Raw genomic sequence first — 72,089 nt, forward strand, 5'->3', positions numbered from 1 at the left:
CCCTATTTATTATGTTAATTTACTTATCTTTTTTTCACATATTGTATCATGCATGTATTCTATTATTGTGTCAGTTTTGAGGGGTTCTTTTGAAAAAAAACAGTGATGCACTGCAAAATAAGAATTTAGAATTACCTCATTATTATATGGGTGAAATTTGAACCTTAATAAATCGCTCTTGTTGATTGTGTATAAATTACCTCAATGTCTCGGTATTTATGGAAATTATTTTGCATAAAGTGTGATAAAACATTTAGCTAATAGGAAATTCCTACTCTAGACAAGAATATGTTCAAACCTAACAGATGTAATATTACCTCAGTTTATTGAAAAAGACTACATGATGGTTCCTAGTTAGCAACAATTTTTTACTGCATTTTGTGAATTTAGTATTGCATTTTAAACTTGAACTTCATGAATGTTGATTTTCTTTGAAAAGCAATTTATCCAGTGTGTTATTGGGATAGAATTGTAGCTTATACTCATCATTTATACTTTGCAAGTAAAAGACTTAAACTTGAATTATTTAATAATTTCATTACATAAATATTTTATAAGCATTCATAGTTTTGATTGTCACACAACCGTTTCGAGGCATCCAAAAAGATACTTTATTTCCCAATAAAATGCAACATTCATGACTGCATGTGCTCCACATGACAACAATGCATAGAGAAACAAATAAGTTATACGAATGCACATTCACGTATCACTATACTCTTGTGGAATAAAAACAAATAATGAATAATAATTAATTGATGTTCTTAATCGTAAATGCATTTTCTGTTTGGAATAAATCAACTGAGAAAAAAACTTGAGGGAATCACATGAACTACCTATGGAGATGGACTGGGTGCATCGAAAAGGTAAACATCTCCTGCCATGCATGCATCTTGGACACTCTTATACTAAGTTATTTCTAAATTAAACATTTATTGTAACAACATTTCTATCATATTGTTATTCATAAATTGTTAACATAATCACATACAACCATAGTTGTTCTGTCAACTGATTTATCTGCATTCGATCTAGGTTTATTATTAAACATGGAGTCTATTTTGTATTGTTGTCTTTTAAACCTTTACCCCTTGTCCCTTATTCTTCCTCAACTAATTTCTATTAACTTATTTTGTAGATTTAAATATTGTAATGACATGATTGACACAAGATGCAATATTTTAAATACCAAATTTGAATCCCTTTCTTTTTGTAAATACCACAAAAAATTCATGTACTAACAATTTACAGTGTTATTATTGAGAGATCTACTTGCTTTATGAAGCAATAATGCTCTCTAGTGTGTATCATATGTTCATAGATAAATATGACTGTTAAAGATCTAGACTATTACTTTCCATAAAATTATAGAAGTACCAGAACATGTGTGAGTAATTTTTGTAACGCCTGTGACAAAAGTAGCAGTATGCGAGACATAGGGATAAAGATCTGGCAGCGACAGTTTAAACTATTTGTATAAAGCTCTATATTTCAGAAGGTAGAAGACCTGGATGCTTCGTACCTTGAATGCAGCTACCTTATGTTACGAAGTTTCTGTATGCCATATGTCCATTGTTCTTCACCTCATTTTCATGGTTCAGCAACTGCTTGAAGAATAATTTAAGTTATTTTGTCATGTGAATTTCTCACTTATAAGGAGTAATATTAATAGAATAACAATATTTGGTATATGGGTTCCTTGCAACGTCTACATGTTCCATTGACCTCGACCTCATTTCATGGATCAGTGATCAAGGTTAAAGTTACATGATTAGGTCTACTTCTCAGATACTATAACCAGTAGTTCAATTATATGTGGTTTATGGAATGATTGTAATGAGTACATATCAGTCTGGCAGGTTTCATCTGACCTTGACCTCATTTTCATGGTTCATTGGTCTATGTTAAGTTTTTGTTTTTTGGTCTGTTTTTCAAGTACTTTAATCAATAGATCAACTGTATTTGATGTATGGAATGTTTGTTAGGTGTACATGTCTTTCTGGTATGTATCATCTGACCATGATCTCATTTTCATGGTTCATTGAATTGGTCAATGTTAAGGTTTTGTGTTTTGATCTTTTTACAATTACCATAAGCAGTAGGTTAACTTTATTTGTTGTATGGAATAATTGTAAGGTACTCATGTCTGTCTTACAGAATTTATCTGACCTTGACCTCATTGCATGGTCAATAGTCAGTAACGCAGGCGAGACATTTCAGCGTATGCACTCTTGTATATGCTTATACCTTTAATTGTTTCCTATTCCTTCCTTTATAAAAATAAGAAGATGTGGAATGATTACCAATGAGACAGCTAAGCAGAGATAAAAGAGGAGGATGTGAACAACTACAACTCTGTAGGGCCTTCAACAATGGGTAAAATCTATACCGTATAGTGTACCATTAAAGGCCAATGGCATGAAAAAAATGAAACTTCAAACGAGAAAAATCTGGATTGATGCTAAACCAATAAACGAAAAACAAATTTGATGTTAGAAACCACCGACAACTTTGTCTTTTTCTCAATTATGTAGTGACAACAGTTCGCTGTTGGGCATTCAACAAAGAGTAAATCGCATTACGTATAGTAACCTATAAAAGACCCATGGCATGACAAAAAGTGAAACAATTCAAACGGGAAAAAACAAAGGCCTGATTTATGCAAATACTAGAAACGATAAAACAAATAAGACAGATAGCAACCAAGGAAAACTTAATTTTTTTTCTCATTTTCTTTAATATTACATAAAAAAAAAATAATCGAAAAACATACAAGGGTTCATAAAGCATTATAAAGTTAAAAGATAGTTACAGAAATGTGAACCCAACTAATAAGTATTTGACACTGATTTCCATGCCCCCGACAGATGTTGACTAAAATAAACAGTAACTCACTTCGGAACAAAGCATTGTTATGCACTTTTAATACCTTCTTTCTGTTTCAGTCTTTGTAATAAGATCTGCAATTTCCCAATATATTTCCAGGTTCTATATTTTACATTTCGATATTACTTTTATTTAATTTAACTTGTTTCGTGTACAATTGATCATGATTTATAATTTCTGAGACCCTTTTTGCATATTACCCCAAAGTACAGTAAACATTAAAAAAATAAAAAAAAAACCAATTTTATACTTCTTGTACTTAGTTTAATTATAATGCTGGTCATAAATCTTGTTAAAGGACCATATAGTATTGAATCGAATCTCATCCGGCATTTTATAAATTGAATGTTCTGTACCACATTAAAATGTTTTCTTTGTATTGCATATATGACCTGTTAGTCAAATGAGTTTTGTTAAAATAAACTTTTCACTTGTTTGGTCTTTTGAAAAATGTTGTTTGTGCTGTATTTAGACCCCTCTACCAAGAAATTTGTTTTACATGCACACGTATAAAAATTGCGGTTTTTATCCAACGCAATCGTAGGTTTGAACGTTGTTTTCAATTTAGACTTGCTTACATTTTTTCGTTTGGGCTTGTATTATATTTTCCTTCGGGTTTATATGATCCGTTCATCCTATTTCGACTCTTTAAAATTCAAGAGTCTACCCTAAAATGAGGTAAATTATATGGCCTTCCAAATACCGTTTCGATTCCTAACATCACTGAAGAGACATTAATTGTCGAAATCCGGATATTGTGTACAAATTTTTGCACCTCATGTTTGCGGTATACCATCTTTTCCGCAGGTTTATTGTTTTCTGTCTGGTATTAAATTAATAGTATATATCCATTTTGTAACATCTTGTGATCCGTTTATTTGGCAATCGCCAATGGCAGTCAGCAGGGTTTAAGAACATCTGTTGTTCGACCTGTTAGTCAAATGCTTTTTGTTTAAATATACCTTTTCACTTTTTTGGTCTTTTGGAAAATGTTTTTTGTACTGTATTTAGATCCCTCTACCAAGAAATTTGTTTTGCATGCACACGTATAGAAATTGCGGTTTTTATCCAACGCAATCATAGGTTTGAACGTTGTTTTCAATTTAGACTTATATATACATGTATCAGATATATCCTCATGGTGTTAACCCGTTGAAGTATATGTAATTTACACCATTATATTACGATTAAGGCAAAATGGAAGCTTTCAATAATTTAGAATAAAGAGAAGATACCAATTAAGGGCACAATTAGAAATATGAGGGCAAGTAAAGCAGTTAACACCATGTCAAAACGACAAAAAGACAAACATGAAATTGAGAATGGAAACGGGGAATGTGTCAAAGAGACAACAACCCGACCAAAGAGCAGGAAAACAGGCCAAAGCCGCCAATGGGTCTTCAAGACAGCGAGAAAATCCCGCACACGGAGGCGGGCTTCAAACAGCTGTTTACAAAACACTACACAGAAAACTAATATTTGAGCAACAAAAAACAAAAATCTGGGGATCCAGGACGGGTAGCATTTCCTGCTTCACTAGTGACATCTGTCGTGTTTCTCATTGAGAGTAGAGTTTGATTATGTCGTAATCAAAGAAAAGAAGAAGGATTGTAGAGGCAAATAGAACATGTCCGTGGTCATCTGTGACACAGATATTCCATAATGGTAAACCAAATCATCAGGTTGTCAATTTTACTATTTAAAATCATTTGGTTCAATAGCTTCTATGTAAGCGGTAACCCTCTACCCAAGAAATCATGACAGGAACATAAGCCCTGAAATATTTTGAGATGTTAATTTACATGAGCAACACAACGGGTGCAACATGTGGAGCAGTATCTGTTTACCTTGGAAGAGCACCTGAGATCACTCCCTGTTTTTGGTAGGGTTCGTGATGCTCTGTCTTTGATTTTTATGTTGTGTTTTGTATACTATTGTTTGTCTTGATCGAATTTAAATTGTTTGACATTGTCAGTTTGTGTTCGACTAATGAGTTTGAATATCCCTCATTATTCCCTCTTTCACTCCATATACAGACGTTGCTATATGAACTCTTTGTCATAAAATCCAGTCTCAACCGACCCTCATTGTCAATTTCTGGATGTATGTCAAGATATGAAATCTGCCTCATAAGAATAAGGTGCAAGTCGGCAAGATGTGGAGCGCAACTGTTTCTTTTAGGAATGGCAATTGTCTGTTGAAAATCACATCCGTCAAACGTAACAAATATGTAGTCAATAAAAAAAAATCAAGTATATTGATGATATCTATTTAACAAAAGATCTGTTTGTTTGAATCAGTGTTTTTTTTTAGGTTGAATTGTCATCCTTTGCTTTAGGTATTATGTTTAAGAAACAAAATTGGTATAACTATTTACTTCTGTGTTTACGTTCAGAATGGGAAATTTCTTGAGTAAAAAGGATGAGAAGTAAACGTTTTTATAATATTAGAAGTGAAACTGGACTTCGATTTCTAGTACTCTAACAGATCATTTATAATCCTTATTATCTTAATATAGTAACACCGCCCTCAGCGTAGGTAGTTCCACAGTAACTCTGAAATATGATTTTGATTGCTGATAAAATGTGTGTTAATAATTTTGAAATAATGTCTGTGAAGCACTTCACAAGTGGGATCTTTCGGGAATTCGATCTTATATTTGGTTAAAGCATGATAATGCAAGATATATATCTTATTATAGTATATTAAACGACATGATGGTGTATATAAGATTATAAAAATAGAAAATTGTATGTAGCTACGATATTGTGGAATGTTAAATGAATGTTGAGTAACTAAAAGGAAATTGATACATATAACAACCTTTCTCAATCTGAACTGAACTACATCCTATACATATAAAAACCTATAATCTTAACTGATCAACAACTTTTAAGACTATTCATATATATACTTAATGCAAGCTCCTGTTTAGTAAAGATTGATAGTTATTTTGCAGATTGTAATGTAAACTTATTCGAAACAACTCTTTATTCAAATATATCAAAATTACAGATATATGGATTGGTGAAATTAACCATAAAACCCATATAACCACAGAGAGTCATTTTAAAAATCATTTGGTGTATGCGTAATAAATGCAACTTGCGAGGCTGGGACAATAGTTTAAAGCAGTAATCGGAATATCAGGCTAATCGTTAAGTAAGCCATAGATTGGAGACAAAAGCAGTTGACTGCTGTACACAACACGTAAATCCCTATATCATCATAGAGATAAAACCGTTAATCGCAATAACAACGAACGAAGCAAAATCGGGTGCGATGATAATGTAAGCATCTCCTGCTGAATAGTCATCTCTGCTCATTCAATACGAATCTTGACTTAGTTAAAAATATTGCGGTAGGGATTATATAGAAAATGTTCAGATGAGACATAAAATTCAACGGTGGTGCTTGTTAAATTGTCCATGTTCCGAAACTTTTCTTATGTGCTTTATAAAGAGCAATATTCGAAAAGTCGAATGATTTTGACAGGAAGTTTTATTTGTTTTTAATATTGATTATATATGCTTAAAAAGGCACGTCTGATTTTTTTTTTTACATAAACACGTTTTTAGCAAGGATATTACAAATGAGATAATGAATTTAGACATTAAATGTTTAAAAATCGAGCATAGAAAAACAAAATTGCCTTAATTTTGAAATTCTCCAATCAATATATTCTAAGCTTAAATTGATTAAATTAAGTTTCTACAACATGGACTGAACTTGAACAACACCAAATCAGTTAAGATAATTGTTTACTATATATATGTACAGGAAAGTCTGCGTTCAGTCTAAATACTATTATCACAATCATAGAACCGAATGTTTCTTGAATTTCTTGTCTCAAGGTATACCATTGCTTTCTATTTCGCACACAAAGTTCAAGTGAGAAGCACAGTCATTGTCATCCCAACCTCCAAAACTCCAGTCCATACAATCCTCGGTATGACTGCCATGATGTGCGTTATTTGGACCTTGATTTTCCCGTTACCCACAACCAATTACCTTCTTTTGCCAAATCGGACGCACCGACCCACGTATAATTTAATGACCAGTCGTGAGCTTTTGTTGTTGACATGTTAAGAAAAAACTTTCTATGAAACTGTCTTCATCATTGTCTTCTATAACAACGAGGTGACCACCAAACTGTTCACAAGAGTAACAACTGTAATGAGGTAAACAATTACATACCAATCTCGTTGCTAAGTATCTTATCAAAGTGCATGGAGCGATGTGTCTATAAACATGTACACAACTTTCTAATTGAAAATAGGATCATCACCCCTAATAAATCGGGTTTTACCAAAGGCGATCCTGCCATAAATCAACTAATTGATATTTCTAACAACTTTTGTAGAGCTTTAGATAACGGAAAAGAAATAAGGGTGGTTTTTTGTGACATCAGCAAAGCTTTTGATCGGGTTTGGCATAAAGGACTATTATCCAAACTTAAACAATATGGAATTTCTGGAAATTTACTAAATTGGTTTTGTGATTATCTATCTGAAAGGAGTCAACGGGTGGTCTTAAATGGGAGCACTTCAACATGGAGACAGATAAATGCAGGTGTCCCGCAGGGCTCAATTTTAGGTCCGCTACTTTTTCTAATCTTTATTAACGACATAGTTACCGATATTAAAGCTACTATCAAATTATTTGCAGACGACACAAGTATTTATTTGACAGTAGACACCCCTGAAAATACTGCTGAAATTCTTAATAGAGATCTGAACAAAATTCATATGTGGTCCTCTAAGTGGCTTGTAAACTTTAATTCACAAAAAAACAGAAACCATGATTACTTCAAGAAAATCAATAAAACCTAGTCATCCGATCTTAAAAATGAATGACATTGATCTTCAAGAGGTTGCTACTCATAAACACTTAGGTATTATTTTTTCAAATAATGGGTTATGGAATAATCATATTAAATGTATAGTTAAACGTGCATACAATATATAGAATACATATCCTTAGGAAGATGCGTTTTATACTCAATAGGTTCACTTTAAAAAAATGTATTTTTCACATATTTGACCAATATTAGAGTACGGGGATGTCATTTGGGATAACCAAACACACAATACTTGATTAATAAAGTGGAAAATGTTCAAATTGAAGCTATGAGAATTGTAACGGGTTAGAATAAATTAACTTCGATACAGATGCTTTATGAGGAAACGGGTTGTGAAACACTTTCAGAAAGAAGGGAAAAACACAAGCTCACTATGTTTTATAAAATGGTGATTAAGGAAACTCCAGATTATTTACAAAACTTGGTACCAAATCAAATAGTTAATTTACATAACCATTTCACTCGTCAGACTCAAAATACTTCGGAAATACGTACAAGAACTAATCTCTACTCCGATTATTTCCTTCCTTCGTCTATTAAATTGTGGAATAAGTTACCAGATTAAACGAGAAATTTTACGTCTTTAAGTATTTTCAAAAGTCGTATAAAAAACCCAAAATAATAAATGCCCAAATTTTTACTAAACTGCTACAAGAATGGGTCAAGTATTACATGCCAGGTTAAGGATGAATAGTAGTTCTTTTAATGCACATTTGTTCTAACGAAATCTAGTAGATTCTTCAAACTGCTCGTGTTGTCTAATCGAGTCTACAGATCATGTTTTATTGCATTGTAAAAAATTTGACGCATTGCGTAATGACATTATTTTCTCAATTAATTATCCAGTCACTCTAAACACAAACTTACTTTTATTTGGATCACAAGCTCTAACTTTAGACCAAAACAAAGATATTTTTGAAAAAGTACAAAAATTCTTACTAAAGTGCAAGAGATTTACAAGTTAAATTATTATTCACTATTTTGACAAAGTTGCATTTCATCTGGACATGTGTGTAGTATTTAAGCGTATTTTGTTTCTTATTTTTTCTTATTTTTTATATTTTTTTTATTTTATTTTTTTCTTCTTTTGTTGTATTTTCATTATTTTCAAATTATAATTTTTTTCCCCCTTTCTTTTTTTTTGTTATATAGTTACTTATTTATTCTTGTTCCATAGCATTGTAACATTGCCTACTATATTTATGTAATCGTTAATTGGAGTTGGTATTTCAAGGAAACGGATTAATATAAGCTAAGTACAGCTTGTTTCCGAATCCTACTATAATTATGTATTTTGTATGATGATATATTTGTAATGATGACGAATAAATATGTTTAAACTGAACTGCGGAAGTCCATGTTTTTCTGGATGAACTATAATGATAACAATGTAAATAATATTTTGTCCACCCGTCAGGACATCTGTTTTGTCTAAAAATTGTCCCCGAACCAGTTCAATTTTGCAGTAAGAATCCATTGATGAGAGTGAATAAAATCACCAGATTTATGGTAATACACAGATACATTTTTCAAAATATTTTCAATTGTTAGACGCCCATCTACCCACTGAGATAATGTGTATATCATTTCACTATTAAATGGACACTGATAAACGATATACAAGAACCTCGTCTACAAACGAATAACAGTGTAAATGTGAACATTGGAATCTGCTTAGTTTCAACGGGTCTCTTAAAACAGGTAATGAGTATTTACAGTTTATGTCCTAGTAGAGAATTCGAATGAAATGACATTCGACATTACCAACCTATCTGAACGTATCTCTGCATAATGCATTAAAGCCTGACAGAGGGGAGCATAAACTGCATGGATTTTTTGCACGGTTGAATACACTTACTTTGTTGGAATAGATGTAGTTTTAAAAGTAACACAATCTGCTACTAGTATTTAAAAACTTTACATATTTTGTAAATCTACATAACAAATAAGCACCAAAATGTCTAGTACAAAGTCGGGTTCATATTCATGTTTCGTCCTGAATATGCTTAAACTACATATATGGTCCTACATCCTGTTGTTACTTATATTTTGGCGGAGCACAAAGTCGTATTCTTCTACACTGCATTAGGAATTAAAACATCGAAATGGCAAAAAAAAAAACAGCGCTTCGTTATTATTGTAATGCTCATCGAAATCTTATTATCTTTTTGTTTTCTTCGTTTCTTACGTGTGACACATGCACTTCAATAATTTATGCAATAAAAACAAATTGGGTGACCCCCTATAAACTAATTATCAATAAAATGGATAAAATACATCAAGTTAATGAACTTCAAGTTCATACAATATTTTGCCTAGAAATGTCTTTTGTATTTGTACAGCATTTTAAACTGTCCTTTCCGTAAACAAAACAACCTAGCGTAATCCATAATCGAGCACACATTCTAAAATGCTACCTATATAGGAAATTGTTTATCTAATAAATTTATGATAAATGGAAAATACTTTAGACATAGAAATTAAATGGAGAGAGAGAGAGAGCAAATAAAGGGAAAAAAAAGGAAAAAAAAAGAATGAACATTGGATAACTAAAAAATAAGCATGTAAAAAAATAGAATAATAGAGCGTTCATCTGCAAAGTATATTGACAAATAATTTTTATAATCACAACCATGAAAGATAACTCAAATCGATAGTATGATAGGCAAGATTTACGTGTTTATACGTGATCTTATGTCAATGAAAATTAAGGCAAGATACCAACTGGTGAAAGTTTAGCTAAAATTCATATTACCGCACACTGACCTTTAAAATTGATTTGGTGTAAAGAATGGAAATTGCTGCGACCATAGTTTTAAACAGTTAGTCATTGAAATAACTTATTATTATGTAAGCCTTAAATTAGAGGCAAAGTAATCTACTGCTGAACAAAACTCGTAAACCCATTCATTAGTCGCACTAAATGAATTATAAAAGTGTCTAAACTTTGCTTATGCACTAAATAAAATGCACAAATGCACAGCCACCGTCAAGATTATGCATACAATTAAGGTTATTGAACGCTTGTGAAAATGTGAGAACAACAGTCATGATTCTGGTAAAGCGATCGTGTATACTTCATTTGGTAGACATATATCAAACGCATTTTAGTTACGGACAATGTATATGACAAATCAATACTCCGATTTCTGCTCTACATAGTTCGATATTTCTCATTGCTAACATTCATGTCATTTGGATAGAGGTCTTATTGACAACCATACCATATCTAACTTGTATTTTCCAAGTATTCTTAAAATCGTTAGGAATTACATTGGAAGTTATATGTTTTTTGAATATTTATTACATGATATGTTTAAATAAGGCGTGTCTTATAAAATTTTGGCATTAATGTACGTGTGAGCAAGCATAGAAACAAGTGAAATAGTGAATTAAAGGCAAATTCAAGTGTACAAGCAAAATTACGTTCCTCATGACAATATCTCAATATATATTTACTTTAAAGTCGAAGATCAATGATTTATAAAGTTCTAAATGAATTTGAATTATTTTTTCATGTGCAGAAAAATCGTCAATCATTTTAAATACTATTATCATATTCATCATCGATTAATTGAATAAAGTCAAACTTCGGTTTAACTTCTTGGATTGATGTATACCGTTGTTCTCTTTTTCGCACACAAAGTTCAAGTAAGAATCGCAGTAATTGTCATTCCAACTTCAAAAACTCAAGTCCACACAATCCTCCTCATAACTTCCATGTGCATTATTAGGCTTGGGTGCTCCCCAGTTGGTGTACAATATCGACTGTTTTGCCCGTTACCCACAACCAATTACATTCCTTTGCCAAATCGGAGGCACCGATCCATGTATAATTAAATGTCCAGTCGTGTGCATCATTCCTTAACATTAAAGAAACCTTTCGATAAACCTTTCGATAAAACTGTCTTCATCATTGTCTTCTGTAGCAAAGAGGTGACCACCAAACTGTTCAAATGTAGCTTCTGCAATCGTCCACGTTTTTCTGGATGAACTATTATGATAACAATGTTAAACATATTTTGTCCACCCGTCAGGACATCCGTTTTGCTGAAAAATGTTTCCTGAACAAGTTTCATTTGTAGTAGGAATCCATTGTCGAAGTTGGATAAAATCGCAGATTAAGACCCATACACAGATGCACTTTGCTCATTGTCCTGTATTGTTATACGTTAATCTTCTCACTAAAATCAGTCTTATTTTAATTCATTACTATTTATGAATCTTATCTACAGACGAATAACAGAGTAAATGTGAACATTGGAATCTGCCTCGTGAAAAAGGGTCATTTGAAACATGTATTGGTTATTTACCTTATTAAATATGTTGAACGTATAACCCATACCTTCCCGCTATTTTTATACATATGCAGTTGTGCTTTGCCGTTACATACAACAAAATTGTTTAATTATTACACTCATACAAAATAGTGCTTTCAGGAAAATGTTTGACTCAGCCACTTGTTTGGTTCATTGAATGAGAAAATACTAAAAGTGCTATAACACTATTACACACTTCAGATGTTCAGATGACAGGTTCTCCAGCTATACGTGAAAATTCAATAGAATATTGCCTTACATATTTGCTTGGAGCCTTGCTCTATAAGTTATTATATAATTGTCTCAGATGACTGTTCATTCATATTCCTAATGAACAGTTCTATATTCAAAACTAATTTTATAGCTTCAAGCGTAATAACTTTTATATGTTATAATTGATTTTCACAAATTCGATATACTTTATTCCAAAGATGTTGATTTGAGTTAAAATTAACACTTTTGTAAAGTATGACATACTTTTCACGTGAACGGTATTTTTACAAGTTATTACTTAGACAGACTATATTATCCTATTCAGGTATCAAAAGCATTAGCATAATTTTGAAATCATTATAAGATTTTGCAACGTTTGTAATTTCAGACAGCAATACAATTATTCCTTTCATACCTTCTCATTTCTGAAGAAAACCACCTGATTAATGTTTAAATAATATCTGGAGTTAAAAGAATTGTTCTTTTCTTCTAAATAGACAATTGCAATTTCTGAAAATATCTTATACAACCAATAATCCACATTCCGTGGTATCTACCTAGTGCTTGAAATGGAAGTAGCACCTTATACATTTACCTTGATAAGAAACGCTCGATTTCAAATATTTTTAAGCAGGGATGTATAGAAACACGACCAAAAGAGACCCTTTTCAAAGTAAGAGAGATTTGAGATATAAGAATCCCGCAATGACGCTTTCACACAAAGTGATTTAGGTCTATATTGCATGTATTAATACCGATGCAGGCCACGTTTTGATCCCTTATATTACAAAATTAAAAGCGTTTTATTAGTAAATCTACCAAATAAAATCATGCAATTGTTCAAAAGCCATTAATCTGTACATTTATCTATATTTTGTCATGCATATACTCACAAGACTTTACACTTCTTTCATTTAGATAAAATTTACCAATATAGTCCCTCATTTTTGAGGTCTTGTAGTTAATATTTAGACATGTGTAAAATGGCAATTTAAGGCCCATTTTGTCTACTTTAACATGTTTATGAGATCATAGTTACATCATGAGTGACATTTATACACTAACAAAGTGTCCAAGCTCATTAGTCAGTAAAATTTAAACAATGTTTGAATGATTTTACTATTTCTATATCCCCGATGCAATTATTTGATAAAGATTTCATCGTTTCTAGAACACTTTGTTTGTGATTCTATATGAGATTATTTGGTTAGTGCACAAGTGCATGAATCAAACAGACCTTACACGACCTGAGATGACACGGCCTTTAGGTTCTTAATATAGATTTGCGTTTCTTTTTGTTTTAGGTATTGTTTTTTTTTTTTATACATAGACAAAAAGAAGAAAAGAATATATTCTTGTGTATAAACAGAATTTGGAATAATTAAAATACTATCTTTGAACGACTTTCTTAAATACGTGTTTCCGCTGGTACTTATATATACGTTAACATGTAACAATTGTGTTGATTTCTCTTTAGTTCTTGCATGGTTTTAAAATGAATTACATTAATCGGTTTTTTAGGTAATTTATTTCGATCATGACAGCAGAATATTTTTACTTGAAAAGACGATAGAACTGGGATTTTATATTGAGTGAGAAAAGGTCGCCCTCATTATTGTTGTTAGTTACCAACTGAATGCATTCTAAAAAAAGAAAACTGAAAAACTATTGAAAAAAAGATATTTACTACTATATTGATAATGAAAAAAAACCACCAATGTCTGTCTACAATCATTGAATTAAAAACAGGAACAATTGTCATATAATAACAATGTAAAGTAAATTGCATTGGCACTCGTGTTCTTGAAATAGTTTATTAGCGAATCTTATTTTTTTACCCTTTATTCGTACTTTTATTATCATTGATAAAATTTCTCATACATGTGAATGACGATTTTTGTGAAAATGCAGAAAAATCTAAAAACGATAAAGACCATAAATATTTTTAAATTTGAACTATGTAATTAAGTGACAATATTTAATTGCCATTTAAAAAATTGCAGGAATTGATACTGATTATAAATTTAAAAAAATAATTACCTATATATTATAGTGTCTACATGTATTTTTGAATATTTTGAGATATTTGCATAGCCGGTAATTTCATTTAGTATTAGCCCCAGCAACGTTTATTGTAATTTTGTACTTATTTCATCATAAATACATTAATAATAAGGCTAATTTTGTATGTCAAAATGGTTCTTATTTTTTTATGTTTTCTAAAAGCATACCCTAAAAATTCGATCCTTTTCATTTTATTTTGTTATCATAATATAACAGGCAAAAATCAGATGGATTATAAATGTGCTTTATATTTTATTTTCTTTTTACCATTGCAATTTCAGGGGAAATAATTTAAAATACAAATCGTTCGTGCAACGGTTACATGCAACGGTTACTTGCATTACGAGTACACGCAATATTGTTTGCTATAAATACGAAAAATATCTACTTGAAATCAATACCTAAATGCAAATAAAAAACCTCCAAATACTTTTGATTATGATCACAAAACTTGCATTGACATTAAGTGTATACATCAATTATTTTCAAAAGTTCAATGACGGCTCCCAGTTCGTACTACGGTTGGTACGGTAGAAAATCGGGAAACCTCTATTAAGAGCTTCCTGGCATTCTTCGTGTAAGCAGATTATACCGTGTGGTGTGTTTTCAGATAATTAAGATGTAACTTTGAAGTATTCAGTTAACTTTTCAGTTCAGCCATTATTAGTGCCATCCACGATCTAATGTATATAAGAAGAAGTGAGTATCAACGTTGTTGTCTTATTGTAAACAAGCACAAATAAGTAACGTAACTTGTTTTGAGGTATTAGAAATGTTTTAAAACAACGCTTTCATAGCAATCCATGAAGGTTTATACATTATTTCTATATTTATCAATTCAATGAAATGTTATCCCAAACTGTCTGTAAATGTTAACTACAAAAAGTCCATCTATAAGTAAAATACAAAAAAATTAAAAAAAGAAAAAACATTTTGCTTCAGACATTATCCCTTTATAATGTCCGAACACTACCAGACAGATAAATTATCAGATTTCTGTTTACTTTTTTGTTATTTGCATGAAATTGTAGAATGTAAAAACACATATTACTTTTAAAAGACATATTTCGATTGTGAAATGTTATATTTTCTACAACCGTTTTAGATTAATGGAGATATAAGTAATTATAAAAATGCACGGCAAAATGACTCTTACCTCAAACTTGTTTAATCTTTCATATTGTACGGACAGGGACCACAGGCGCCAGGATACATGAGTTGTATAGTTTTTGCATTGCTTGCACGAAGTATTCAATTTTCTATTAAAGTGCCAGTTTTTGTAAGAATCAGGCTATTTAGAAGAATTTCATTACATGTCTGAAACAAACCCACAACCCTTACCATCCTATTTTGAAGTCACCTTCATCCTGAGTTAGAAATGGTAGGTCTTTCGTTTCAGCATGCCAGGTAATTAAAGAAATCTCTAGATTAGAATGAAAGCAAATTACGGAGTTAGCTCCACTTAATTTTTAATTTCTCGTGCATTTCAACCAAATTATATCTTGAAATACCAGAACAGGAAAAGAAAATGAATGTTATATTCGTGCACCATTATACATTTTGAACATAAATTAATGTAAACTCAAGTGGGTTTTTGTTTGTCATGTTTTCACCACTGCCTCATTCTTGGGTAGATTGGCATTTATTCTAATATGACGTGCTTCTTTCGCTTTGTAAACAACACCGTGATAAAATTCTCGATATATCTATACTTAGCGTAGACTCAGAGATGTACATAATAATGACTGTTACAATATACATCCCACGTAAATCCACATGTATCGTAACCTATATGCAAACGCTATGCCAATTTCGCTGTGTTAAAAATGGCAATTAAAAAAAAACTACACAACCTTTCTTCTTATTCTGATGCATAAGAAATAAGAATTAATGCATTAGAGCTAGGAAAAATGTACAAAATCAAAATAAAATAAAATTCCGCGAAATTCAATTAATGTTTTTGGCGCATTAAAGTCATTTCAAAACATGACGTCATACGAATGAAAATGCCAAAGCTGAAGGTTTTTCGGTTGCGTTAACCCTCCAAATTCGGATAATATTGCATTTAAATGGAGTTTTGAGGTAGTTGTTGTTATGTTTTCTATTCTATTGCATTATTCGAACATTTACTGATTTCAGCAAGTCAACATGGGGCTCCTTAGTTACGAAATGTCAACTGTAGATTTTCTGTAGCTTTCGAGAAAAAATATGTAAATTCAAAATGGCAAATGTTAAGGTTAAACACATTTTTTTTCTAGCGGTTATTTAAGAAATAATTCATGCAAGCTATAAATTTATTAGAAATATTCAGCTTTATCTAACAGTGGGTAAAATAGAACAGCCACACATACAGCATACCAATCCTCGCTTCATTTTTAAATGACCGTATTTGTCTTATTAGAATCGAAATAATTCATGGAAGCCATAGATTTGTTGTAAATTTACACATGGCCTGGTCCGTCATATTCGTTAATTCTATCCCTCGCTAACACTCAGCATAGAATTCGAATATCACGGCCCAGGACATGTGTAAATTTCCAAAAAATCTATGGCTTCTATGAATTATTTCTTATATATAACATTTGCTTAACTTATCTGTCTGTAAGTGGTCGGTCATCAAACTGGGTATTAGATACTATAAAACTTTTTTTTTTGCTGCAGGGTAAGTTTAGACACAGTATAGTTATTCTTTGCCTTTACTACTCTTTCCCCTCTAAATAATGTGTGCCACATTTATTTGTCTTTTTTTTTTATCGATTTATGAAATTTGAACATCGGTAAACTACTGTTGCCTTTATCTATTAAGCGACCTTTCCTTTCAGTCTATGACACAGAATATATACAAAAACTTCTGACAGACAAGATTTATAAATATTTATTCAAAACTTTTAGTAAGTTTAATCGTTGTATTTTTCCTTTTCAGAGCACCTGCGATCACCTCCGTTTTTTGGTGAGGTTGGTCTTTGGTTTTCCATGCTGTGTTTTGTAGACTCTTGTTTGTCTTTTGGTCGTTCTTCGTTTTTTGCCATGACCTTGTCAGCTCGTTTTTGATTAATGAGTTTGAATATCCCTTTCGTATCTTCCGCCTTTGTTTTTGCAGCAAAATTTCAAATGAGATAAGCGGACTTAAAGAGAATCAAACAGTGCTGCACAATTGTAAATTTACTAAGGGTACAATCAAAAACAATAAGCCGAAAAAACAGACAACACCATGGTCAAAAGATAGAAAACACGACCACACAAACAGACATAATAAATCACTACACAAAGAAAGAATTGAGCAATCCAAACATTACCTCAAACTGTGGTGGAACTCAGATGGTCTTGAAATAAAACTTTAAATTGGTGTGTGCATTTTCATTGCTTTGGTGTAATAGTAAATGAAAAAGTACATACGCAAAAAAAGTTGTATAAAGAACATGAATGTCCTTGATATCAGACTTGGGTTAATTGTAATTGTAATCATTAATCAGCTGTAATCGATCACAATTTTTCAAATAATCATTGTAATCATTAATCAGCAAAAAATCTGATTACATGTAATTTAATTTAATCAATTACATTTCAAAATACCTTGTAATCCTGATTTCTTTCTGATTACATTCTGATTACAAAGAAAAAAATCTTAAATTGTGTGATTATTTCTAAGTTGTACAGCTGTGATATTTGAACATACAAAGACAACTTCAAACTTTTTTGACACATCGCAAGATAAGGATGATTATAATTAGATTTATTGGAGGTTAATGAGAACAAATTAAAACCCTGAGTTTAATTTTTATTGAATAAATTAATAGAAATAGGATTAATATTTATAACAAATTTATAGGATTCAAAAATCTACATTGTTGATATAATTCAGATTTGAAGTGAATTGGTGAAAGGCTTAACATTCTGGGTTTTTTATCAAAAGGAAAGGAAAATATTGACTTCTGTTTTATTTTGATAAGCTTTTTTAAGGAATAACTATTTCATTGATCATAGGTTTTTATTGTAAATAATTCATGCTAGTATTAGTTTAGGCTTAATTGATTTATTTACTTCTTTAAAAAATAAACTGTTACAATATTGAAAATCATTGTTAGCCTAAATAAAAAGTATTATACATATATTCACAATTAAAAGATGTGTACTTGATGATTGTTTTACTCATGTTATACTTTTTTAAAATCTGAATTATAAGCCTTTTGTTGATATTGTGATTATTGTCACAATTTAATTGACAGGTAGGGGACCAATTAAAGTATGTTTTTATTTCAATTACCTATTCTGTACCTAGGGCAATATGATAAAAGATAAAATAAAATTTATCTAATTAGCACAAGCAAAATTGTGACAAATATGTTTTTTTAAAATAAACAAATGTTGGTATATATAAGTACACGTAAAATGTAATGATTATTAGTTTATACTATTACAATTTTTAGATGTGTTTTCGACTGATAACTGAAATACATATAAAATCTGTAAGATGTCAGAAAGACAATAGCCAAGCCTCTTTAGAAATCTGTATTCAATAGAAGTCAAAATATTTCAAAGATTAATAATTATATAGTGGTAAAGTGTAAAGGGCCATAACCAGTGACAACATGTTCATGTTTATATGTTTATATTTTGTGAATTTTAGTGGTATATTAAATCAATGAATTTGGAAGTTAGCATTTTGAATTTGGAAGTTAGCATTTTGAATTTGGAAGTTATCATTTTGAATTTGGAAGTTATCATTTCATAACATATCAAAAAGTAAAATAACAAAATACTGTACTCAACACATAAAATGAATGGATAACAACTGTCATATTCCTGACTTAGTTAACAGGCATTTATTTCCAAATGAAGAACATTTTATCAAATAAAATCCTTTCTCAAAACATGCTACAGTTGTAATCTTTATTTATTAACATCATTCAAATGGGTTATTTTGAAATTCATTGTAATCAGATGTAATCATGATAACTTGCCAATGTAATTATTAATTTAATCAGCTACTTTGAGAAATGATGTAATCATTCATTTAATTTAATCGTACAATTGACAAAGTAATTGTAATTTAATCAATTACATTGAAAGTAATCAGACCCATCTCTGCTTGATATATAGGACCAATTGAACTTATAATCAATAAGAAAAAACTGTATACGTTGAATACATTATACATACATTGGTAGTCAGCTGAATTGACATCTAATGGTATAAATATCTACACGGTCACCGATAGGTGCGAAAACATTAAATAAAACAGTTATTATATATTAATAACAAGTATTTATAACAAATATAAGAAATGTCAATTTGATGTCCAAACCTGATTGATATGTAATACAAGAATCGGCTGTAACATTTTACGATTGGTCAATAATATAATTTACTAGTTAATATTGCATGGGTGGTATTAATCATTATTGTATATGTGTTCCTCCTAACAGAAGTTCCTGTGGAAACTAAGGAATGAAGAATGTTATTATATCTGTTTCTGTTGCAACAAATAATTTAAATCATTTATTCCGTCAAGACCAAATACGGTAATATTTCTTCCAGTAGAAACAATATTCCAGAATAATTATTCAATTTGGAACTAACATAATAAAGACATTTATATTTCATAACAGTATGACACTTGTACTGAGTAACCTGATCAACAAGCTACAATTTCATTATCATTTCTATTTGGTTAATAGTTTATCAAAAATTCTTGCATATAATCATCATCTCTTTTTTATTTTATAATTTTCCCGACCTGTTGATTTTTTGTAATAATCAACGTGTGGTTCGTTTGACTTATTTATACATTGGTCAAATCTGAAATATTATATTACATGTTCTTGTTGTCCTCTGAAAATTCTATTATGCGGTCATGAAAAAGCAGACCATGTCTGAAGACGTCACATATAATGAACACATCTTTACAGATCATTGAAAAATAATAAAGAAAGTTTTTTCTAATCATTAACTAAAAATCATTAGAAAGATAAAATCCTCCACCGAATTTCGTGCAATATGATATTTCTCAACTCTCGACAGTTAATTTTTTAATATTTAAAAGGCTCAGTAAGCTTCACGTTTCTAATGAAAAAAACTAAACCAATGGAAATATTCCATCAGACTTGATGCATCAGTAGATTCTATTTTTTTACAATTTATATTAACAATGCTACCGTGTAAGAAAGATCTTGTACTGAATCCTTAATGAATACGAATGTATCAAAAATCATCTTCGAAATATTTCTTATAAATAAACTCATCATAGATACCAGGATTGAAATTTTGTATTTGCGTCAGACGCGCGTTTCGTCTACATTAGACTCATCAGTGACGCCCGAATCAAAAAAAGTTAAAAAGGCCAAATAAAGTACGAAGTTGAAGAGCACTGAGGACCAAAAGTTCCTAAAAGTTTTGCCAAATACAGCTTAGGTAATCTTTCCTGATGTAGAAAAGCCTTAGTATTTCAAAATTCAAAGTTTTGTAAACAGTTAAGTTATAATTATAACCATATCAATGATAATTCATGTCAACACAGAAGTGCTGACTACTGGGCTGGTGATACCTTCGGGGAATAAAAACTCCACAAACAGTGACATCAAAGATATGTTATTGTGTAACTTGCTCGATGTTTTGAGTTAGCCAAAGTTTTGTAAAGCAATAAGATATATTAGAAATATGAATGATTTTAAAAACAAACGACACAATGATGTGCATGAGGTCAGCCATATGTCGCATGCCTCAAACAGGTAATCGCTTATTGTTCAAATAATGATGTTCGACTCATATATATACCCATTTTAGAAGCCAACAGGGTTTCACATGCAAATCATTCAGCAGCATCCTTGGTGGGAATTTCTGTTTTTAACATATTGCGAAATAAACTCCAAAATACGTCTATGATCATTTATGGCACCCTCATCTAATAACAATCGACTGACTATGATGACTATAAATAATAGTGTACTCATACATGTATTACTCGTTTTGTAAACTTTCTCACTCAAACGTAGTCGTCAGTGTGTTGCTGTTAAGTTTAGGCCCTTTGATTTTAACTTAGTTTCCCAAGCTTAAGCTCTCAGTCAAACCTGGTGAAGGTTATTTTAAAAACACGTGTTCTGTTTACACTTCCGTATCGTATGCTTATTCGGTCATATTGACAAGACCGGTCTATAAACTTATATGACATATCCACAAGTAATTATTCATCTTAATAATACAGCAATAAAGCAAGTTGTTTTGTTCTTATGAGCAATTGAAGTGGTAAGAATTTGATTTTATCTACAATTGTTATTGATTCTTTAAAGAAATTCTATACAAGATTTAAGGTATGATGGTTTTTCTCAGAAATATAAAATTTCGGTTTTATACCACAATTATATACAAGTTTTTTTATTGTACTTTTATAATTGATAAGTTTTTTTTATATTTATTACTAGTAGCATAATAACAAACATTATTATGTAGTATTATATATTATTATACATGATATTCATAAACATATGATTAGTCAGTTGTTGCAAACAATTGTTTTCACCACTCAGTAATTGACAGAAAACCATGCAATGCCACACGACTATGGTGTCTGTTTGGGAGATTTAGTAAATTAAATTTAAATACACTGACAACTTTACCATTTCGTTGAAGAATTAATAATAATAATAATAATAATAATAACAGTAATGATAATAATAATAATGATAATAATAATAATAATAATAATAATAATTGATAAAAGCTAAAACAAATACATTTCATTCATATGATAGGTATAACCACTTCTAAAGTGTGTAAGGATTTTACAGGTATAACCTATCTTCCGAACCAAAACTCCTATCTGTGAAAAAAGATTGAAAAAAGTTTAAAGTAATTTGTGGGAATGAAATCTCTGATAAAGTATTTACAAGTTATACATAGGTTACATAAATTAGAATTTAAAACTTCACTTCAAACGCGCATATAGAAAGAAAAGTTGGGAAATAAAAACCGTCCAAAGAAGGAAAATTAACCAACACATGAACAGACTAAGGTGACGGGTAGTGTTATAACAATTTTTTATTAAAAGAAATTTAGACTGATCGTTACGGAATTTGGCCATAAAGTGTGATTTATAAAAAGTAAAATAACAAAAATACCGAACTCCAAGGAAAATTCAAAATGGAAAGTCCCTTATCAAATGGCAAAATCAAAAGCTCAAACACTTCAACCGAATGGAAAACAACTGTCATATTCCTGACTTGGTACAGGCATTTCCTTATGTAGAAAATGGTGGATTAAACCTAGTTTTATAACTAGCTAAACCTCTCGCTTGTACAAATACAGCAATAAGTTTGCTTTTAAATGGGTGCAATTGGTACCATAGGAATACCTACTACTTGTCTATAACTGTATTGCCCAAACGTGCATTTGTGTTGCAATGGAATAAATTAAGAGCTTTAATATTCTCTTCACAGTTCAAGTTAGAGTATAATCTTTTTGGTTATAGAAGTATGCACATGATTTCTATTCAGTTTTTCCAAAGGACCATCATAGTACATGATAAAACTTCTGTTTGATAATATTGTGTGTTCTTTTGACACTTATGGTAATTACACAATTCGAGTATTGAAATTCCTTTTTGATTTTTAGAGTGTCTATTTTTCTTTCTAGATCTTTGTTAATGTATGGGTCGGAAATACCTCAAAATTACAAAAAGAAACTCGTGTGTTTTGATATTGAGAAAATAATGTTCTTTGAATACTATTCAGTTACTGTGGTTATGATACAATTCATTCTTATGTTAATATTTTGATAACTTGGAGATCTGTTTCAAGTTTCATTTTTTGAGGGATGCTCACAAAGCAAAAAAAAAATGCAAAACCGATTTATTTTCTATAACACAGAAACTAGAATGTTAGGGAACAAATCTTCAGACACTTAGGAATTAGTGTAATCATAATTTACTGGTAACATATGGTCCATACAGATTTCTTATCATTAGAATTACAAGTTCAGTAATCTATAATTTTTTTGTTTCATTGGTTTCATCAATGACATTGCATGAGTTTTTGTTCCTCTCTTATACAACATTATAGGAATCACTAAAGTTAGTGCATTACAATTCAGTCATCGCCTCCGTGAGTCTGGCAAATGTTTGGAATTTCTGAGTTACATCAAACTAATTGTATTAGTAGTGTATAAACTCATCATATATACCAGGATTTAAATTTTGTACGTCAGACTCGCTTTCCTTCTTTAAAAGACACATCAGTGACGCTCGAATCAAAAAAGTTAAAAAGTCAAAATAAAGTATGAAGTTGAAGAGCATTGAGGACTCACATCTGAATGGTTTTGACAAAATCTTCTTACTCTTAAATCAATTATAACTACACTCGTGTTGTTGCAATGGGCGCATGGAAATTTAGTGATTCAACTTTCCGTGTATTATAACAATTAAACGATGTGGTATGATTGTCAATGCAACAATTATCCATTAAGACCATACGGCAATGATGCAAACAATTACAGGTCAGCAGTTGAGCAAACACCAAAGTTTATAGTATAACATAAAAGGTCCCCGAATGACAAAATGTGAAACTATCCAAAAGAGAAAAACAGTGGCCTGATCTATTCTACAGTCTTAAGTTTTCTATTTATTGTTTTTCTTTTTGAGCTTTTATGCCATGGTTTTCGACTTTTGAATTTTGATTGTCACTTTGGTATCTTCCACCCCTTTTTTTGCAACAAACAAACAAAAACAACAAACGACAACCGCTGTATAACAGGATTTTTGTATGGGACCGGCACATAAAGTATGTGTACTTTCATGATATAGATAAATAAAAGAGACAGTAGTTTACCGATGTTCAAATCTCGTACATCGACTTGGAATAAACAAAGCAAGGTAATAAACAAAACCTGAGGGAATCACATGACTCTAAAAATTGGAGAGACCGAGTGGGTTGACTGGAAAAGCATCTCCTGCTATGCATGTATCGCTTGCCAAAAGACGACCGATTTCTATTTTTGTTTTAAATCATTAATATTAAAAAGATTTATCAGAGAAAAATTACACCTTCTTTAAAAAAAGGGGGGAAATCATATTTTTTAATAATTGCTTTCTTTGTTATCAATAAAATGTATTTGGGAAGTACGCGAGTGAGACCGTGTATATGTTTCAAATTTTAAGCTTTTAGTAGGTAGTTGGTAGTTATATGCTGTTGTCCTTTATTATTGTGTATATTTACGTCGAAATTGACAATTTTTGTTGTACAAATACACTATTATTTCCCTGGGATTCTATATATGTCTAGATTTAGTTCGTCTTCCAAAATGCCTTTCACTAAACCCCTCTCATCTTTGATTATCACGATTTTTTTTTTACTTTCCAATGAATTATTATATTATCAATTTTCTAAAAATTTCTATTTTAGCTACACATCTGGCAGGCCTTTTTGGCATGTATATAACATATATTTGCATGTAGGAAAAGTGATTCCTAAAACAAAAAACGTCGGCAATTAGAAATTATGCGGCCCTTTCCCACCTTATCAAAGACTTAAAATTGATCGCTAAATGAGGTTCGCCTATGTATTAGTTTACCAAAAAGGTATTTAGGTTCATGGATATCATGCTACGTTTGTTTGTTGTGTGTTGAATTATTGCTCTCAGTCACTATGAGTACAAACAGATAAAGTTGCCTATAGTAACTATTATAAATTATTAAATTATTATTTTGTCATATCAAGAAATTATAGATATTGCTATCACAGCAACAATTTTCATGACATTGATTTTCCATTACCATTTAAAATGTTATCTGCACATGTGTCTATAATTATGATAGAAACATAAATACAGTTATCGTTTTCTAAGCAGTAAAAGGACTATACGGAATTTTTATTTCTGTGTTGCTAACTATTTTGGAAAATTGTACATGTAGGTAGTCATATTTTGTTATATATACCTAGATATATTAATACAAAAAAATAATTAGCCCAAGACAGTAGTTCCTCAAACTATTACTCAAGCATCGCAAAACTGTTATTTTCAGAACCCCCCCCCCCCCCCCCCCCCCAAAAAAAAATCCATTTACATCATTAATTTTAGAATAAAACCATTTGAGGTATTGTTTAAATGTTAAACTTAGTGCTAAACGTGTAAATATAGAATATACGAACCAGTTACTTGTAAATGACTTAGGCTATTGCATAAAAAATATCACAAACATCATAATTTCGAATCGTTGTCTTTTGAACACAAACAGTGCTTTGTTAGTGTTATTAATTTGGCTGGTATAATTGTTTCAGGTATTAATTTAACTTTATAGAAAGATCTTTGTATATTGTCTTTATCCGTTCTAACATCGGTGTAGTTACATAACTAAAAATATATTCCTATCCAGTTACTAACATGTATTGTCCTTAATCCTTCGACACTTAAATTTTCGTATTGCACAAGGTCAAGATTTTCTCTGATCGCTAATTATGTCTTTACACTGAACCCGTTTAGTCTGGGAATATATCGTATATTTATTAGTTGTAATTGAGTAATGAAAATGCTTTCAGTTACTGCGAGTGCCGATCTGATGAGTCAAGTCCTTTTCAACTGATTTTTATAGTTTGTACTAATGTAGTGCTGTTACATTTCTGTCCCTGGTTAAGGGAAGTGTTGGGTGCCCACAAACAAGCAAAACCCTACTACATTTTTTGTTTGCTTATTACCATATCTGTTGTCCAGTGGTTACATTGTAACCTTATTGTTCTCCGTTTCATGAAATAAGGTTTGATTTTGTCATATGTTTCCTAATTATTGCAATTTATTTTTTATCCCGGGGACTTTTATACCTTTCTAAACGCAGGTGTTTTTGCATGTTGTTGAAGGCAGTTCGGATACTTGCAGTTGTTAACATCCTTATTATTTGGCCTTTGTGAATAGTTGTTTCATTTGCAGTTATATTACATCTCCGTAATTTTTCTATTCAGTATATCGGTGCATAGCGAATGGCTTCCAAACACACTTTCCAGATTCATGAAATAACATTAACGGTACCAATTTTTCTGCACCAGATGCGCATTTGACAATAAATGTCTCTTCGGTGATGCACGAGGCCAAAATATTTGAAAATCCAAAATTTATTAAAAATATGAAGAACCAAAAAGGATAAAAAAGTATAGCCAAAGACGTGCAGGGAAAAGTCGAGATGGATGTTTTATGACAGAACTATGACGGTCAAAAGTTACATAAATATCATTCTGAAACGCTGTCGAGTAATAGCATGTCAATAACCTCGATATTGTAACAAATCTATTAATCATTATTCATGAAATGTGACGACTCTCACATAACATTCGCCAGTGTCAATGAACGTTGAGTTTTAGACTACTGTCTGTATGATACTCTATACATGATATAAAATGATGCAATACATGATAACACGATATTGACATTGATTTCATTACAGGTACATATTAATCCACCAGCGTTGACAATAACCTAATAGTAGTAATATAAAATTATAAAAGATACCGTTTGAAATTCGTTCTTCAATAGTGTTTGAAATCAAATGTTAGACATATGAAAATATAAAAAAAAGTAAAATAACAAAAATATCGAACTCCAAGGAAAATTCAAAACGGAAAGTTCCTTATCAAATGGCAAAATGAAAAGCTCAAACACATCAAACGAATGGAAAACAACTGTCATATTCCTGACTTGGTACAGGCATTTCCTTCTGTAGAAAATGGTGGAATTAACCTGGTTTTATAGCTAGCTAAACCTCTCACTTGTATGACAATCGTATAAAATTCCATTATATTGACAACAATGTATGAACAAAACAAACAGACATAATAAGTTAAAATATCAAAAAAAAGGGGTATAGCAGTCAACATTGTGTTATAATTTTATTCACTATAAAACAAACAAATATGTCAACAAAGAAAAACAAAATGGCATATAGACAAAGCACATAAGCAAAAATAAAAAACAATAATACAAAAATTGACCATAGCACATTAACATAATGACTATAATCACAACAGAGAGAGTCAAATTATCATCAAAAGGACGCTAATCAATAGTTAAGGAACCTAACATTGTGTATCCGGAGGATAAATTTATATTTAGCACATTTAACATATTAAGGTCAATCTAAAACTTTCAAGTATCATCACGCCAACTCTAAAGCAATGGTTACCGGCAAATTGATACCCTTGATTAATTACAATAAAATGAATCGCACAGAACATGCGAGTACAGTGTTCTTAAACCTTTTCGAAAGTGTATACATGGTTAACCTTATAAACCCTTTCTCTCCCTATAAAGAAGACCTCTACTGGTTTAGAAATGAACTACAATAAAACAACTGATAAAGCAAAGACAAGACAAACCTTTCCTTTATCTTTATTCTTTTTGACTGATTGAGTTTTAAGTGTTCTTTGAAATATTTTTTTCTTAATCTAAGAAATCGCTCTGTTTATCGTTCTTGAAATCAGTTTTACCAGGAATAGATTTTAAGCAGTGATTAATGACAACATGCAATGCATTAAAAACAATACAACACGCAGTCTATCGTGACGAGGATATTGACAGTAAACAACTTATTCGGTATGACAGTAATAGTCTATTTGCCAATTACCGATTTAATGCTGTAATTACATATGTTTCCCTTTGTAAACCAGAAAAAATGGAACGCTGCCAAAGCAAAGCTAGTCCAAATAATTTAAATATTAAAACATTAAAATACCCTTCAAGACGTCATAATTATTCGGACTAAGGCAATGCATTATAAGTTGAAAGAGACATATAGACGTTTTAATCAATTTTTAATGAAAAATAACTATTGATATCAAAAGTTTTTAGCTTACTGTTTTCCTAAATATTTCCTGTAGACACATCCGGGTAACAGGCTAAGGGTCAATGTTTACAAAATGAACCATCTTTCCAGGGGTAATAGAAGGCTAAAATGTAGTCCACTTCTTACCTTGGATTTACAATTAGTTTCAAAAATATATCCACATGATGTTAGAAGCATCTAACGGTATACCTAAACTTCAACATAGTAAGTAATTAAAAGGATACCTTCACAAAAGATGTGCATTTACCACAACATACATAATAGGCTAACACTTTTATATCATTTCTATATATATGTATATATTTATGAAATCTATAGTCTTATACAACATGTACAATAAACCATAAAAAATTTAACTTTGTCTAAAGTAAATATTAAATGTATTGTCTAAATTTTTCATTAGTACTGACTTCAATTTTGTCTTATCGCTGATGTCAACGCCTTTTGATTGAAGAACAAATTTTAGATTAAATTTTAAGTTATATTTCCATATATATTTGAATATTCCTGTGTTTAAACCTAACACCATGTCCTTTTCAACAATAGGATTATTTAATCCCGACCACAAATTTTCCCAAAGTAAACTGTTTCCAAATATTTCCTCCCACTTAATTTGACATTTTAGAGATACGGCTTTGCTTAATAACGTTCGAATATATTTGAGTTTTAGCTTTGATGGTTTTATTATTATGTTGTTTAAGTTAATAATCTCAAGGTCATTTGATATCTTTAATTTCATTTCATTATGCAAATTCTGGTTTCTGCAAGATTTCAAACTTTACACTAAATCTTAATGAATTGCCTGTTTAATTCTAGAACATTTGGAAATTAAATTTCCATATTAATAAGCTTCCTATAATTTTCATTGCAGCTAATAAAATCAGTAGTTTCTGAATTCCAAATATCCTTGATAGTTTTGATATCGCTTTTAAAAAAAGAAGGGTATAACAATGGTTTGTTTTTGAACAAAATAGAAGAGTTCCCAAACATTCTCGTATTTAAAACATCTCTCTTTTATTGAATGGTGTATCAATATTTTGTATGAAACCAGACCAAGTATTTATAATTTTCTGATAAAATTGTGGTAATTGGTTCATATCTAAAACATTCAAAAGTTTTTAGCTTAACAAAATATTAAGTGTATTCAATAAATGGAGAAAAAAAACTTCAAGAACACATATTACATCTGCTTCCTCAGCTAGCTCTATATGAAAAAGTCATAAGGGAAAGAACTCGTACAATTAGATGTCTAATTTTAGGATCAATTACGGAGTGCGAGGGACATTATAATTATCGTTTAAGTTCAACTGTATCCCTTGATGACGTTGAAACTAACTTGAATTAAAAATAATAAAAATAATATTTTATAAACGTCGTGCGTCCGAAGGGACACAACAAGAAAAACCAAATTCATACAAGGAAAACTTTGCTTGAGAGTGTTGGTAACGAGAGGCGAAAGATACAAAAGAGACATTCAAACTCATAAGTCGAAAATAAACTGACAACGCAATGGCTAAAAAAGAAAAAGACAAACAGACAAACAACAGTACATTAAACACAACATAGAAAACTAAAGACCGAGCAACACGCACCCCACCAAAAACTGGGGACGATCTTAGGTTCTCCGGAACGGTAAGCAGATCCTGCTCCAAACGGGATTTCTTAATCCATCAACGGGTAATTTTGCAATAGTATGTTTTAAATCAAATGTTAATACTAAAGAACTGACTACATTGTTGATGATACCTTTGTGGTTGCATATATTTCACATGTAAGCATTTATGTTAATTAAAGTATTTTAATAACATTTAGCAATCATAACTCAAAGTCCGTTTTTAAACCATATTTAAACAGTTTTTATGTAAACGAAAATTAAATAAGCCATATGTATATATCGAAAGCATTTATAGGTTTGTTAATGTCATTCGATCTATAAAATATGTTGTGCCAATAGATTATCAATTGATTTTTCTTTACAAATATAATTTTCTTTTTAGGTGTGAACTATGTTTCTTATGATAATTTTTCTGGTAAACTGCTTATTATCTATAAAAGAGTTAACAGCAATGGAGTGTCAGTGCACGTGTACCTCTCCTGAACATCCAAACGAAAAGTTTGTTGCAACTATTAGTAAGGACATTTTTACTTTCAATGCTATGAAAATGGACACAGAAATCGCGCCGAGACGAAGTGAGATGGTTAATACTAAAGCTGACAAAAAGAGTCGAAGTGAGATGGTTAAAACTAAAACTGACAAAAATGTAAAAACCATACCAAGGGATGAAATAAAGCAACCAGATGCCAAAAAGGCAAAGAACAAACTAAACAACGTATGGGATACAATAGGTATTAAACAGAAAAAGAAAACCAATCCAAAGAAAGTGGATAATTCTCTTACTAATAAAAAGGATAATTACAATGTTTGGCAAAGTCTGAATATTGCAACGAAAAAGAATAAAAGCAAAGACTCAAACACTAACGTATGGGGACTTATCAAAGGTGTAAGGAAGAGGCACAATAATGCAAACAATTCCCCACAAATTATGAATCAATTGGATCATACATTTATAAGCAACGGATTTCACAGCATGTCTCAACCAACCGGAAATACCAATCATAGAAATAGTAATAATTTGATGCAGCAGAACAATGGAAACAGCAATAAGGAACACATGGTTCAAAACCATAGGGACAATAGACACAATAATCATGTGATGTCTATGGACAATAATCATGGTTCCAACATGAATCATGGTTCAAACATTAATCATGGTTTCAACATTAATCATGAAACAAACACTGGTCATGGAACAAACATTGGTCATAGAACAAACATTGGTCATGGAACAAACTTTGGTCATGAAACCAATATTAATCATGGAATCAATGGTGGTCATGGAAACAACATTAATCATGGTTCGAACAATTATCATGGAACCAACATTAATCATGGTTCGAACAATTATCATGGCAACCACAATAATCATGGTACCAATATTAACCATGGGAATTCATGGACCAGTCAGAATACAAATGACTTCGGGCACAATAATGAACATTGGGTTCAGGAAAATAACATTAACAATGCAAGATATGATCATCACCAAGAGCAACTAAACAGAAATCGCACAACTAAAAGTAATTGGAGTGACCACGCTCATAATCATTACCCAGGAGTGCATCGCACCAACCAGGGTCATGCTAATAGCCAGAATTTCAATGCTCACGAAACATCTCAATGGGGTCATGAAAATAGAATCAACAAAGAATTAATTTTTATAAATTCATTGGGAAAGCCAGAAAAAAGTAGCAAAACGCTATCCATGCCCGGGACAAAACCGCAAAGCATTTTCAAGTTTCCGGCATGGAAACCATGGCAACCAGTTCAAACAGACAATAGAACACACCATAGCCAAACAGCACACGTAAATGGTTACGATCTTGGACACACACAGTGGACCACAACAATTGACCCACTTAATGTCAATAATACTGACATTGAACCAATAGAACGTGAATTAGTGCACTAATCTAAATTTATATTATAAATGACTTTTAGGTGGGATATTCTCTGACAAAATTTACTATGACAATTTTCTATGCTGCCAATTTTAAGTGATGTATTATACATTGATAAGTTCGCGATAAGATGTTGGTGATACTGTTCTTTAGTTAACTATTTTACCAATTTGTGAAGCCGTTTTGATTAATTCATAAATGAGATCATAAATTAAATAAACTAAAAACAGTTCCAGAAAGTACACAATTCAAATATCTACATAAATCCCTCAAATGGACTGTATTTGAACAACAAATCAATTCCTGAAAGATGTGGTTTATAAGTGTAATTAATGTTAAAAAGTAGAATTTTCTGGATTAATCATCTTCCAAAGAAACGATCAAAGCAAAGGGTATCAAAAATAGACATAATTGTATATAACGAAAATGTACCATAAATGATTTGGTAACAGTTTACCTGTACGAGCTGCACCTTAAGTAGCTCGGTTTACTTGTTCAGTGAACACAAACATGATTTACCCTGTCACATTCTTATAATATATATTTGACCCAAGGCAGGACCCTATTGTCCAGTGGTTAAAGTTGTTCGCCGTCGGTTTTTATTTTAACGTTATTACCTAAAATTAGGTCGAACGCTTTCTCTTCTTCAAGGGTGTCATTCGGTTTATCGAGAGAATTGATCGTGAAAGAATAACTAACGGTGGTCAAGCATTGCGATCAGATCGTGAAAGATCGGAGCGTAATACTACTTCAAAATCTATGAAGCAATCTGCTGTAATTTCAAAAGGTGGAACAAATTAGAAAAAAAAATATGTCTGTCAAAATTATTCAACTTCCTTAATAAAACTGTGCACTTAATATATGAAAACTAATACAGTACTTTTTTAAGAAAACACAAAAGGCGACACACAATTCTATGAAAATCATTTAGAAAAAATCACGTTTTGTAACTATAATAGTCACATTCCAATATATCATGATATATTTAAAACTTAATCTTTATATGTCAAATAGTCCAGTAAAATATATTCATATTATTACTTGAAAAAGTTCATATTATTTTTGAAAAAGTCTATTTTTGTTGATTTTTTTTATTAAAATTGATCGTGAAAGATCATTCAACGCATTTTTTGGATCGCAAAAGACAAGGCGTGACCAGACTTAATGATCAGAAAACAGCATTTGTTTACCAATTGATATACTTGTAATTGGTTGAAGTGTGTAATTACTTTCCAAGAACGTAAATCGTTGCTTTAATTGTTGTTGGTGATATATATATATATATATATTTTTACCCATATTTAGACCTATTTTCATTTATGAGGCAATGCTACGCGTAACTAGGCATCCAAGATAATAAGACCTACAGCAGCGTAAATGGTCGAAAGGTCAATATTGGTATACATAATGCGTAATGCATCCACAAACGAGAGGGGGTCTGGTGGTTTTCCCCCGGAAATATCTTAATGTGTGCGTTTTTGTTTTCGAAAGGGTAATGGAGATGATTAAGTCCACTCTGTGTTTTTGTTACTTGTTTTTGCTTTGTGTCGATCTGATGAGTTAAGCCCTTTTCAACTGAATTGTATTGTTTGTTCAATTGTTGTTCTGTTACACCACTGTCCCATATTAGAAAGAGGGTCGCTAACATGTTTAACCCCGCCACATTATGTAGGTGCCTGTCCCTATTCAGGAGTTTGTAATTCAGTGGTTGTCGTTTGTTGGTGTATATCATATTTGTTTTTCGTTCATTGTACATAAATCAAAAGTTTTCTAGTTTGAATTGTTTTACTTATGTCATTTCGTGGCCTTTTATCATCTAATTTTACTCACAGGTATATTGAAGATGTTCTTTCCATTAACAAAACGAACTTTTTTCATTTGGTCCCTTTAATAGTCATGAACTAGATATTATAGACACCACATATACATCATTTTTAAACATATACCCCGAATTTGACTACAACGGTCATCTTTTAATACCAGAGTCTATGACAAACGAGATGATTTCGATTTTGAAATTATGAAATTTCCTTACCTTAGCAGCGATTTACCAACTTCATCCGCCTATGAAGTATACATTTCTGAACTCACATGACTTTCAAGAGATTGCAGCTGATACTCAGATCGACTTTGGTAAACGTTGTCAGTGCCTGCGCAAACAATTAACGAACCAGGGTTTAAGGTGTTGACTCTGTGTAGCATTTTATCTACTTTACAGTTTTATCTTTATTTGTGTTTGTACTACTATAGTATTATGTTCCATTTGATCGTATGCCTCTTGTTGTGGTTCGGTATATGTGCATCCAGCTCAGATTTTTTACATTTATGCGGGTTGGTCCAGAGATGCGATAAGGACAGATGATGATTTTTATAGCGTAGTTTCATTTTGTATACCCTTGTACTGATATTTTAATTTTTATGAATTTTATCGGGTTAGTGTATATGTCATTATAAGAGGAGACCCTTACGGAGCCCCTTAAGTGGCAAGTAAATAGAAATATTTTCGTTTGCTGGACATTTAAGCTGGTGCGCACTAGTTTGAAAAGTCGTGCACACGACATCTAAAAACTGGTGTGCATAACTTAAAAATTTTTTGATAGTCGTGCGCGCCAGTTTGAAAGTCGTGCGCACCATTGTGATAGTCATGCGCAACAGTTTAAAAGTCATGCATTCCAGTTTCAAAGTCATGCATACCAGATCTTGAAGGTCGTGAACACCATTTTAACAGTCGTGAGCACGTGTTTGAAAGTCAGGTGCGCCAGTTTGAAAGTCATGCACATAAGTTCGAAAGTCGAGCGTTTTCGTGGATTTTTTGCCATACGTATAAGCGGCAACAGATCTTTCACGATCCTTTTCACGATCATCCAAATGCGGTATCCGATCCGTAATATCATTTTTTTACAAATATTACCAATTTTGCAAAGTTTCTGAATAAACGAAATCAAAATAACTTTAAGAACTATTTCAAACAGTAATATTAAACAATTTTTCTAGGAGAAATGTAGTTTATGCATTAAGAATTTGAAAAAAATCATGTTTGTTTACATTTTTATTTCTCTGAAATTTCGAGGAGCAATCTGCCTTTTGTAGTTTTGTAAAAACTGTGTATATTTCAGTCTTGATTTTTTCACAGATAATAATCAGAATGTTGAACCATTTTGACAGACAGTTTTGTTTTTCCAATATTTTTCATAATGATTGATTAAATAAGATTATCTGCTGACGGAGCATGTGTTTTCTAGATAATATTTCATTCACGATCGTATACCAGATCTTTCACGATCTGATCGCAATGCTTGACCACCGTTAGTATTCTTTCACGATCATTTCTCTCGATAAACCGAATGACACCCGTGTTCTTTTACATTAAGCTATTAAGTTTCTTGCTACACGGTATTGATTTTGCTAATTACTGAAGTTCATCGGGTGACCTGTTGTTGTTTACACCCTTGTCATATGGTCTTTGATAAATAATTGTCTCATTAGCAATCATACTTATACCCACTTTTTTTATATACATACTTATTTTTATTTTAGTTTGTTTTTATGATGTGCTTACATCACTGCATTGGGTTAGGGGTGTACTGAGCGCTCGCAAACAAGTTTAACCTCGCCACATTATATATATGCCTGTTGGGAGCCTGTAAATCAGTGGTTGTCGTTGTTCGCTGTCTATCATATTTTTATTTCGTTTACTGTTTTGTACATAAATCAGACCGTTTGTTTTCTAGTTTGAATTGTTTTTCATATTGTCATTTTATAGCTTACTATACGGTGTGAGTTTTTTTTTTTCATTGTTGAAGGCCGCACTGTTACCTATAGTTGCTTACGTCTACGTAATTTGGTCTCTGGTATATATTTGTCTCATTGTCAATCATACCACATATATATATATTTCTGCTGTTACATATATGCCTACAGCTCAAAATAGAAAAAAAAAGAATAAACGCATGCCCATTTAGAAATTACTCAATTGAAATACAGTTGATACAAGCCCCCACAAAATACCATTTAAGGTTTGCATCCCAAATTTTTTTTAAGATTTTGACATTCCTCCCAGAATATGTTGGAAAGCCCTTTATAGGTCTTTTAAAGAACTTTAAATGCGAAACATATAGCTTTTTCTGAGTTCAATGAATTTTCTGGGTAAACTTTCATCAAGAACAATCAGAACAAAAAGATTCACATACCTTGTATATGTTCTAAAAGAGAGGCGAAAGATACCAAGGGGACATTCAAACTCATTAGTCGAAAACAAACTGGCAACGCCATGGCAAAAAACGAAAATCACCAAAAGACACACATCAATACACAAAACACAACATAGAAAATTAAAGACTGAGCAACACGAACCCCACCAACCGGGGGCTTCATGTGCTCCGGAAGGGTAAGCAAATCCGGCTGAAATTTTAGCACCCGTCGTGATGCTCGTGTATGTGCAAACCCGGTGAATGTCTGATTCAGTAGGTCACTTTCGAGGTAAAGAGGACGGAATTGTGGTTACGACAGTTGGAACATATCCATCGTCATTTGAGAAATGGATATACCATAATAGTCAACCAACTCGTGATGGCGTTCAGAAAATTTTCGAAGGGATGATTTCAGCTTCTCCAATTTGAACTCTTGGTTCAATAGTTTCATTGTAAGTAGCAACCCTCTAACAAGGAAATCATCATAGGAAATGCAAGCTCTGAAATATAGTATTTCAGAGCTTGCATTTCCTATGATTAGGAGATATACACTACAAGTGCATGCGCTGCCGGAATATTGCTTCATAGAATTGGAACTCTTGGTTCAATAGTTTCCTTGTAAGCAGCAACCCTCTATCAAGGAAATCATCATAGGAAATGCAAGCTCTGAAATATAGTATCAATTGGGAGATATACATTCAAAGGTGCTCGTTTCATAATTCTTATGGTGATAAAACAAAATTTAATTGAAAGTAATTGATATTTGCTTTTTTCCTTTTTTTTCTCCATCTTTATCATATCAATAAATATCATTAATTTTAACTGTAAATAGGTATTATACAATACTTACATTGATTTTCTTAGTGCTATGAAGTATAATATTCACCTAATGGTGGCACCCATATGTAATAGGATTTGGAATTGAAGAGATGTCAGAATAATACACGATGACTAATTCGAAGGCTGAGTTTATTTCTGTGGTAAGGTTTTGCTTTTACTATAGAAACCATTTCGCATAATAAAAAAGCAGAATTCGTAATCACTTAGATTCGTAGTAATAGTAAAAAAAAAAATGCGTTACATACGAAATTTTTTATCAGAGACTTTAGCTTTATTTTTAAGATAAATACTTATGTATTACTAATGTGTCACAACATTCATGATCATTGCTATATTCAGTTAACATAATGAACATAGAGTGCAAGTTGTTTCTTTACGCTCTGCCTTCATAAATGAGTCTTGCAAATAAAACTGAATGTTCATGCAAAATAACGTTGGTGTGACAGCCTATTTTCCGATTACCGACGTTTGACTCCGAGGTATATAATTTTTCGACAGGTTACCTACTCTTTGGTAAAACATTTTGGAACTCGGATAAGAAAGAGCAACTAAAAGAAGTAAAATCATGGTTACAATTGGTGTAATTTGAGTGAAAATTTAACTGTTTTCCGACGATTCAGTCATGACAGATAATCTTCCCCTAAATTGCCGGTAATACGAAAATAGTCTATTTAATCATTCGACAATAAATGGTTTCAAGTTTTGTCACTGAATATCCTTATTTACAAGATTATTTCAATATGTTCGTTTTAATTATTTCTTAAATAATGTCTTTACTTCAAGTTATTCATGAAAATTTCAGATAAGTACGACCAATTCTAACGAGAATAGGTAATGTCCTTGTTTGATATGTAATGCACAACTTTTGATTTCTCTCTTGTTTATAAGGATTTTTTTTTCTGTGAACGCAAAAATGTTTTCATTGTCCATACTCGGGGAAACACATATTTCATAAGGACACATTTAACAGCCGAGGCTTCAAAGTTTACTTTAAAATATTTTCTTTGTTTTTAATTTTAGTTTCGATCCAGAATGTCCGATGTATTAAAACCAGAATTTGATGATTTTGAACTTCAAAAATGGCTGCAGGGTGAGGCCTTTATATCGTTTGTAGAAACAAATATTCTTTTGTCAGATTCTAAGGTGACAAAATTGAGAAATTCCGTTGCAAAGTAAAAGTCGTCTTTTTTTTTATACATTGCTCTAATTTCTGAACTTGGTATAGCTGTAAATGTTTGCGTGTTTTGATTATAAAAGTGTGAAATAGTTTAGTTAAGCTTCGGTTATCCCAAGATGTATTTTGGTATCGAACTGCAGTGACTAGACATTATTTATCGCAATAAGCGCAATAATATTGGAAGTGTTCGATGTAATTTGGCAATATAACTAGACATTTGCAGAAAAGTGGGATTTAAATATCTCAGTAGCTTTTAATATATTATCTCCTTTAACTGTCCTAAGTCATGAACCTCGTCAGTGATTGTCTGTTGTCATATTTTAATTGTTTGCTTCTTTGTTTGTTGTGATTTTGTTGGTTTTGGTAATAATGACAAGTATTTAAAAGTTTCTATTTTGTATTAAATACTTTTCTAGAATGGAAGTGATTTAGAGCTTGACACATTGTACTGACAGCTGTCTATTGTTAATGACTGTATATTGACCTATATGTGTCTTTCTTGTCTGTTGTGTTGTTTGGTTGCTGTCCCATGACATATACCCCATATCTCATTTTACTCCTATGTTCCTCACAAGAAAATAGCTGGATGTTAAGCCATCTATTTTGTTTTGTTTGAAGAAATGGCTGTGCTTATAGATGAAAGGTGGTGTCGGTAAGACGCAAATAAGATAGCATGACAACAACAGAACAAAATCAAAATACATCTTAATCTTTAACAAAAGACAAATAATGTTAACCTACTGTCTTTATAATTTCTATATGAAATCTGAGACGTTTCATCAAATACGCGTATATCGAACCAGTTGAAACTAACAATCCATAACGAGGAGACAACGATTCTCATCAAGGATCAAACGTATTTTAGCAATAGGAAAGGAAAAATCTCCCGTTTGTCATAAATTTTGGTATAAAGATTAACATGAACAGTTTAACTTTGCATTTATAAGTTAACTATCAAGCCTTTTCAGTGGTTTTCTGGGTTGCGATATTTCTCTGTTCAAATTTCATTATTCGAGACAACGTACACGTGAAATTCTCGCGTTTTTTTATTAGAGTGATTGAACTAAACTTACATACCGACAAGTTGCATCAGATAAGATGTCTAGTAGTCCAATTCTCAAGCAGGTCTCATAAAAAGACTAGATAGTTTAGCATAACGAGTTCCAGTCCTCCATGAAACGGACATACCCCGAAAAAGACTAGATTTCTTACACTGGGATGATGTACATTTAACGGTCTTGTACTTTTTGCCGTATTAAATTCAGAATTTCCTAGTTTTTGTCTGTATCAATTGACTGACCAGTACAGACTCAAATGTAAATTGTTGAAAGTGAGCCCATTATGTACTTAAGATTGTTTTTCTCTATATAATAACTGAGAATAGAATGGCTGAAAGGTGTGTCTTTTATCCCTAGCGTGATTGTCGATATGTACTTATTAAGATGAAAGATACCGACATAACATGTCAGGAAGAAAATTAACAGTAATTGATTAAGTGTCTGATTTATAGGTTATAATCATACTACTATATATATAGATACAAGTGAGTTTCGTACAATACGGAAATTTGCCTCGTTTTACATTTGTCATCGAAGCCTTGAAACACTTCTTTTATAATTGAGTATCTAGACTTATGAAGTATATGTCTCCCAACAGATACGATATTCCATGACTTGCATTTTCTGTCTCAATTTCATTTACAGAGTGTTGTTGCTACGTGTAAGAAAGCTATGAAAATTGTTACGTTGTAAGTTATCTCGTTGAAAGTGTTACAAATGCCATCATAATTTGATTGACCGTTTGGAATTTCTTTGTATCAGATGACAATGGTTACATTCCACTTCTAGTCACAATACCCTCCTCTTTTATTCGTTAATGACATTACCAAAACACGTCTAATCACCAGTTTTTTACTTAGCAAGCCAAACACGATTCGAATGGCACAAGCGGAGCAGAAACGGCTTAACATACCGGAGCACAGGCGTTTATCCTCGCTTTTTGGTTTGAGTTCGTGGCAATACAATATTTGGTTTTCTGAGCAGTGTAATTCTGGACCTTTGTTTGTCCTTCTATCTTTTTTGTTTTGGCTATGATGATTTCTGTTTTCTTTTTACTTATGTTTTTAATGTTCTTTTGGTATCTTTTCACTCATTTTTGTTTAATCAAAACTCATTTCAATATTTTATTACTTCAATAGGCAGTTTTTTTTTGAACAGCGTGAAATTCTTATTGCGTTTAAACGAACAGATAAATAGGTTATGTTTTTATTTATTTTATTTAGCTAGGTGTTATAATGTAGACGAGGCTGAGAAAATGCTTCGAAATGTAAGTAAATAGTATGTTTATTTTTCTTTAATCTTCTCACAAGGAGGACTATGAGATACAATTTTGAATTTTCGTTACCTCCTCAAAATAACGTATATTCATAAATGTAATAGGCTAAGTTATTAAGATATAAAACACCAGCCATTTCTGACTTATATAATCTAATAAATGTCGTAAAAGGCACGTATAACATTTTCGATCATGACTATTAATGCGAAAAAAACTATCCTTTACTTTCACAGGGATTGGTCGTTAAACATTACTACTGATAGATTTCTGAATGAACTCTGCTTATGCGAGGGTCTGGATGGGTTTACACAATAGAGAATAATGGTCACAAAAATAATGAATAGAGAAAAATAAGCAACAAAAAATAAAGAATATAGGATATTGGGGTGAAAAAGTATAAAAATGACTGTGGGAAGTAAAAGAATTAAGTAATGTAACACTATTTACAAACACAAAGGGACGTACAGAACTAGGAAATCATAGAATTACAGATAAATCTAATTATCAAATAATTTTTATGAGAATTTTACAGAATAAGCGTTATTAATAAAGATAAAGAGAATATGCCCCAAAAAATAAAAGAGTACAGAAATGAAGGACTTCCAATACCCATCCAGGCCCTCTTATAACACTGTCTGTGTAAGATACCAATACGATGGGCATTACAGTCGAGTTATTTTTTTTTTGTCTCGTAAGATTGTATTTTAAATTGTTTTTTTTTTTTTTTTTAATTAAAGATTATACCAGATTCATTACTGTTATACATATATATTCAATTTACAAAACACAGATTCACCCAACCATTGTTTTAGTCAATAAAAATACAGAAAATTGAATATTTTTCACTTGGGAATTTGTCACTTTGCACCTTTATTTTTCAGTGACTGGAAATCTAAATGATGTATATGATTATATAAGAAATGATTTGTTTCACATAATGCTTCACTCGTTTCCAAGGTGATAATTTCATAATTTCCTTAAAAGATCAATAATTACGTTTCTACAGAGCATGGCGTACAAGGAAAAGAATCATGTTAAGGATCTTATTAGAGATTACAAGCCACCTGAGGTAAATATCAATTTTTGGTAACATTTTAAAAGTCTCCCCAGCTAACAATTTATTTCTATTTGTAAAAATATCGAGACTGTACATACAGGTAGTTGATACATTGTAGGAAAATGTAATTGCATGTTCATGGAGTATTTGATTCGTGTCGGTGAACGATATACGTAAACTCGAAACTATAATCCTTTATATATAGACACTTTTATATACATAGACAATGAACGGGGGCGGGGTGAGAGAAGCTGAATAACACATGCATCTTTACACTAAGGGATTGAAAAAAAAACAAAACCATAATAAAATCGAAAAATTGGAACTTCGCACGGGTACAAAAATTCAAACTGGAATATATATTATCATAAATTTGTAATTGTTTTACATAATTGACGATAAGAGGTAAACAGAAATCTAAACATATTTTCGAACGTGTTTTGTTGTCATATGACTAACTAATATAAAAAAAAAAAATAATTGAACAATAATTTTCGTCTCGGTCATTTGATAATGTTTTTGTTTTCGTAGCTCTTAAACATGATTTGATTACATATTAATGGTTTGCATTATCATATTATCATCTGCCTAACTTGAAGACCTATATGTTAATGCCATAGATAATGCATTTTGTAAGGTTTTCCTTGTCGTATATACGACAAGACAAGCCTTAAAATATGCATTATCTGACTCATATTTCGTAAAAAATATAATTTTCTACCACAATTTTCAGGAAATGGTACTCATTTTACCTATCCCGTTCAAATAGGATACTTTTTCCTTATGTGTTTAGGTAAACCCACGTTCAGACACTCAATTAGTACTGTGTAAAATAAAACTCGCTTATCTAGATTAGAATAATATCCAATGATGGATATTTTTTATTGCAGACAGTTCTATTTCCTTAGTATAGAAATAACAAAATGTGCTGTGATTGCCATGAGACAACTATACACCAGAGACCAAATGACGTAGATGTTAGCAACTATAATAGGTAACCTTTCGGTCGTCATTGATGTGAAAAAGACAAACCATGTAGTGCACTATAAAGGGACCCGACATGTCAAAATATGAAACAATTCAAACGAAAAAATCTAAAGGCCTGATTTAAGACAAAACAATAAACAGATAAATTTACAAATTAAAATCTTGTCGCTCTACGTCTAGTTAGTATTAATAGGCTTAGTATTTTTAGTGGCAACGATCTATGAAACAAAAATGCAAATGATGGGTAAAAATAGTTATAAAGTCATTTAAGGTGGTACCCAACACCTTGACTAATATTTATTCATTGGTTATATAGCAGTTTGACAAACACTAATTTTTATCATTGAGGAGCTTAATATTTCCTTAACAGTACAACGTCATTAAAACGTTTAGCTGATTTTTACAGAGTTATCTCCCTGTAGTGTTAGGTATTACCTTAACGGCAATAATTTTTGGCTTGTTTATTATTTGAGCTGTTAACAGTTTCAATCTATGTTAGTTTTAAGATAATGTAAACAACTAAAGAAATTGTCACCTTTGGATAATAACAGATTTCAGGAGATAATTAATGGTTTCTATACCTGACTGAAACCATGTATTTGTGTCTCAACTCACGAGAGACATGATTCTTTCGCAATCTCAAAATAAAATAATTTATTTAAAAGAATATGACAATGAAATGTCAATTTATTCTTGGTGCCCCCTGAAATATGTTTGTGCGTATAACTTTATCATTAAAAACCGTGAAATGTAGAGAAATAATGAGTTTCACATCAGTATTGAAAATTCGAATAATCGTTAAACGGTACCAAGAGAATTGCACCAGATGTGCATTTCGACAATTAATCCCTTCGGTGATGCTCGAGGCCAACATATTTCAAAATACAAAACGTATAAAAAGAAACGAAGAGCTTATAAACCCAATAGGACAAGTAAAGCCAAAACATGAATAAAAGAATGATGGTTGCAAAATTTATTTTTCATAAGGTTCTGGAGAAATATTTGGCTGGTGGTCTTGTTGGTCAAGCTAAAGATGGATCTACGTTACGAGTAGAACTCTATGGAAGACTTGACATGAGAGGAATAATGAACTCTGTAAAGAAATCTGACCTTGAAAAGACAAAAATTCTCCATTGCGAGGCTAATATAGAAGACTGGAAAAAACGGTCAGAACAGGTATATTCGCTATCATGTATCAATCATCCTTTTACATAGGAAGTGTTATCGTTTATCAGCAAAAATTGTGGGCTTGGCAATTAAGATATACAAAAACTACAGTGATTTGTAGTATCAGTTGTGATGACAATAAAATAAAGATAATGACGATATCTTTTTCTAAACGATTGATTAAACACATTGAAAAAATCATAACAACGCCTGCTATCTGGACAATAGACAATGTAAGTACTAACGTATCTCCAATAAATGGTCATGACAAACATACAATACACATTCATAAACAATAATTACTTATAAAAAAGGAGATGTGGTTTGATTGCCAATGAGACAACTATCCACTAGAGTTCAAATGACGACCGTAAGGTAAATAACAGTGAGAGAAAAACTAAAATCGTATAGTCTGCTATAAAGGGCATGATATGAGAAATGTGAAACAATTCAAATGAGAAAAAGAACGGCCCAATTTATACAATGCAATTGCGAAAAACAAATATGACAGACAAAAACCAACGACAACCACTTAATTACAGGCTCCTTTCATGGGACAGGCACATAAACAATGGGGCGGGTTTAAACATGCTTGTGAGCGCTAACCCTCCATATAAACCTGGGACAGTGGTGTTTCAGCAAAACATACAAACAGGGGCAGTGGAACCACAATGGAGAGCAAATAAAGGAAAAAAGGTCTAGTCCCCGTCTGGTGTTTGACAAATTTGAAGACATGGATATGGAACTAGCTTACCGATGTAGTACTTTAAGGTAGATAGCAGGTTTGTTCTATCTTTTTACTAATACTTATAAATAAAATAAGAAGAATTGGCATGCTTGCTTATGAGGCAACCATCCAACAGAGTAACAAAAACGTGGATACAACTACAGGTCAACGTAAGGCTTTAAACAATGATTTTTGGGATATGTCTCACCAAAACATGGATATTGCCAAATCTAGAAAAGGGTCTAGAATTCTAGTATGGGCAACCCATTCTGAAAATAATAGCTTTAGTTCAATGAATCTTATTTAAGATCCTTCTTTTGCCATTTTACATATTCACTGTATCTTTTATTCGAATAAGTTTTGGAGTAAAATGCAGCAAAACATGGAATGTTTGATATCTATACACCCTGGAGTATAAGCTTGTGGACTTTGTTCACAGTTAGTCTAGTTTTATTATCAATTTCCGTGAAAAGACTTATTATCCCCTTCTCTCAGTCAAACTTTTCACATTAAATCAGTTGAAATCTCATTAGTTTAATTTTCGGCTGGAAAAGTTCTCCTGTCAAATAAACCACGGGATGTTGAACAACCAAAAATGAGGATGCAATACTTATTATGCTTCGTTTATGATATCTTTTAGATCGTAAACATGCTTGGATGACATTGTGATTAAATTTAACTCGAGAGGTTAAAAAAAATATTTATATTAATTGCCTTTTCGTTATTTTTTTTCAGACTGGTACCAGAATTGATGGACTTACTGTTATATTTGATATGGAGGGTGTTGGAAGGCATATGCTATGGACCCCAGGTATACAATTCATTTGTTTTACTTTTAATTATTATGAATAAATAATATTATTGAACTAAAATTCGTCTTATTCACGGAAAGATTAGTTTTAGCCTAGGCGCTCTAAGTTTACTGAAACACTGCCGTACGTCTAATTAGATTTTCCGAATTTCTAATTCGAGTTAAAAAAAATCGTCTTGATTATAAAGTACCATTCCCTTGGGATCTTGTCACGGCAAAAATACATCAAAGTTTTCGGTCCATTATCTTTTTAGAACCTACAAGGTTCAAGAAGAAAATATTAAATGCATAATTATTCAGGACGAGAAAAATAAAGAATAAATCCAAAGGTAAGTTCTACAAAGTAGATAACACAGGGCATGTTGGGTATGAGCCTACCGTTTAGGCTTAAAGAGTTGTAAGGGTTCCTTCATGTGCAGAGCGCATTGTATTCTTCTTCCTATGCGATGTATTGGATTGGACGGGCAGGCATATTTCTTTACCTAAATTAACATTTTGGGGTTTCTGGTAAACTTATGGCCAAATTAAAACATTCTTATGTAATCAACATCTTCTTATGTTGTAGGTATACAGATGTACTTATACATGGTTAAAGTTTTAGAAGACAATTATCCAGAAATGCTCAAACGACTTCTGGTCATCAATGGTAAATGAACGATTAAATAGATTAAGTTTATCTTTCTCAGGAGACTCCAAACATTCAATACAGATGTAAATGTACCATCTGATGCACTGTATGTACCATTTACTACCAAGGATAAAATGAGTCTCTGGGTGTACGTCAATGATACAGTAACCAATAAGCACAAAGACTTTTAGGGGGTCATGGTAAATTGATTCGAACCTAGATAGGTTGTGAAAACATTTGATACATAATTACAAAGAGTTGACATCTTTATCTTATTGAGTCAGTTACAAAGATATCTATTGTAAATGGCTTTAAAATATCCAGAAGCCTTTTAAATGGTGCTTAAAATATTAGAAAGCACGAATCAATTTTATTTATACACATTTCAACAAAACGGACAATAATCAACCTTGTCATATCAACGTTTTATTTTCGTTCTGTGATTTGGAAGCTTTGATAAATTATTTCTGTTATAAATGGAATAATGTTGGTGTCTTTAATGTCAAACGCAAACTTGAATATCTTGTTTTTTCTTATCTAGTTCATTGGATAGGTATGGGGTGCACGGGTTTTCTTTAAGAATTGCACACTGTCGTAATTCTTTAGTCCTGTTCATGGTGCAAGTTATCAATTTGAAAGTATAGTGGCCGATATTTAGACAGAGTAACAATGCATGACGTCTGTATCAGCTGTACAATTCAAAAGAGCAATGTTTGACATTGGTATACTGTGTTACCAGGACCTGTGTTTTTGACGTCAGAAATACAGATAATATTGAGTTTAATGTTTATTTTTTTTTATATCTTGACTGATTCCAATATTTATGTACCATGGAAATAATGTTTGCAGCCAGATCTGAACTGATTTTGGACTTTAAAATGTATTGGAGTTGCTCTGGACTCGCGCGACCATAAGAGGTACTCTTTCTGAAAGGCTCTGGACTCGCGTAACCATAGGAGGTACTCTTTCTGAAAGGCTCTGGACTCGCATAACCATAGGAGGTACTCTTTCTGAAAGGCTCTGGACTCGCGTAAGCATAGGAGGTACTCTTTCTGAAAGGCTCTGGACTCGCACAACCATAGGAGGTACTCTTTCTGAAAGGCTCTGGACTCGCGTAAGCATAGGAGGTACTCTTTCTGAAAGGCTCTGGACTCGCACAACCATAGGAGGTACTCTTTCTGAAAGGCTCTGGACTCGCACAACCATAGGAGGTACTATTTCTAAAAGGCTCTGGACTCGCACAACCATAGGAGGTACTCTTTCTGAAAGGCTCTGGACTCGCGTAACCATAGGAGGTACTCTTTCTGAAAGGCTATGGACTCGCGCAACCATATGAGGTACTCTTTCTGAAAGGCTCTGGACTCGCGTAACCATAGGAGGTACTCTTTCTGAAAGGCTCTGGACTCGCGTAAGCATAGGAGGTACTCTTTCTGAAAGGCTCTGGACTCGCACAACCATAGGAGGTACTCTTTCTGAAAGACTCTGGACTCGCACAACCATAGGAGGTACTCTTTCTGAAAGGCTCTGGACGCGCGTAACCATAGGAGGTACTCTTTCTGAAAGGCTCCGGACTCGCGCAACCATAGGAGGTACTCTTTCTGAATGGCTCTGGACTCGCGCAACCATAGGAGGTACTCTTTTTGAAAGGCTCTGGACTCGCGCAACCATAGGAGGTACTCTTTCTGAAAGGCCCTGGACTCGCACAACCATAGGAGGTACTCTTTCTGAAAGGCTCTATCAGCAGTATTGGATGTATCCAGTAACGATATCCTCTATTTGGCATGTTAGTAGTGCTTTGTTTGATTGACTGATATTTGCTTCACGTCCATTGGCAAATTCAGAAACAATTCATGGGGGCTTTAATTTATACTGATTTGTCACGGGTTGGCCCTTTATGCTAAATATTTTACCACAAGCGAGAGCGAAGGGTAAAATATCGGCATAAAGGGCAAACCCGTGGTAAAATCAGTATAAATTCAAGCCCAAATGAATTATTTCTATTCTAATAGGACAAATACGGCAATTCTTTTGGATCGAAGCGCTCTCGGTGAACGCTCATATTTGCCGTTCCCGTAATTAAACACACTATTAATATTGACGTAAAACAACGGAAAAAACTGAACTAGTGACATGCTTAAACTATTTACAATAACGTACTTAGATAGGTTTGGATGAATTTAAATGATAATCTTACTTACATGTAAAAAATTGGCTTTTAACAAATTTTATCATCGTTTGTTTATGTTTCCTTGTTTTGATGACTTTCAGTTTCACAACCGTGCATTTTCTCGTAAAATGCTTATATTCTTACGTTATCGTTCAATTACGTCATTTACACCTATTGACGTCGGGTAAATGATTCATAAAAAAACATATGACGTGGAAGTATGATCGGAACAGCCCGAACAAATCATGACGTTGCGGATCAGGTGACATATAATATACTAGTATTCATATTTTACCACGGGTGTGTACTCAAAGCGTTTGGAGAACGTAATATTAGAATTTATCGCACCGCAGGTAAATTATCACGTTGTGATTGGTTTAACGCCGTCACGTGGTGGATCCCTATGGATCCCTAGGGGGTTAGTAAATTTCATAGAGAGTTCATGACGTCTCTACTGTTAATGGTGACGTCATCTATTAAAGTTGTTGTGTTTCAGTTTTCTACAAAACGCAGCAGAAAAGTCCCGCGTGCGATAAATTCGTTATACGGTTCACTACTGACCCCCTACGGACCATAGAGGGTGAATAAAATCCATAGGAGATTCGGCCTTCGGCCTCACCCCCTATGGATTTTACTAACCCTCTATGGATCCGTAGGGGGTCAGTAGCGAACCATATAACTTATAATGTTATGCCCGTCTAGGACCAGTGTAGTGTTTTGTGTATTGTTGCTTGTCATTACGGGTTTAGGTCATGATGGTATCGGTCTTTCTTTACCTTTTTGATTGCCACATTAACTTAAGAAATAGTTCTGTCATGACATGTTATATGCTCATTTCAACAATGGTAGGCATTACATTTGTCAATATCCATCTTGCTTATTGCTATTAAATCATATTAAGTTATGTCCGATTTGAAGACAATAGGCGACAACCTCACAGACAGTGACCGTCATTTTCATGTGTGAAAGGTATTATTAGGTGTCATGCGTTACATGTTAATGATTCGTTTAATGAAATAAGTTAATAAATTATCATACAAAACAAGTCTATTGGATATCAATAAGAACATTGATATATCTTAATTCCTTCGCATTCGGTACTTGAAATAAGCACATCTAAAATGATACTCATCATAGATACTAGGCTTAAAATGTGTACGCCAGACGCACGTTTTGTCTACAAAAGTTTTAAAAAAGTAAAAAAGGCCAAATAAAGTACAAAGTTCAGGGCATTGAGGATCCAAAATTCAGAAAGGTTTTGTCAAATACAGCTATGGGAAATCGATTCCTATGGAAAAAATCCTAGCTGTTTCGAAAAATTCAAAGTTTTGTAAACAATTAATTTATAATTATGACCTTATCAATGATAAATTATGTCAACACAGAAGTGCTGACTACTGGGCTGGTGAAAACAAGTCCACGGAATCGTTGTATTAATCGTTTTCTTCATCTTTTTTTCAATATTTAGGAACGTTGTTTTCTTCATCTTTTTTTTTCAATATTTAGGAACGTTGTTTTCTTCATCTTTTTTTTTCAATATTTAGGAACGTTGTTTTCTTCATCTTTTTTTTCAATATTTAGGAACGTTGTTTAAGATAAAGGCCTTACTTAGTCAATGACTGTTTTGCATGTAGTAAAATGCAGTTGCCAATTATATTACATATGTTGTATGGATTATATATATAAATCCATTCTTACTTCATTTTCGATTAACTTTTCACAGTATTATCATTTTCTCATTTTGAGATATATTGCTTATCACACTATCTACTATGATATAATAATGTATAAAGTAAATATAAATAAAATAATCAACTGAAAAAAAACCATACATCCAAACTGTATTTCTAACTACTTGAATATTAAGTTACACTATCAAGCATTATTTATATGCTAATATTTCAGCTCCATGGATCTTTCCTATCCTATTACTGAGCCAATCACAGTATCAAACATTGATTTTATCTTAATATTTCAGCTCCAGGGATCTTTCCTATCCTCTACAAGCTATGTAAGCCTTTGATCAGCAAAGATACTAAAAACAAAATTGAAATTATTGGCGGTATGTTTACCTTTAATATGGCTTTCTGATTTTTATTTTTATAATAAAAAAATATATATTAATCTTCTTAATACAGAAAAAACACACAATTTACATTTCCAATATGCATCTTTCAAGGTTGTGAAGCTGAGAAAGCAAGTTGATTACTTATATTGATAATGTATCTTCATAGTGCTATATTCCTGGTTTAGTCTTTATTTCTTGGAAGTTTACCTATTGTAATTAAACAGAAATGTCAATAAAGGTAATATAAGAAGATTTGATAGAAGTGAAAAGGTGCACATATACATTTTGGCAATTAACCGCTGCCGAAATGTTTATGTTTAAATGTTATTTATAATGGTGTTGAACTCTCATGTACTAGAAGATTGTTTTTTTTTAATTGAATAGAGGAAAATTACACTTTATAAGTAGGTTAATTATACATATAACAATACTATGCCGTAATACTAGCAAACTATTGATGCGAGACTTTTAGTACATGAGCATGACGAGGGGATAACCATGTGAATTTCCAGGCTTACTAGGAAAAAGACCTGCAAAAGTTTAAGTTCATGAGGAACATCAGTGTATGACTGTGAACATAAAAAAAAAAACACTTACGCAATGCTAGTATATGTGTTTTATAGGCAACTCCCAACTTAGAGGATATTACACAGGCTTGATTGTATGAACATGTACATTAGTAAACATCCACGAAGGAGAGTGTACATACAAAACGGTCAATATGAGGGAAAAACTCATGGAAATCTATATAAAAAATATCCAAGCAAGAGTGTGTATGTGAGAGAACTACAATGTATAAATGAGGCGACACTCATTCAAAGGTTTACACGAGGGAACACTCGTGATGGAGTATTCATATACATATGACAATGCTGTAGCTGTGTCAATGAGGCAACATACATGCAGTGTTTACTGTCAATGAGACAAACTCAAAAATGGAAACGCATTCTGAAATTAAGTAGCATGGAAGACTCTCTCTAAGTTATATCATTTTGGTTTCTATAACTTGATGGTACACGCATCGATTACCATGATTAGATTGTTTTGCCTAATATATATGCATCGCAAACTATATGGAAGTGAAAACCAGGCTTGGCTCTATTTTCCTGACTGAATACGTATCAAAGAAAACTATATCTAGATATTACTATTGCAGGAAATTATCAAGATACACTGAAGAAGTATATTGATGACGAGTACCTTCCTATGTGTTACGGTGGAACCTTAACTGACCTTGATGGTAACCCGAGATGTGCATCAAAGGTTAGTACCTTTCTATGTGTTACTTTTGAACCTAAACTGACCCTGATAGTGACCCGAGATGAGCATCAAGATTAGTACCTTCCCTATTTGTTGCAATGGATCCTTAACCAATCCTAATGGGATCCGATATATGCATCACTGTTAAGTACCTATCTATGTGCAACTGTGACACCTTTATTGATAATGGTTTCCTGCCAAAGGTCGTTGGTTTTCTCCTAGCACTCTGGCTTCCTCCACCAATAAAAACTGACCGCCATGAAATAGCCAATAGTGCTGAAAATAGAGTTAAACATCAATCAATCAATCAATCAACCTTTACTGATCATGACCGACATATGTATCAATTGTAATTACCTTCCTATATGTTACCGTGGACCTTGAGTTGATCCTGATCGTGACTATAAGATGTACATTAATGGTAAGTACCTTCTTACGTCTTACGATGGAACCTTATCTGATCTTGCTTGTGACCCAAGATGACCATCAATGGTAAGTAACTTCCTTTGTGTTCCAGTAGACTTTAACTGACCCTGATGGACATCCAAGATGTTATTCAATGGCAAAGTCAAAGTTCGATGTTCATAATGTATAGCTTAGAAGACTTTTTAACATTAGTATTAAGACAGAGGTTACTAGAAAAGTAGGAACCAAGTTTCCTATCAGGGCACATTTAATCACTACTGGTCGTTGTTGGTGATCAACATGGTCAATGTATATAGATAATTTAATTATCTTTTCGATTTGTTTCTTTTTATGGCTATACGTATACGGTGCCATACGGTGTTGGCTCTCCATTTAAAATTCGATCTTCGGTTTCTTCTATCATTTTTAGAAGTGCATTTCTTTCGACTATGACACTTTGTTTACTCCCGAAACAAAATTGAAAACACGGCCATATTCTCAAATGACCTTCTATTGATTTCATTTCATGGAAACTGTCAAGAGTTAATTGTATTTTTTAAAATCAAGAATGTATAAGAACCGGAAGAACTGAACTAAACTACTTACATAAAACCTATACAACTTCATGCTTAGTTTCCTTTCAACAATCATATTGACCATTATGGCGAAGTTACATAAGGTTGTTATGAAAAACAGATATTTAAGTTTTTGTACCGTCTCAAATCAAAATTGAAAAAAAACATACTGTTGATTTATTGATACAGATATGTCAAGGAGGAACAGTTCCAGAAGAATATTACACACTAAACACAGATTACATTGATCGTATGGAAACTGCTACTATTCCAAAGGGGGACAAGTTGTCAAAAGAATATATCGTTGATGTTCCAGGTAGTGCGCTCAGGTAATGGACTTGAATGCTTCTTTTCCAAAAAAGGGACAAATTGTCAAAATCATATATTGATGATGTTTAAGGTAGTGACCTCAGGTAACGACTACCGACTAGGGTAAGACTAACTGGTAAATGTTTCAATTGCCAAGCATCCAATTTTTTGCATGCTATTTATATAGTGTTGGTTATTTAGAAATGACTTGTTTAGGAAAAATGTACAATGCCCAAGTTTGATTTCGATGTGTGTTTTTTGTTTGTTTGTTATTGTCAGTCAATTGTTCTTTAACGTTTTAAATCATCATATTGTACTTTGAATATTTAGTTGACCAGACAAGCTTTACAATATAAGCATATAGTGCATCAAATAAATTGGATATCTTGAATTTATTTTTATAAAGCATGGGACCATGGAATGCAGTAAGAATAATGATAGAACTATTCATCATAATGTCGGGGTAATGATTTGTTTTCCATTTCGTCAGAAAGTTTTGCAATAGACGCTTGGTTGATGCATCCAGGTCAAGTCACTGTATAGAAAATACATATTAAACTTATTGAATTTTTAACTAGACTTAACAAAGTAAGTAAAAAATGATTAAACCAATCATTACTTATCATCGACTAGAATATTCACCAGGATGTTATTTTTATGACACACACGTCGGGTGCCGCTTTTGATTATCAGTAAAAATAGCATACATTTTTACAGATGGGAGTTTATGACACAAAATCATGACATTGAGTTTGGAGTTTTCTACAAACAAGACTGTAAGAAAGAAGCAGTCATATCCTTGTCAAAAGTCAACAGTCATACGATTACAGAAGACGGATTCATAACGTGTGACAAAACCGGTGTTTGTAAGTAATATAACAGATTTAGACATATTCCTTTATTCTTGATACTTAACTATTTTGATTCACCAAATTACTTAAGTTTAATAGTATAATATATATGTTAAATTTTCTTTAAAAAGCAATTTCATACCATGTTTTAAATTGAACTCACTAAATTTAATTATTAAATTTTTTTTTTGCGAATTGAACCTACAAAAATACAAAAAATCGTGGAAAAAATATTATAGTAGTATATATATATATAGATATTCTATCTGCTTATCCCCAAAAGAATGGAAAATTATCTATGACCACATGTATGGGTTTTGCATAGCATAAAAAATATCCCCAAAACATACCGTTACGTAACAGTGACAACATGGATATTTTTTTCCTATGGCACTATTGCAAAACGTCAGCATGCACCGGTAATCATTGCTTTTTGTGTTTCTCTGTTATGAATGTTCTTGCGTGTGTCTGTGCTGTATTTCTGTCACGTAGTGATTTAGCGAAATTTTTTAACATTGTCATAAAGCGGGAGGTATGGCATGCCATGAAACCAGGTTCAACCCACCTTTTTTTCTTAAAATGTCCTGTACCAAGTCAGAAATATGGCAGTTGTGATCAAATAGTTCGTTTCTATGTGTGTTGGCGTTTGTTTTTGTTGCATTTCGGTGCTCCTGTTGTTCTTTTGTTTTCCTCTTATAGTTGATGTGTTTCCCTCGGTTTTGGTTTGTAACCCGGATTTGTTTCTCTCAATCGATTTATGACCTTTGAACACCGGTATACTACTGTTGCCTTTATTTACTTTCACCAGACGAGTATATTATTCTTTAATTTTAATATTTGTTCAATTATTTGCAGATGAAATTGTATTTAGTAATGTCAGCTGGTTCAGTGACAAAATCATATATTATACAATTGAAGTACTAACCCCTTAGTAGATTGACATCTTCAAGGTAGGTATATTGCATTACGAAAATTTGACAAACATATATTACACTTTACTTGATTATGATATATTTTGACTTCAAATTATCAGCCTTTCAATGTTTTATATTTTCTGCAAGAAACCCTTTTTTCGTTCTAAATTCGATATTTTATATCTATTTTATCAAACTCTAATATACGTGAAAACAAAATGCTGTGTAAATGGATTTTTTTCAGTTATTTTTGGTTTTGTAAAAACTTAATACAGACGTTATAAATTCATAAAATGTCGATATTCAGTATGAATGACAATCAATTTGCAATTTGAATGTTTTATATCAAAATAAATAATGATATATTTAAAGAACGGAACATTGTAAAGCATTACTTTTTAAAACGACACTAAATATTTTAGTTTTTATATTTTAGATTTAGAAATACGTCTTACTTTTCGCCAAAGAAGAGAAATAGGAACGTACGATTACGAACTGAGTGACAAACATTTGATCAATATTATATTCTGGAAAGATTTACTGATGTATGGAGTGATATAGTGTGTTTTGCTTTGTAAATATCATAAAGACATTAAAACAATGGTTTTAATCAAAATGATTGAAAGGCATAATGTATGTATGATTATGTTCATCTGTCTATTTTTGTGTAAAATATATTAATTATGGAAAAATAATAAAGTTGGTGAATTTACTGATGTTTCATTTTGTAACACAAGATAGAACTTGTTAAACATTCATTACGTAATTTGTTTTTACACTTAGAGTTATACATCACAACAAGGTAAGGGAGGCATATACATAGAATAATTTGTTGTTTCGCATCTTTCACAATACATTATATAACTGTTCCACTACGACAAAATAAAAACAGCCTGGAGGATCGTGAACGATTTATGTCACTGAAAGTGTTTAAAATACAAAATAAATCGTCTTTACCGATGGTAGCAAAACGTATCTTTTGTCAGTCAAGTCAAGATGCGTGAATTATTCAGCAGAACGGATACTTATCGATATCCTGATAAAATCTTTCTGTCCAGAACAATGACTAAATTTCAGTTTTAGGTTCTATTTGATATAGAATTAGTAGGTGAAATACCACCAAATCATAGTACGTCACATCCGGTTTCATACGAAAAAGGGTCGAAAAAAAATATTCCCTTGAATTTGACAGTTGTAGGACATTAATCCTACATTTCATTGCAGTAAAAAAAATTCTGAGTCATAAACATATATCCTGAGTGTTTCAAAGCACCATTATTTTTTTATTTGGTGTTTCTATAGAATATTTTGGAAACTTGAGGTTACATGATTACTAAAGCTTGTACACAGGAAAAAAGGGTTAACTATTTGACTGGTTAACTTCCAGTGATGGTTATTTTCTTATATGCAATGACATGTTATGTGAAATTTTGTCTATAGTACTGGACAGGATAAAACTTTACTCATGCCAAGTATTTCTTTATTTGAAACAAAGATAAATTCTGCACAATTTTTTGAAAAGTGCAAATTTAACAAAGAGTAATAGGAGAAAATCAATGGTGGTATTACACCTATTAGGTCTATGGCCTGACTTAAAATAATGCGACAGTAGTTACCGTTGCCGAAATCTCGTAAATAAATTAAAACAGAAAAATCAAGGTAACAAACAAAAACTGGGGGAATCCCATTAACTACAAAAGGAACCAGACCAGATGCGTCGACATGGTAAACGTCTCCTGTTATGCACCGTCCTCCATGCGAATTCATGCTGAGTCTAAATGTCATAATCGGGAATAGGACACGATCGATAAAATACTGGTATCTAAAGAAATGCGATAACGAAAGGACATCATATCGGTCAACCTATTTGTGATGGTGACTGTATAACTTATATCGATTTTAGTCGTTCTTCCTCAAAACTTCTGTTCAAGCGCAGTTTTTGTATAAATAAACTGACAACGCTATGGCTAAAAAAGAAAAAGACAAACAGACAAACAATAGAACACAAAACACAAAACACAAAACACAACATAGAAAACTAAAGACTGAGCAACACGAACCCCATCCTTCGTGTTGCTCATGTTAGAACAAACCCGGTAATAAGTCTAATTCGGTAGGTCACATTCGGGGAAAAAGGGACATGATTGTAGTTACGACATTTGGAACATATCCGTAACATCTGTGAAACGAATATTCCATAACGGTCAACCAACTCGTGATGGCGTCCGTAAAATTTACGAAGGGGTGATTTCAACTTCACAACTTGGAACTCTTGGTTTAAAAGCTTCTTTATGAGTAGCAACCCTCTATCAAGGAAATCATGATTGGAAATAGAAGCCCTGGAATTAAGTGAGATATAAAAACGCCGTACAATCGAGCAAAGGGTGTGTCGCTGCTGAGAAATTGGAAGTTGACAATTTTGAAATCATCACGTTTGTCATAGATCTAGTTTGAAGTCGTCCATCGGTGTCGCAATATCGAGGAAAAGATCAAGAAATGAAACAGACTTTCAATTTCGTTAGTATGTTTAATCTCACGTTCACTAGGATATGTGAAATATGGGTTATTGAGTGACAGGACATCATCAATATATCTGAAAGTGAAACTAAACTTCACAAGATGTATTTTTTTCTTTTTTTCTTTAAGGACGTTCTGTTTGAATTCAGCTTCATATGAGTACAGAACAAGTCGTCCAGTAGTGGTTCACAATTATTACCCATAAGAATAATGAATGTCTGCTAAAATATCAACCCAACAAACTCAACAAATATGTTGTTGATAAAAAAAGTCCAGCATTTTGATGACATCATCTTCGGTGTCTTTGTTGTGTGAATAAGTCTTGTTTTTCACAATGTAAGATTTTCCATGACCTAAAACATGGAATTTGTTTCTACGTTTCCCATTTTTGTAGAAAAAGTTCAGTTTAATGAGAAGACATAGACGATCATTCGATTGGGGAATAGTAGTGTAAAGAGTAGACAATCACAGGTTTTGATATCGACATGACTGCAAAATTGTAAAGATTGTGATTAAAGATTTAGGAGTAGATCTTTAGAACTTTTAATAATCCTTATCTGATTGACACCTCTAGTTTAATATACCTCAACACAATATTTCTGATGAAAATCTCTTCCTGCAGAAAGAATAGTGGTTATAACTTTAGAAAGATGTTTGGACATCTTGACGACCCCATCTAAATATTGTTCTTTATTATGATATTTGTGTAAGGTATAATATCCAGTATAAAGATGGCAGAAATTTCTTTTTTATTTTATTTAATACCAAATGAGAAAGGACGAATATATAGACAATATGTCAAGCTCTACATCGTTCAAAGCCTATAAAATGAATTAATTAAAAACGTTTAACAAAAATACCAATACAATATACTCCAAGGTAAATTCAAACAGGCGAAGTCCATAAAAACTGACAAAATCAAACGTTATCAACCAACAAGTAGAAAACAACTCTCATATTCCTGACTTGATACAGTCATTTTCCAAAGAAAATGGTGGTTTATACCTGGATTTATAGCAAGCTAAACCTCCAACCTGTATAACGACACTCAAAAATATGTTGTAAATACAAAATTTACTAAATAATCAAACAAAAACAACAATGTGACATAAATAAACATCTGACCATGTTCCTGACTGGAGACCGACACGAAAAAACGTGACGGGTTGAAATAACTATAAGATATTAACCGTCCCCGATTTTGATCAGTGCTCTAACAAAAGCTTATACAGATTAGATCAGAAAGTATAAGATAAAGGTGAAATTTTATACGATACAATTCCGTTGTCAGTTTATCTTCGAGTTATGAGCCTGATTATCCCTTTGGTATCTCCGCCTCTTTTTTTAACACCAAGTTAGAAACTATTCAAATGCAGTAAGCAGTCTGACATTAAACTTAACAAGGTTATCCTCTTCCCCCTCCCCATTCCCAAAAAACATTCTTACCTTATTAAATATTTAGACCGAAAATTGAGATTTAAAGATAAAAGATCTGAAGTTATAAAGGTTTTCTACTCGGTGTATTTCTTGAGGGGATTGCTTTAAAACAAAACCTACAATATAGATTCATCAATGTATGGAGGATCAAAAGCGTATCATAAGCTGATATATCAAATATTATGTGAGTACTACTAGAACCACTCTACTAACTGTGATATATATATAAAAGCAATAAAACAACTTTAATTAAATAACAAAGACAGACAAACTTAGGAACAACACAAATGTTTGACAAAACATTTCCGAGAAAGATAGATTATCAATTTCTATATGAATTAAGATTCCGTCAGCTAACTTATAGCTACACAAGGTTCATTTTTCTCACTTGATCTAGTGAAGTTTTGTATATGCAACATAGTATCGGGTGATCTTTTATTTTTAGAATTTGAGGCTCTTGCAGATTTTGATCTTTTAGTTTCGGAATCTGTATTTCTCATTTCAAGTTTTCTTATTGAATCGGCATTCTCATCTATGACAGACTTACTTCTTTCTAGTCTTGATTCATCGTTTTTATATTCAACCGAACAATCTCCCTTTTCAGCAACAGGAATGTATTTACACCGTCCCGATAATACTTCTTCTGACGCTTGTGATGCATTGTGTTTGCTTTGTTCATTATTATGTTCAATTTGAGCTTCCATCGAATTGTTTTCATTGTCTTTTTGTTTAGCTTGTTCATCTTTGTCAAATTCTTTTTTATCTACTTTGCATTTGGATTTTTTGCTAGGCGTATTTTCATCGATTTTTGATACTTCACATTGATATTCTAAAGGAGTAATTTTATCTTTATTAAAGCTTTCGTTTTTTCCATTTGTTTTACTGACATTTTCCTCATTTTTGGATTGTTTACTACTTGATTGTCCAGTTTTATCAGCATGTTCGTGTAAACCCTGCTTTCCTTCAGTTTTTACATTTGGCGTATTTGATTTGGTTTCCGAATCACATTCGTTTTTACGTTTCTTTTTCTTTTTCTTTTTCTTTTTCTTTTTCACCGTGTGCTCTTCTTTTCGTTCACTATGGTCTGATAATTCTTTTTTTATTTTGGAACTTGTATTATAGTCGTTGACTTGGTTATTTCTAGTCCACCTTTAAGAAATATTTAAACTTTTAATTTTATTTTCTTGGTGTGAAACAACAAATAAAAATAGAAAACAAATATACTCTCACTGAATAATATAATAAAGCTTGTTAACATCTATCATATTGTTATCCGGGTTTGATCCATTGTAATGGGATTTTTGAGTCACAGATAACCGCAGATATGTCTCATTTGTTGCAGCCTAAAAAACTTTTTATAATTACATCACCGAATGTTACTTATTTCCGAATTATCAATTGTCACGAATGATAAAACGGGAAGTACTAGTGGAACAGGAGTTATTCCTTTCCGGAACATTGGAGTTTCCTCCAGATTTTTCATATTCCCGATTTGGAGCATGAATCTTCCGACGAATATTCCCCATGAACGTAGGTAAAACTTTGTTTTATAGCTAGTTAAACCTCCTAGATAAATGTTTTCTCATGATGGTGTAATGGAATAAATCTTTGTAAACTAGTGTTTAGTAGTTTCAGATAAAAAAAACAATTGTCGATATTCTGTTATATGAGTTAAAGGCATTGTACTTATTATCATTTTTTGTGTGAATTAAAAAATAACTAAATATGTAATTCTTTATATTTATGAACAAGTATAGGTGTACATCCTCACGATATAATATTTTGGTATTTCACAAGTTCATGCTTTTTTACTTGTTGTCTGTCATATTCGTTTTTGATTTATTGATTTAGCATAAATCAGGCCACTGGTTTTCTAGATTGACACATTTAGGAAACACCTAGGCCTTTTACAGCTTATAATATGGTACAGTGTGGGCTGTGAACATTATTGAAGGCCGTACGGACTGAATTCCCTATATTGATGGTCCTATTTGTCTCCATATATTGTCCCTTTGCCATCAATTTATCAATAAATCAAATTGACATCCAACCGATCAAATAATACTCCAGCCATGGTCTGTAGGACGGTCCGAGATGTTTCTTTAAAGCTTTAGGTTATCTTCGGACCGAGTTGTTGTGTCCACGGGCGAAAATGGTTTCCATTTTATGGCTGGAAGAAGGTACCAGTAGGGCAGATATAGTGGCAAGTTATGGTTTTTTCGGCATAGAATCAACATTTTATGGAATATTAGTAACATTTAGAAGGTATTGTAGCTATTTGCAATACATCTATTTTACTAGTAAAGAAAATAGCATCGTGATGAATATTTCAAGCACTCCTTTTGCTTGAGTCAAATATTGAAAATGTTAACCTTCATTAGATACTGCCATAAACATTGAGAATAAGAAAGTCAAAATAGATGGTGGAGGAATAACTCACTAATAATAGGTTTTCATTATTTGAATAAACATTTTTAGTCTGTTTCTTAGCTCATCTTCAATTGTCTGTTTACTTATTTTAACGTCTCCTTCTAACCACATTCCTATTACAAAAACTGTGACTTTTCAACATTCAATTATTTGTCTGACTAGCTTGCAATTGGTGAAATACAAATATGAACTCTTTTAATATTAATAGAACAAAGACGATACGGACTTATTATTGCCTTAGAAGGTTATACCTTCATGCAGTTATAAAGCTTATATACAGTTCAGTAATATAAATTAAAAATCCCTGTAAACCAACTTATTGATCACGGAATATTTCTGTGTTATGCCCTTTCTAGGTGACTTATTAATTTTCGAAATTTTGTAAATGTTTTGATGTATTCAAATGAGGGAAGACCCTTTCTGATATATAAGTTACCATCTGTAATCGCGTTATTTTTTCTACTCGCGAAGATAATAATTTTTCTCGTAAAACTAGTTGATTTACATTACATTTGAGTTTCATTCAAGTTTACAAACGTTGACCTAACAACAGATACTGATTGAAAAAAGGTAAAATAACAAAAATACCGAACTCTAAGGAAAATTCAAAACAGGAAGTCCTTTATCAAATGGCAAAATCAAAAGCCCAATCACGTCAAACGAATGGAAAACAACTGTAATATTCCTGACTTGGTACAGGCATTTCCTTATGTGAAAAATGGTGGATTAAACCTGGTTTCCCTCAGTTTAAGTTGTAACCCGGATTTGTTTTTATCTCTATCGATTTATGCGTTTCGAACAGCCGTATACTACTGTTGCCTTTATTTAAAGCTAGTTAAACCTCTCACTTGCATGACAGTCGCATAGAATTATGAAACTGTTTTGAAAAAAATAGTAATCTCCTCTTACTTTTGTATGCTTTGCATAATTGAGTCTGATATGCTATACTTTTTAAAGTAAATATTATAATATTATAATACGGCAATGCAATTACCAGCGGAATGATTGTTTTAATCAAATGTCACACACACACACACACACACACACACACAGAGAAAGTTAGATAAAACTTTAGTTTTTATGAAATTAGAAAATTATTATACTGATTTTTTGCTGAAATATTTACAAAAAGATAATGAATGTCCGAGGAGTAACTAATGAATGAATTATACCTTTGTCTGCCATGTTGTCGCCAGAGTTGAAAATACAACACTGTGGCTGCAATAAATCACTGAAATTAACTTACCATTTGTATGAAAATACAACTAGCACGAGTACCAGAGCAATAATTACAACAATTAGTGCAATTGTAGTTACATCGGTACCTGTTTTTTCTCCCTAAAACATAAACGATACTGAAAAACTCAATCTTGATATTGTTTTCTTCAATATCATAAAATTGAAATTATCCGACAAAAAGAGCCAATGGCAACAGTAAAAGAATATACAATCAACAATCTTTAATCATATTTCACTTGAACTGTAAAATCTTGTCTTTCATGAATGCCATAGTGGTATATGTGGGATTCCCAGCTTTTTAGTGAGACAATCCAAAAAATTGTTTTGGCATATAAAACAATACTGTTTGAGGCTTTTCTTCTGAAACAATAACATATTGTCGTGAAGAAAGGGTAAAAATCCCAAACCTCGGGCGTCTTGAAAGGGTCAGAAATCCGTTTGCTCATTGTACATCTTAGGGTTTGAATACGTTTCTGAAAGCATGTTCGAACAGCTTTGGTCCATTCAGATAGTGTGGGTTCTTCTTCGACGCTATAATAGACACAGACAGATGGTAAGTCACCCAACCCAAAAATGATGTTAGTGATTTTAAAGTTCAGTACTTTGACAATATTTACTTTGGTTTAAAAATAATGAAAGTATGTATGATTGCCAACGCGACAACTGTCCACCAAAAACAAAGAAAACATATTTAGAAATCCGTATGAATTATGAAAATTAGTAAAACTGAACAAAGCAAAATTTTGCTTCACCAAAAATAACAGAAACTGGTATCTTTTTACGAAACACAAGTCTGGCGTACACAATTAAAAGCTTGGTATATATGAAAAGCTTATACAACCACTGGTTCGAAGTAACTGCCGATGATAATTCGTCCCCGATGACTTCACTAGCTCTGAAGTTGGCATTCCTATACTAACATGAAAAATCACTGATACGTAATTTTTGTAAAAAAAAATCTCTCTTCGGAGAGTTTCGACGACTCGGTTACACGTCTTTTGTAGTTCAGGCTATTTCCTCAGTGTTTTGATTGCTACTTTGATTTGTATCCTTTTAATAGATTTATGAGATACATTTAGGCATCTAAAAACTTTTTTTGCCTCTAAAAAAAATTATAAACAAAAATAAAGAAATCCTAGGTAAATTAGAAAAGGATTTAAAGTCCATAAAACCTGACACAATCAAAAGCTTGACTATATCAACCAACGGAACGAATGTCAAACAACTGTCATATTACTGACTTGGTACAGGCATTTTTGAAGAAAATGGTAGGTTAAACCTGGTTTTATAGCTAGTTTAACCTCCCACTTGTATAAACTGCTGTTTATAGTTCCGTTATATTGACAAAATTTGGTGAACATTCCAAAAGACATAATTGGTAAACGTGACAATGATTTGGATCCAGTAGCCAAAACTGTTGAAACATACATCACAGACATACAAACACAACTTATTTAGATATTCAAACAAACATACTAATAAATCTGACAAAGACGAAAACAAAAACATTTTTTGTTGATAGTACATACAGTATTGTAAAACATAATTGCATAGTGACTTTTCCAATTGATGGGATCCAGCAGCCAAAACTGTGTTAATATACATCATAAACATTCAACATATTATATCCTCATTCTCATTTTATAGTTTCTTTTATTTTGGACATGGTTTGGAAAGGAATTGATTTGGACCGTCTATAACTAAGAACTAAGAACTGACAACACAATGTTAATAGATGAAACACGGTTCTCTATACGCCAAGCTTTAATTTCCCAAAAAACAAGGCACCGGAACTTTCTGAAGTACAAAAAGTATACTGACTAGTGAATAGTGAACGAGGGTAACGAATGAGAGATATTGACTATCGACAGGGCAAATAAACGAATTGAAACAATGTCGAATTTGTATATCTTAGTTTTTTTATGAATACATTTATATCTAAAGCATGCACTTTTTACAAAATACTTTGTTTGAGGTAAAAATGTAAATGTAACATAAACAAATCAATAATACATAGGCAAACGGAGTACAAATCAAATCAAATCAAATCAAATCAATAAAAGCATAATTAATAGTATGGTGTCATCCCTTAAAAAAAGTCTATGTAATTGTTTTGTATTTAGTTTTTGGTTCATTGATTTATTTTTATAAATATAGATGATCACATGTCATATTACATATCAGCCCTAGTATCATCCTAAGACTCCAGCGTTAGATGAAGGATGAAGGATTGATTTGAAAAATAAAATATATCTATCTATATCATATAACATATTTAGCTTATAGAATTGGAAAGATAAATTAACAATTGAATAAAGACAACTCGGTTATCTTATTTGATTTCTTTTGATTTGTGTTTGTTAGTTCGGTTTCTTTTTTTCGCTTTTTGGAAGTTCCAATGATTTCCCCAATGATTCCTGTAATCACATCTGGTCTAAGCCAACTTTCAACAAAGACGTATTGTTTCAAGCAACGACATCTTAATATAGCACGATCTTTATAACATAAAAAATGGGTTTATATTGTTTGAACGCTTAGTTGTTTAAACATTTGTATGCTCGTTTCAGAGGGCCAATATGGTTTAGCTCGTGATGGTTGATATGACTCTTCAAGTGACATGGGAAGCTAATAACCAGGTTTAACCCACCATTTTCTTCGCAAAATGTCTGTACCAAGTCAGGAGTATCACAGATGTTTTTTTTTTTCATTCGTTCCGTTGCTTGATAAAGTCCAACATTGATTTTTGTGGACTTTCCATTTTAGAATTTGACTTGGAGTTCGGTATTTTTGTTACTTCATTTGTAGCCTCGAAATCATCCAGCTTCTCTGATAAGTACTTTCGCGGTTGTGCCATGTCAATAATTTCAAAAACAAGAACATATGTCATAACAATACATACATGGTCAGTGTTTGTAATTGCAGCTATAGTTGTTCTTTGTGTCGTCGTTTTTGTTGATGATGTCGTCGTCGGCATTGTTGATAGTGAAGGTTCAGAAGTTTGCTCCGTTGTTGTTACTATTAAAATATTTTAAGCAGATTTTGTTATTTTATGGGATACATTTTAATATGCATCTGTATATAGTGTTGCCTTAGATGTACGAGGGAAGAGCCAATGATAATGTTTATCCCAAACACACCTTTGGGGGTACATATATCATACATTTTTATAATATTTGTATGTTGGATTACGAACTTGTTCAATAGAACAAATATCTAATGATCTACGAAAGTAGAAAGAAATATATCTTATACAAAATTTGTTAATTCAATTTCAGTTGATTTGTTGCTATGTTTGCATGATTTCCACAATAATCAGCATATGATATCAATAAACATTACGATATGAATAAAAACAACGGCTGACGGGGTTGCTGACTTGGGACAGGCATATGAATAATTAGCGATATATATATACAATATATGTACATTATCGGAAAATATAAAATTTATTTGTATGATCTTTAAAAACAGGACGAGAAGCGAAGCTCGCCGAGCTTATCTCCTGTTTCGTAGCGAGTACAAGTAAATTTAATATTTTCCGACAATGTACATATATTGTTTTTATCCTGCAATTTACACCCGATGCTTGAAACTTTAGTTATTAAAATCAAAATCAATGTCTTTTTTTCCCAAAGAAATCGACATAGTTTAATCGCGGACCGCGAAGAGGAGCCCAAAATGAACTGTTACGCAAAAAGAAATATCCGAAATACCGCTTGCTCAACATGGAAGCGGGGTAACAAGAGGCTTTATTTGTACAAGTACAAATAAAGCAAAAATTTATTTGTGTACCTGTTATTTGTACAATAGTTGGCTGATTGCAGGATAAAACTAATTGTTAGACTTCCACTAAGGAGCTACATGTCTTCTTCGATGCGCATGGGAAATCATAGCAGCTGTAGCATATCTTTGCACAACCAACAGCAATGGTAAACACCGTCTTGGTTTCATTCTTGTGATAGTGAAAGTTGAAAAACAAGTGGTCACACTATTCCACGTCTGGAATTTTATGCTGCAGTTATAAAAGCTGATAACGCACAATGCATCATGGATAACCTGGATTTGGTGATAGATACCGTGAAATAATATACAGATATCAGGCGAAGAGTATGCTATTCATATCTCTGATTTAATTAAACCGATATCTTAATTATATCTGTAATTTAGAATGATAAAATAAAAACATTATTACTGTCCCTATCCTTACGTGTCTCGCGTGAAATTGACATTCCGACAAGTAAACAGGGCCAGAAAAATTTTCACTTGGACAGACTGAATGCTCCCCATATCTTGAATTAATTGTGTTAATGCTGTCAATTTACTTACAGCGTTTTTACTGGGTTTTTCACTGTTTCAAAATTATTGGAAATGTTGTTCTCATTAACAGTAGTACGCCGTTTTTCTTTATATCAGACATTTTGCATAGATTATTATTTATTAGACACAATTTATAATTGTATTCATATTCTTATATTCTATTTTAATCATATTTTTTAGAATGGTTAACTAATCAAGGGTTGCCACTTATAGTTTTTGTTCGGCCTCAACCAAATCATCGGTTACACATAATTGATTGCGTCAGAACAGAAACCGTTCCATTGAAATACATATTTCCTCGTTTTTATGTTGCAATTCTCCCCATTTATAAAATTAGCAGATAAAAAGATGGGGCTTAACTATCGTGTATTACGACAAAGGTTATATTTGTTACGAAATCAGTCAAACTTGATTGAAGAGCAGCAATTGTTTTTTAAGATATCTATCAAAAGTTGTAGGAACATAATAATAGCATCTATTGTACCAATTTTACTGCACCAAATGCGCATTTAACTGGCCAATATTGTGTTTAAGTCATATGAAACGAGTTTCCTGAAATTAAATCATTAAGGAAATTATAGAACCAATATGAAAATAAGAAGAGGTGTTATGATTGCCAATGAGACAACTCTCAACAAGAGACTAAAAGACACAGAAATTAACAACTACAGTTCACCGTACGGCCTTCAACAATGTATGTATATTATACTAAACTAATACCTTAATTATGCACGATTTGTTTTACATTTATGACGTATCCATAACGTATAATCGACAAAACATATTTCATTCAGTGTAAACTTTTCCTGCTAATTATTAACCTTCGGCTTTTATTTACGAAGTTTACCGATCGTGATCTTGATAAACAATCAACACCTCACCATGGTTAGCGAGGTGATACTAATAGACATGCAATAGAACGATGTTTATTTTTTTTCCATTCGTGTCCATTGATTAATTAGAAATTTTCATAACAGTCGTTAAAGGATTCGGTGTATTAATTTTTTTCTTTTAGAATAAATTAATATTAATATTTGTGGTTAAGTTCACTGCATACGGAAAAGACATCGGCGAATATCAGTACAGGGAGACAATATTTCAATAGCAGTTCATTTCTGAAGATTTTGATAAGATAAGAATTTTCTCTTAAAAGAAAGTCCATTTACGCGTGTTTTATAGTAAAACTTAGGAATTCAAGTACTAGTATATAAAACATGATAATCTTTTTTTAAATTGAAGTATAAGAGAGGCGAAAGATACCAAAGGGACATTCAAACTCATAAGTCGAAAATAAACTGACAACGCCATGGCTAAAAAAGGAAAAGACCAACAGACAAACAACAGTACACAAAACATAACATGGAAAACTAAAGACTGAGCAACACGGACCCAACCAAACACTGGAGGTGATCTCACGTGTTCTGGACGGGTAGGCAGATCCTGCTCCACATGTGGCATCTGTCGTGTTGCTCATGTTAGTACAATCCCGATAATAAGTCTAATTAGTAGGTCACATTCGGAGAAAATGGAACGGGATTGTAGTTGGAACATATCCGCTATCATCTGTGAAACGGATATTCTATAACGGTCAACCAACTCGTGATGGCGTCCGTAAAATTTACGAAGGGATGATTTCAACTTCACCACTTTGAACTCTTGGTTTAATAGCTTCCTTGTGAGCAGTAACCCTCTATCAAGGAAATCATGATAGGAAATACAAGCCCAAGAATATCGTATCATGTATCATATGACATTATATTTTATAAAATTTGAATTCAATACTGAATTAAGATTTTAATTGCTAGCTTCTCGTTTTTGTGTTTATATATAATGTAATCAATTGTTTTCGATGTATAAAGGAAAGCTTCAGAGCCAAATGGTCTAAGCAGTTCATCTACTGTATCACATGTCTGTCAATACTGAGGTTGTGAGTACAAACCCTCAATTGATTAATTGACTAAGAATGTCAGTTTTCACGGCGAAGGTCGGTGGTTTTCTCTAGGCACTCCGGCTTCCTCCGCAAATAAATACTGACCGTCATGAAACAGCCAATAATGCTGAAAGTGGTGTTTAGCACCAATAGTCAATAAAAAAATAAATAAGTATATAAAGTCTTATATCATGTGTTATTATGAGGAATTGATCTTTATGTCGCGTCTATAATCGTCTGCTTGAGGTTCTATGGACAGTCTGATCATACCAGTACGTCAGATATGCCAAAATTTTATCAAATCTGTAAATGCTATTTCCCTTAATTATAAATATACGTAAGTATTAAAATTAAAACTACAAAGAACAACATAACGATGTAATCCGTCTTTATAGACTGCCATGATATTAAAAAGAACAACGGTTTTAATGTAAAAGGCAAGTCAATTTCATTGAAAAAAACTCAACATCAGTTTTGGAACTTTATTGTTTATTCAATTTTTTAAAGTAAAAACATTGGGTTTGTTATAATTTGAATCATATTGGTATCATGAAATGGTAAGATTTGCTTCATAACTGAAGTAACGCAAGTTATGTCTATTTAGGGATCATTTGCACTTATACAAATTAACTTTATGACTGTTCTAAACTTACCACAGTGATTGCATAATAATCCAGCACACAGAGTTGAGGAACAAACCGTTATAATTTCAATATCAAAACTGAAATGTGAACAAAATTAAAGATTTGTAATTTTGCTATAAGTCAATCAAGACAAGAAAGTAAATCTTATATTTTTCAAGGGTGGAGTTTTTATAACTTTCCCCTATTTTTTTTCAAGATCAAATGATAAACCATATTGCCATAATTTTTTATTTGCCCTTATCAACTATTTTTTCATTCCTTCATATTTCAGTCTATGTATTGGCATACATACTAGTGTAATTCTGTATTGTGTGGAATTTATTTGGTGTTCCGTTGTCTCACTGTTATATGATGAAAATAGCATACAACAAATTTTGATAACCACTAAAACTGTTTATTATGGGAGACTACTGAAATTTACTCCTAGTAAAATTTTAGGCCTAACATAGTCACATCCATGGTTACAGAAAGTTACTATTGATATTTATATCATAGGACAACCATCGGTTTCAAAGAATAAAGCTGTCGCACGAGAACGCACTAAATGAAAAATTTAAAACAATTTCAGTTTTCACAAAATTTTTTTCGAAACATTTACGCTATGTTTGAGCAAGTTACCATGTGTAAAACGTTCTAGATTTTTTTTTAATATCTTTGGTTAGTGCATATTAACTTGAAAGATGAATTTTAAACACCAAGCTCAACTCGGTGGTATCCATTCCATTTGATGATTATACAAACGTATGTGCATACAAAAATATGTTGATAATCCAACTAGTGCTGAAAAAAATAACATTCCAGTATTTGTCCGTCCCTAGTTACAAAAACGAAACAATAAGGTAACGGCTATTTTTTTAGGGAATTTACAATGAACCTCAAAGCCGACTGAGGAAATTTTAGAGTTTGAGGTTGCTGAAGAGAATTTAAAAATTATTGCATTCACAAAATGTTGGATTACTGGATAGACTGAAAGAAGAATTTAAACAGGTTAAAAGGCCCACATCACATGTTATACGTTTTATGATTACTAGTAAAAAATAACTACATGAAAAAAAAATAATTGCTGTGCGCACAACTGGGAGTGTACAGTAGGGCAGATTAGGATATTCTTTCAATGTTCATGCTGTTCCACTGCCAGTATTAATTTTTGTTTTGCAATTATTAATGTACGAAATAACCTCTCTTTTCTTTCAATATATGAAAGAAATATTAGAGAAATGATCATAACCCGAAAAAGTTGAGATTTTAGTGGGTTTTTGTACATATGAAGATTCTTTCAACCTTGTATTTTTTTAATAATTATGTTTTTGCTGTGCATACCTGTATTTCGCCGAACCAAGAGCAAAATATGCTTTAGTGTGAATAAAAGTCTTGTTTCCTTGTTCATGTCGTTGATGTAGGTCTTCACATGTAGTCGCCTGAAAATGGTCTCTGTCGTCTACCACAACCACAATTAAACGTTCATTTGAAGTCTAAAAATATCAGTGTACATATTGTCAAGAGTATACTATAGGGTTAAAATAACATAAACGGTACCAATTGTAATGTACCAGATACGCATTTCGACAATTAATGCCTCTCCGGTGATGCTCGAGATCAGAATATTAAAATATTCAAAATTTAATACAAATGTTGAAGAAAGGATCAAACTCAAAAGGACCTAAAGTATAGCCAAATCCGGACAAGGAATCGGAGTTTTGCATGCGGGAGATGTATTCCTGAATTTGAAATCATTTCAAAATTTTTATAACAGCAAATTTTAATAGAACAATAAATGTATTTAAATGCCAGTACTGAAGTTGAAACTGTCCAACGCATATGCACTTTGAAAGAAAAATAGTAAGCATTTGTTAGAAAAAGATTTTTAACATTAATTCAAAATATCATTCTATGCAAATCGCCCATTGTAGCAATGCACATTCTGTCCTTTCTATTTTGGGTAATGATATTTTTTTAAATAATCTTCTGTATTTATGCTATTTTTTTTTTCTTTTAAGTTGGCTCTAGATAGGTATTCTACACCTGCCCATACAACTGAAACGTTAAAACATTTTGAAGATTTCCAAGAAAAACTCGATAAGTATAAGTCAATGAATGTTTCATAAATAAAATTAGTAAATCCAAACTGTCACAAGTCCTGTAACTCGTATTTGTTCAACCTTCATACATTTGAGATAATGGAAAAGGTAAGGTAATGAATATTCAAATTATTCAATCTATATCGAATGATTCATGACAAATAATTAGCTACAAATAATTTTATATATCAGTTCTGTAAGTTGTCATCCCAAGACTTCCAACACAAAATTCACAGAATCGCTTTAGATATTTAAAAAGAGTGTCTAGTTATCACTTAGGTGTTTTTATAAGTGGGGTTTAAATCCAAAAAGTTGATGGTTTAATGTTGAAAACTTTACATAGTATACATAAAGATAACTAGCACTATTACATATTTTATGTCTTGAATTCGTTATACGACACAACATGATTTAAAATGTTTGCTGGCACACTTAATTATAAGAAAGTCTTACGTATAAATACCTTGTCATCATTTGAAACTAATTCGAATCTAGCGTTTTGTATACATTTACATATAGTTGCAAAATTGCTTGAACTTTCCTTTCCAGAAGCCTCTTTCCCCCGTGTGAAGGTTCCGTTTCAAGTTTGTAAAGTGTATCTGCATTATTATTTTTAGTTAATGACAATACAAATTAAGTAAGTTTGCAGATAAAATCAACAAATCACTTATTACTTTGGTACAAATAATATTTCATAAAGACTTAATATGTTCTAAACATACATTTCTCGGAATGTTAGTAAATGTAGTACCATTTTTCGACGATAACGGAAAAGTTTCCTCGTTTTCATTCTGAGCAAATGCAGTTATAGAATCTGTGGAGATAGTGCACTCTTTTACTCTAAACAAAATAAAAATTCATACAAAATAAGAAATGTTATTCCATCGAAATTAACTTATGAATTAAACAGATCGATAAAAAATTAACATAATTAAGCAACATTTAAGAAAAAAACTAAAGATTTATATTTTGTTTCGTGTGGAGTTGTAAGTCAATAATAATACCGTAACAATTTTACTACACTAGATGCGCATTTCGATAATTAATGTGTTTTCGATGACGCTTGCGGCCTTAATATTTCAAATCCAAAACCTAGTTCAAACGTGGACTCGGCTTATAAAACCAAAAAGGATCAAATTTAATCACGAGGACAAATAAATAGAGCTTTATATGAGAGGAATCGTTTTCCTAAATTCTAAATGGTTTCCATAATCTTAAAAAAGCAAATGTCAGTAAACATTATCTGTATTTTCTTGCTAGTGCCGAAGTTCCCGCTCCTGGGCTAGTATAACCCCGGGGACTAAAAGTCCACCAGCAGAGGGATCGACCTAGAGGTAGTATATAAAAACTTT

The 72,089-nt window shown here is 32.0% G+C and overlaps 1 protein-coding gene across 1 annotated transcript; it reads left to right on the forward strand.

Moving 5' to 3' along the window:
- Positions 1-40,173: 40,173 nt before the first annotated feature.
- Positions 40,174-54,857, forward strand: LOC127711338 (retinal-binding protein-like). The gene is made up of 11 exons (XM_052217364.1): positions 40,174-40,210; positions 41,226-41,288; positions 43,251-43,439; positions 44,893-44,968; positions 45,534-45,614; positions 49,742-49,825; positions 50,988-51,094; positions 52,261-52,400; positions 53,098-53,246; positions 54,087-54,181; positions 54,582-54,857. The coding sequence occupies exons 1-10, from the start codon at positions 40,199-40,201 to the stop codon at positions 54,161-54,163; spliced, it is 978 nt and encodes a 325-aa protein (XP_052073324.1). The 5' UTR covers positions 40,174-40,198; the 3' UTR covers positions 54,164-54,181; positions 54,582-54,857.
- Positions 54,858-72,089: the final 17,232 nt, after the last annotated feature.

The sequence above is a fragment of the Mytilus californianus genome, unplaced genomic scaffold (genome assembly GCF_021869535.1).
Source record: "Mytilus californianus isolate M0D057914Y unplaced genomic scaffold, xbMytCali1.0.p SCAF_8, whole genome shotgun sequence".
Classification (NCBI taxonomy): domain Eukaryota; kingdom Metazoa; phylum Mollusca; class Bivalvia; order Mytilida; family Mytilidae; genus Mytilus; species Mytilus californianus.

What these genes read in the sequence shown, in the direction of transcription:
- LOC127711338 (XM_052217364.1), top strand. An exon ending in GGAAAAAACGGTCAGAACAG is followed by an intron (nt 43,440 to 44,892) that starts GTATATTCGCTA and finishes ATTTTTTTTCAG; the next exon opens with ACTGGTACCAGAATTGATGG. An exon ending in GCATATGCTATGGACCCCAG is followed by an intron (nt 44,969 to 45,533) that starts GTATACAATTCA and finishes CTTATGTTGTAG; the next exon opens with GTATACAGATGTACTTATAC.